Raw genomic sequence first — 72089 nt, forward strand, 5'->3', positions numbered from 1 at the left:
TCGGAGTAGTCCCAGATCATTTCATAGGTTGGTTTAACTCGGTCACGTCCCTGGGACAGGAAACTGAGGGAGAAGAAAGAGCAGAAACTATCCTTCATCTTTCCTAAATCCCCCTGCCCCAGTTGTGGCCAATGGTATAACTTTTTTTTTTTTTTTTTTTTCTCATCAGGACATAATTTCAGTCCAAAACCAACATTCCTCCCCATGTGAGTCTTAATTCTTTCTCCCCTGACCCCCCCCCTTTTTTTTTTTTAAACTTCAAGAAATCCTTGGGGCAGCAACAGTCTTCATATTTGTCTGTTTTGTAGCAGAACACATGCTCGTTCTGCTCATTCTTCTAATTGAATGGAGCTGTGTCAGAAAGCAAATGCTATCCCCAGGAATAATATTTGCCTCAGAGGAGCTTGACCTTCTTTGTGATATTTTTGGAAACAAAATGCAGGAATAAGCATTATATCACAAATGAAGCAAGGAAAATAGAGTTGTTATTTTCCTGAAATATGAACAGGTCTTTAATACTGCTCAGATGTTTGTTTTATTGGGGGAGCCTAACTTCCAGGAAGCAAGCTGTTTTCTTGGCTTGTTTATTTTGGATTTTTTCACTAATTGATTGTAATCTAATTATCAAAATATAAATTTAGCCCTCTGAAACAGATAGTTACTGCTGCTCAAAAGATTTATTGGGACCCTTATATTTAAGGAGGAGGACTGAAACACTGCAAGTGCTGTACATTTCTAATATCTAACCGGCAGCGGAGCTGCTGAATCAGTGTAATGCACGGTGCTCTGTGACGAGGGGCAATCAATGACTGTCATCAAGACTTTCAGTTTATTAACGCATGACTTAGTTACGATTTAGGGCAAATAGCAACATAGCAAGTCTGATTTGCATAAAAGAAATCCTGCAAAGGAATGTCGTGGTACCTTTCCTGTATCATATTGTAATGAAACAGTTCACTGCCAGATTACCGGTAAGCAGTTATGTGCATCTTCAACTTGGTAATGTGAATGTTGTAAAATGTAAGTGGTGAGGAGTACTCTTGGTTAAAATACACCTTTCTCTCTCTCGCTTTGGGACTGACTTTCTTCTGTGTCTAAAAGTCAGTACGGAAGATTGAGGCTGGGGGAGGAGTGGGCGTTACAGAATGGAAACGGAACAGGTTACTCATTCTTTATAATACCCCGAAGGTGAACTCAAGTGCACTTGAAAAACTAGGCTGGTAAAATACTCCATGTGTAGTTCAGGCTTTTAAATGCAATGTTTGCCGACTTTTATATCGGGTATGAGAATGAATTAACTCCTGAGAATGCACTGGAAAACATGCTCTGGAGGAGGTAAACAGTAGCAGTGTAGACTGGAGTGGTTTGCACTCTACACTGCCGCTTAAATGCAAGTGTGTGTATATTCATATTCCATATATATGTATATGTGTGTGTGTGTATGTGTGTGTGAAAAGGACTAGTAGAGATTCTCAAATTGGGAGCATAAAAGGTACCCTGGAAGGCAGGAGATGCCCCAGGAAAATTGAATCTAGGGTTTTCTCTTCCTGTCCGCTCACAAATATTCTCTCGCCACTAGTACTCCTGTGAAGCGAGTAATGTTTAATTTGAGCCATTGAGGAGGAGGGGACAGGACTCAGGAGGGAGGACAGGACCCGTGCTGACAGGTGAGTTGCAGGTTTGGAGAGTCAGGCTGGAATGGACCAACCTAACTGCAACAGAATTTGGGATTTAAAGTGCTTTTTTGCAGAGGAGGGAAAGGGAGAGAAGGGATTGATGGTATGGTTTATTACTAGGCCTGGAAGGACTGAGGTTTGGGACAGCTCAGGAGTGAGATTCTGTTCAGGTGTATGTTTATATTGCAAGAAGAGTGGTACCACCGATTACGGAAAGTAAAAAGGAGGGAGGAGAATTTAAAATGCTTAAGAAACAAGGAGGTAAAGTTTGAAACCACAGACTATGCATGGAAAAGTTGCTGTCCAAAGTATTAGCTTTGATGTGAACATTATCCGTGTGGTCTATAAATAAAAGCTCATTTGGGTATTTATGAAGGGAAAATTGAAGAAATCAAAACCAAGTAAAGCAAGCTGTAGTGGCAAGGGGCAGTATTATGCAACCCTTGCGGCCCTGAGGGATCAAAAGCAGGATGTAAACAGCAACTAAAAGCACCTTATCTTGGTACAGAAAGTACTATTTGCGTCTCCCCTGGCCTTGGACAAAAAGACAAGCTGTAGGACGCCTAAGAAAAGATGTTCTTGCCCCTGGGAGTGGGAGCAGGTCTGTGATGTCCTGCAAAACACTGAGTCACTTTATTAAGAAAATGCACATCTCGTGGGTCTGTAGGACTGTGAGTCCCTGGCTTGAAAAGATGATGTGTGGCAGGTCCAGAGCAAGAGGGGAGGAAGCTGAGTAAGACTTTGATCTGCCTAACATGATTGTTGCTGACTGAGACAATTTCTACTGAAATTCTGGCATGTTAGTATTAAAGTACTGACTTTGTCAACCGATCTTTCCTAAAAGAATAGCAGAAACCACTTGGGAAATATGCTGATCACTACAATTCCCTGGAAATTATTATCTCCAGTCGTGACTACCTAATGCACAAATACTTAATGTGCTGCACCAAGATAGTACAATAGAAGTATTGTGATAATTTCTCTTCCTGGAAAATATACTTTAGGTCTAGGTTCACTGAAATCAGTGGGACTGAAGGACATGGTTAAAATAAACCATGTGTTGCTCTCCTGAATAGCGCTAGCTGGACCTTAAATATATTCTTACGTAATGTATTTGGAACCATAAATAGTAGCACCTACTTTCATCATGTATTTGGGACAATCTGTTCAATAACCAAAACTCCTGTGTGTGTTATTGCTGAACAGCGTATTGTAAACTACTGAAATTACAATTTGCCCTTTATGCTTGAAGATCTCACGTTTTGATAATCATGGCTTTGTGTCTGGAATTGAATTGTTTGTATAACATATTCTATGACCTACTGGCATGCTGAATGAATAAGAATGTCTCTGGAGAGCAACAAATGGGAATAGTTATTTGCAGAATTATGAGACAAAAACAAAGGACTGAGCCTTCTGTAGAGACCAGGCTGCTGGATTGAGGAAATCAAAGTGCAGTTTCATGATCTAAACTATGTTTGACATGTCAGACTTTGGTTTCACCAGGAGACTCACTATGGTATTTGGTTATGTTTTTAAAACCCACAAGTGTAAATTAGAACGATCTAATTTTATAATTATTCCCAACAGACACGCAAGTAATTTAGTCTCAAACATGTTTATTTTATGAAGACACAATCATTCAAATAAGAAGTGCTGAGAAACCACAAGTGTTTTGAGCAATAGGAGCTTAGAGCTTTTGCAAAAATACACGTGTTTAAGGTGTGGTAGCATTTGTTTAAAAGTCATTCAGAGTCTTCTGTCTCTCTGTGGCTTTATGGCTCTCCTTAGAAGTAAGACTAAGCAATGCTTTGGGGTTTGTTGTTATTGTTAGTCATTAATTGAAATTCCAGGAATCAAATCGGTTATTCAGACTTAAGGAATGAAGAACATCACATTCCTTTAAGATAGTGGTTGGTATTCTGCTCCTGGAGGAAAAACTGGTCCTGAGACTGAAGAGAGAGGGAGAGATTTTTTTTAATTCTGAGGTTTGATGGATTGTTATTTCTGAAGGGACAAGGGTATCATCTTAATGTTTTTTCTGATCTCAAAAATTAGAAATAGCCCGAGAAAGTGACAGCTGACAGAAGGCAAGTGTGTTCTATGTGAAAAGGGCACCCTACGTGAGTATTGTAAAATCAAGATTGCAACATAAACCTATATAATATAATATAAGCATATAATATATGCTTAGCAATGGTGAGGTTCATAACACTTCTTCTACTGAGCACGTTCACAGCTGCCATGACATACACCAAATTTCTTAGAGCTGTTTTGGCATAACTTCAGAAGAAATAAATATTTGACAATGACAAGTAGTAAATATCCTGCAACTTTTGATTCTAATACAGTGCATGGTATGATGTCACAGTTTTTTTGAAAAATCACAGAATCACAGAATGGTTGAGGTTGGAAGGGACCTCTGGAGATCATCTAGTCCAACCCCCCTGCTCAAGCAGGGTCACCTAGAGCACATTGCACAGGATTGCATCCAGGCGCGTTTTGAATATCTCCAGAGAAGGAGACTCCACCACCTCTCTGGGCAACCTGTTCCAGTGCTCTGTCACCCTCACAGTGAAAAAGTTTTTCCTCATGTTCAGATGGAAGCGTCTGTGTTTCAGTTTGTGCCCGTTGCCTCGCGTCCTATCGCTCGGCACCACTGAAAAGAGTCTGGTCCCATCCTCTCGACACCCTCCCTTCAGATACTTGTACACGTTGTAAGATCTCCTCTCAGCCTTCTCTTCTCCAAGCTAAACAGGCCAAGCTCTCTCAGCCTTTCCTCATAAGAGAGATGTTCCAGTCCCCTAATCATCTTTGTAGCCCTTCGCTGGACTTGCTCCAGTAGTGCCACATCCCTCTTGTACTGGGGAGCCCAGAACTGGACGCAGTACTCCAGATGGGGCCTCACCAGGGCTGAGTAGAGGGGGAGAATCACCTCCCTCGACCTGCTGGCAACACTCTTCCTGATGCAGCCCAGGATACCATTGGCCTTCTTGGCCACAAGGGCACATTGCTGCCTCATGCTTAACTTGGTGTCCACCAGCACTCCCAGGTCCTTCTCCGCAGAGCTGCTTTCCAGCAGGTCAACCCCCAGCCTGTACTGGTGCATGGGGTTATTCCTCCCCAGGTGCAGGACCCTGCACTTCCCTTTGTTGAACTTCAGGAGGTTCCTCTCTGCCCACCTCTCCAGCCTGTCCAAGTCTCTTTGAATGGCAGCATAGCCCTCTGGCGCATCAGCCACTCCTCCCAGTTTTGTATCGTCAGCAAACTTGCTGAGGGTGCACTCTGTCCCTTCATCCAAGTCATTGATGAAGAAGTTGAACAAGACTGGACCCAGGACTGACCCCTGGGGGACACCGCTAGCTACAGGCCTCCAACTAGACTCTGTGCCACTGATCACAACTCTCTGAGCTCTGCCATTCAGCCAGTTCTCAATCCACCTCACTGTCCACTCATCTAACCCACACTTCCTGAGCTTGTCTATGAGGATGTTATGGGAGACAGTGTCAAAAGCCTTGCTGAAGTCAAGGTAGACAACATCCACTGCTCTCCCCTCATCTACCCAGCCAGTCATTCCATCATAGAAGGCTATCAGATTGGTTAGGCATGATTTCCCCTTGGTGAAGCCATGCTGACTACTCCTGATCACCTTCTTTTCCTCCACATGCGTGGAGATGGCTTCCAGGATGAGCTGCTCCATCACCTTTCCAGGGATGGAGGTGAGGCTGACTGGCCTGTAGTTCCCTGGGTCCTCCTTCTTGCCCTTTTTGAAGACTGGGGTGACATTGGCTTTCTTCCAGTCCTCAGGCACCTCTCCTGTTCTCCATGACCTTTCAAAGATGATGGAGAGTGGCTTAGCAATGACATCTGCCAGCTCCCTCAGCACTCGTGGGTGCATCCCATCAGGGCCCATGGATTTGTGGGTGTCAAGTTTGCTTAAATGATCTCTAACCCACTCCTCCTCCACCAAGGGAAAGTCTTCCTCTCTCCAGACTTTCTCTCTTGCCTCCAGGATCTGGGGTTCCTGAGGGCTGGCCTGAGCAGTAAAGACTGAAGCAAAGAAGGCATTCAGTAACTCTGCCTTCTCTGCATCCTTCGTCACCAGGGCACCCACCCCATTCAGCAAAGGGCCCACATTTTCCCTAGTCTTCCTCTTGCTGCTGATGTATTTGAAGAAGCCCTTCTTGCTGTCCTTGACATGCCTTGCCAGATTTAATTCCAAACGGGCCTTAGCCTTCCTCGTCACATCCCTGCATACTCTGACAGTGTTCCTATATTCCTCCCAAGTGGCCTGTCCCCCTTTCCACTTTCTGTAGACTTCCTTCTTCTGGTTGAGTTTTGCCAGGAGCTCCTTGCTCATCCATGCAGGTCTCCTGCCTCCTTTGCTTGACTTCCTACTCATAGGGATGCACCGCTCTTGAGCCTGGAGGAGGTGATGTTTGAATATTAACCAGCTCTCTTGAACACTCCTTCCTTCTAGGGCCCTCACCCATGGGTTCCCTCCAAGTAGGTCCCTGAAGAGGCCAAAGTTTGCTCTCCTAAACTCCAGGGTTGCGATTCTACTTGGTGCCTTGCTGCCTCCTCGCAGGATCCTGAACTCCACCATCTCATGGTCACTGCAGCCAAGGCTGCCCCCGACCTTCACATCTTCCACCAGTCCTTCTTTGTTTGTTAGTACGAGGTCCAGCAGCACACCTCTCCTTGTTGGCTCCTCCACCACCTATGTCAAGAAGTTGTCACCAATGCTCTGCAGGAACCTCCAGGACTGTTTGTGCCTAGCTGTGTTGTCTTTCCAGCAGATATCGGGGTGGTTGAAGTCCCCCATGAGAACCAGGGCCTGGGATTGTGAGGTTACTTCCAGCTGACTGTAGAAGGCCTCATCGACTTCCTCATCCTGATCAGGTGGCCTGTAGTAAACACCCACAACAGTGTCACCCATGCTAGCCTGCCCTTTAATCCTTACCCATAAGCTCTCGACTCGCTCTTCATCCACCCCTAGGCACAGCTCCATACATTCCAGTTGCTCTCTCACATAAAGAGCAACTCCACCACCTCGCTTTCCTGGCCTGTCTTTCCTAAAAAGCACGTAGCCATCCATGATGGCACTCCAGTCATGCGAGCTATCCCACCATGTCTCTGTAATGGCAATGAGATCATGGCCCTGCGACCGCACACATATCTCTAGTTCTTCCTGTTCCCCAAGCTGCGTGCATTGGTGTACAGGCATCTTACTAGCAGTATCCCTACAATTTACAGGTGTCAAATAGCTCTCAAAAACATTGTGCCTTCTGACAGAGGGAAGCTTTTATTGGATAGTTAGCACTTATTTTCATGGGAAGGACTTTATCTTGGCTGTAATGAACCTTCAAAGGTGAGTTTTGGCCACCTTCATTTCTTTAAGGTGTTTGTTAAATAAACCTATATTTACCTTTTTGTAAGCCTTACTATGTTTTCTGCTTTTGAGACAAGTATCAACTCTGAGGAAGAAAGGGAGACTCCGGTGGTGCATTTGGTATGGTTGCATGTGCAGGTTCTTCAGTTTATAACTGTCCATATTTGCATTTATTTCCCATAGCACAGTTATAAAACTTCAAGTGTTACATGATTTTAAGTGGACTTTAAGCTAGGTAACAGCCAGAGTTTTTATGTTTGCAAAAATTTTTAGGATCAAATAAGTAATCCTTAGGCAATACATCATGTTTTAGATTGAAGCGTATTGCTTTGTCCTGTTCTGGAATAGGCTATTTAGCTGTATTTGAGGCCTAAGCTGCTGGAGTTGATATTTAAATCTTAATTGCTAGGCTTTTCAAAAGGTCTGCTAGAATCAGGCACCAGTTTTGCAATTAAAGTTAATGTGACTTAGGACTGAAACTTCATAAATGCCTTAAAATTTCAAGCCCTGCTCAAAGCAGGATAGTAAAATTTGGGAAGTTAGATAACATGAATTATAAGAATTATAGTAAATGGTTGTGTTAGATGTCAGACCTATCTGGCAATTTCCTTAAAATTTCTCGTATGAAGTAGTCATGAATATTTTGTGAAGACTAACTTAGAAGTTGGATTCTAAGTTAGAATTTATATTTCAGTCTTTCTGCTTGGAGAACGTGTTGATTTAAGGAGTGTTTAGGCTTTATGGAATATTGTAAAATATATTTAGGACTTTTTACTGAGTTCTAGTTAACTTTCTTAGTATTACATGGTCACTGGTTTTGTAAAAAGTACCAGATTTATAGTTTTGGTGAAAAAATAGGTTTATAACTTGAATAAAAATCTTTAATGAGAACAGATTTTAGGGTGTTGAGGAAAAGATGGATTATGAGTATTCAAGCTGGATTTGCGCATGGACTTATTTTGTACTGATCTTCTGCAACATTGTAATGCTTGTTGTCGGGTTTCCAGCATAGTCTAAAAGTGCAATTCCAAAGCTTGCTCTCTGTGGTCAAAAGTTGTTGTACAAGTTGTTGCTCTCATTGCTCTCTGCTGTAGTAGGTATGCCTTCGTATTTACCTTTCCCATCAGAAGAGATGTATTTTGAATTGCTGAGGGCAGGTTTCAGGATTGCCTCCAAAGTTGGAGACCTTTGTGCAACACAGGTTTTGTGCAAGGTGTCAGTACTTTCAGTTTTTGCAGCAATATACAAATATGAGGGGCAGTTTTTCTCTAAGGTTTTTTTTAATGTAGATGCGTTGCCTCACCACTTCCACCTAACATGCAGTTTTCTTGATAATCCTCAAAAGTCTTCATCTTCAAATCAGTATTTTATTTGAAGTAGTTATGAAAGTTATCTACTTCTTATATACTTGTTTCCAATGAACTTTAAAGCTAAATATTTTATTTATATATTTAATTTTGCATGTGTATCTGCAGCATGTGTTTTCCTATGTAATTCTGAATTCATTTTTATGCCTCTAAGAAGCCTTGCAGTTTTTAGGCTTAGATATTGGGCTTACATTTTGGGAGTATCAACTTAGGTAAATGTGAATGAATGTTCAATAAGGTCTATATAGCCCTTCGTCATGGAAAGCAGATGAAATATGTGATTCCAATTTTTTTTTTTTAACTTTAATAGCTTTTTCAGTTGCTTTTAGTCACCATTCACAATAAGAAGAAAATTAAGTGTAATGAATATTGCAAAGCTGCTAAACAGAAAGTACCATTTATTTGGTTAAAGGTAAAGGAAACTGCTTTTAGTCTCAAGGTTGCTACAGTGATGCCCATTTTCTCAAAATAAAGGATTATGTAAACGAAAAGCCGAACAAACGCATAAAGCCTGTGAATGCTGTTAGTCAGCATATGTTTCTAGTGTTTATAGGCAATGAAGAATTACACTAAACACTATTCCTACACGGAAAAAGGAAGGACCTTACCAAATGTGGTACCATGTGGAGAGAGCCTCGGGGTCATGAGTTTTTTCACTTCCTTTTTATTTTATGTAGCTGTTAAGTGTGGGAATTTTGATTCCCTTTTTGCATGTCCATCTTTTGTGGCTGTAAAGCAGTTTCACAAATGTAAACATTGTCTGTAAGACTTTGCGTATAGAGGCACCTAGGAAGCATCTTTTAAAAGGGTCACAGCATTGACTGTGAGAGAAAATAAATGTGTTGATAGCTAAAAGCAAAAAAAATCACCAGGTAGTCAGTCCTATGAGAATTTCTAGTTCTAGATAAATATACACACATACTCACTCACTCACTCACTCACTCGGGGGGGGGGGGTTGGCAGAATAAAATAAAATTTAAACATTACTTGGCAGATACAGAAATCAAGGAAGTTGTTTCCATAATATTATAATTTAATATTATATATTATTATATATTATAATATTATAATATTATAATTACAAAATTATATGTGGATTTTAAATGCCTATAAGCTGCAAATAAAGTTTCAAAAAACTCTGAAATCCATGAAGTTTATTTTAAAGGCTTTTCTTTCCAATTCCAACAATATTTAGAGCTCTCACAGTAATATAAAATTAGAGCTGTCACATTAATATGAAGCTCAGTACTGCAAAATAAATTGTTTTCAGTAAAGACTCTCCATCTGACTTTATATGAAAAGGTCTTTCTACTCAGCTTTCCTCCATTAGTCTATATGTAGTTAAAAGCTACAATTAAAATGTCATCTGAGATAGGTGTGCAGTGAATTTGTTCAAGGCTTTCAGATCTGAGTCCAAAAGCTTAAAAAAAAAAAAAAAAAGTACTTCAAACATGATGCATACTCCTGTTTGGCTGCCAAAAATTATGCTTGAAAACCTTATTTAAAATGATAAGAGATTTACAGCACTTGTGTGTGCAGTGGACGAAGGGAAATGAAAATGTAATTGCAAACACTCATCAAATGCTCCAGATTTCAGTTAGCTTGAGTTAAAACATGGTTTATTATGAAGTGGCATAGTAAAGTTGGCAGGATTTTGTCAAGTCTAAGCTGGAAATGAATGGGCTACAGGTAGGAGATTAAAAGCCCAATCCATATCTTACTGAAGTAAATGGGAAGTTTCCCTTTGACTCTGTAAGACTTTAAAGTGAGCCAGAAGATTTTGATTGCCTGCTAGATCAGGATTTCTTAATGCTCAGTAATTTCAGTAATTATTAAAAACATAACTGCATTTTTTTTATTCTATTCATTTAGATATTTTAAAATAAGAATAAATTAATGTTGCAGCTCTACGTTCCATTTTAGCATACTGTGGAAATCGTTGCATAGATCTGAGACTCTGGGAACTGAACCCGTAGCGTTGTGAAGAGTCGAGTGGAACAGCGTGTGTTACCCTGCGAGTCCGTGATCATCAATATTTGCCAATACATACATCTGTGTGCTGCAGCGTGGTCAAGCAATGCAGCTACTTGCATTTTTGTCAGCTTAGTCGGAGCCCAGAATAGGATGTTTGTATCTGTTTTATGCCAGCTGCTGGAAGAAGGATGATACCTGATCTGGCATAAAGTCTACCTGGATAACATTCCTTTTTCAAAAATTTTGCTGCATATTTGTAGCAGCAGAATGACTTTGTACCAATTCAGCTGTCGTGTCATCAGGCTTTGCTATTTTTCTACGATACTGGGCACCCTGAAACTGCGGTTACCATCTCAATGAACCACAGCTTGCAGTTGTTATTATGACATATTAATAAATAGTAATATTTGAGTTGTATTGAAGTTTATCGGGCCCTGTTGTCTGAAGGCTAGTAGTTGTCGGTGTAACTTGAGATGTTTTTTTTTTCCTCTTGCTGCAAAGAGGGTTAAGTTATTCTCACTTTTCTATGACAGACTGCTTTTTCTTCTCCATTCCCCATACCTCTCCTCCGACATCAAATTAGTTGTCCTCTTAGTTGATACGCTGTAGCCATTTTCCATAAATAGGAGTGGTACTATAAAATAAAATATTACTCTTTTTTAAACCGGAATATATCAGTGATCTGAGGCATGATCCTGCTGTCAGGTTTTATCAACATAACTGGTGTAATGGTGAACTGTAGCCTGGAACCCAGAATAAGTAACTGAGCATGGTGAATGGCAAAAATGTCTTAGTTATTGTTATTGGGCAGGAAGTACTGGAGTTATTAGGGTAAATATTTGTGGAATTGCACCTTCACAGCAGACCGTGGTGCAATAATATTTCACATGAGGAAATCTTAGCAGCAAAGGGTTAAAAGTTTCCTCCTTTGATTCCATTTCATCTAAAATGTTAGCTAATAAATATTTTCAATTTTGTGTCAATATTTGTGGGCTTTTTTTGTAGTAGGCATGTTGTTGATGACTTTGTTGAAAAGTCTACGGCAGGATGATTAAAAAGCGCACACAGCTCAATTCAAAGAAAAGAGGTGATTTTCTGCAAAATGTGTTGGAATGGGTAATGTAGAAAAACAAAACAAAACCCCAAACCCAAAGAGAACATTATGAGAGGAGAAAATAATTGCCGTGTTTCAAGTGCAAGTGCATATGCACACCCTGTTCCTCCATGGATAATCACATAACAGTCCAGGCTAAAGTGAATAGAAAAGCTTATGCAGATCTTAGTAAGTGATCCCTGCAACATGAGATGTGGGAGGTTAAAAGCTCTGGTAAATGCCAGTCGGCTTTATTTGGGTTAAAGAAGAAACAGCACTTTTACACTTCAGTTCTATAACACCTTATCCACTATATTCATATCAATCATATCCAGTGTATACAGGAAATAGGCTCTCCAGACTTAAATGCAGCAGTGTCCAGAATTTCAGTGTGTCTTGTTTTGACTCTGAACTTGAAGCACTTACTTAATAAGTGTATTTCAATATGCATTTCAATAAGTATATATCAGTAAGTAATGCATTTTAAAATTACTTTTTCAGAAATTTTGTCCGGGTAGACTTTATGCCAGATCAGGTATCATCCCTCTTCCAGCAGCTGGCATAAATTTATATTTACAAATTTGTCTGCATGTTGATGCAACCGTTGGTGACAATATTCATGAAAGAAGAAGAATATGGGATAAGCTTGTGTTTCTAGAACAAGTTATAGAGCAAATTTGTCCAGTTTTTTAGTGCTTGGACCCTTTTATTCATGTAATAATTGCCAATGAAGGGTTTTGCACAACTGCTCTTTACAGTTTTCTTGAGTGTTGCCCATAAATGGGAGTCAGATTACTTGAGAGGTTTCTGTAGGATCTGTTGACAGTATGACCACAAGTAGGCAACATCAGTGTTCAGGCAGGCAAATTTGATGGAAAAGATAAACCCTGTCTAAACTAACAAGCATATCCCTTGGCTGTACGAAAGAAGATGACGACTGTAAGGTTGCATTAACGCTTTGAATTGTTTAGGAAAGCTCACATCTTCCAGCTGGGAAACATCACACAGACAGTTCAGAATATACCAAAGTTTTGGTTTAACAGAAACACAGAAAGTCAGCTTAGGTAATTTTATATGCTGCGTTCCCTTGGGCCAGTTCTTTGGGAAGGGGAGTAAGGTGTGTCATTAGTCATTGCTGCCTCTTGTGAACTATTAATTTATTACAAACTCTTTTATGTCTGTATGCATTTTTGTGAATAGTGCTTAGATTAAAGTTAAGTGTATGTATTTGTAAAAACAGATGGATTGGACTTTCAAGGAAAGTCAAGCTTTTTGCTTCTTAGTAAAGCTGGTACCATTCATATTTGTGTGATGTAGCTACCCTTCTCTGCTTTCTGTGAAAGGTCTGGAAAAATGAGAAGCAAGGCTAATGGCTGATGATAACAAGTTGCAGAAACTCTGATTCAGTGTTTTTTTTTTTTCTTTCTCTTTTTTTTTTAGTCATTAACAAAGTAGCAAACTCTGTATGCTGGATTATCTTCAGTAACTTGGTAGAGTTTCATATGCTTTCCTCTGTACCCTCAAAGGGCTTTGAGGATGCTTACGTGATGTTTTGTCATGGAGCTATATGTAAACAGTCATTGAGCGTTTGAGAGATGTGTAAGAAATTCCTGAAGTATCTTTAAAAATAATGTATAAATTTAGCATTGTTGCTTCATTAAATAATCTTTCAGCTTTTCCAACTTTTGATCCCTTTGCAGAGATGCTTTATGTGGTGAGGTAAGTAGGGACCCTGGTGATGCTGCATAATCAAGTCCTCAGAACGTCGTGAATGAAACTGTGTCCTCACTGCAGGAAACTGGGATGGGATGCGCGAACACTCACTGCTTTAGCAGTAGCTGCATTCATCTTTTTGATAGATAAGGTTCAAGCTAGATAAGTTAAAGTCTCAGACAAGCTTTTAATTTGATTTGTCTTTTGATGAGTAGAATGCATTGTATTGCTGCTATGGGTTGTTCAGGAGCAGTGTACTTAGAGGTCTAATTTTATTGTGCCGCAGGCAGTTGTTCTACTGTTTTTAAAGGAACTCTTGGATTCAGTCAAAGATGGATTAAGAAGAAAAATAGGAAATCTCAGAGCTGCAGATTCTGGTATTTTTCAGTGGCTCTGGGCAAGTGAGGTGATGGCATAAAATTAGGATGAATATTTAGCCTAGTGTTCTGGCAAGGTAAAGGATATGATAAGGCAAGGATAGTAATTAGATTATCTTCTGTTTCAATTTCTCTTTTAGTTTTTCATTATGTTTTGCCTTTGGGTGTAGTCAGTGGTGGCCTGATGCTGCATGATTTTACAATACTTTATCATATTGGAAGGGGAATATTGTGATTTGGATACAGGCTTTGACGTGAATAGTCTCCTGGCAGAGGGAAAGTTGCCTGGGAAAGGTGGATCCTGAAAGAAGGAACTCTAGAAGCAACCAAACCTGTAGAAAGCCTAGTATGTTAATATAACATTACTTTTTGTGTGGTATCTCTTGACCCTGAGCTACAGCTTTTTGTTGGAATGTAGCCCATTCTATCTGAATGTCATTCTACCAGTTTCTGCAGCATTTTCTCCTGGTAAGATAGGACTAAGTTTAAAAAAAAAAAAAAAAAGCAGCTTTTTCTTAATTTTTGTAATTAATTGCCTTTTCCTAATAAGAGTGTCAAAGCTGTAGCTCCATCTCCTTGCTAGCTAGTCACTCACTGACACAGCAGTAGCTCATGTGATTTTCCCCTATCCTTTCCTCCTTTATTTCAGTCATGAGCCCAAATCCTTTGGGCAGTAGTGCTCTGTTGAGCGTGTGGGCACTGTCTGTGCAGCAGTGCTTTTTGCCTGACCAGAAGGGCCAGTGGAGATGTCCCGGCTTAGCGGTGTACTGGTTATTTTTGTGGCGATTCCTTAAGCAGTCGGAGAGGGTGGAAGTTGCTGAGAAAAGTAGATGAAGCTTTGGGAAAGTTGATGTGGAGGTGAGGAGTTGAGGCATGCACACAGGTACTTTGGCGTTACTGGAAGGTGTCGTCTGGGTATCCCAAAGCAAACTATTGGTCGGTATAACAGTTTGGGTTCCCTTCCATGGAAGATGAGACAATAATGAGTTACTTCCAAATTTTAACCCTCCTTTGGTTAAAAGAAAAGCTGTTTTGATGCCTAGTTGGCAGCAATACTGCCATTAGGCATGACAAGACCTCGTTACCTAGGACTCTGCTGTCTGCTGAATGGGTTTTATCTGATGCCAAAGATGGATTATCCCAGCCCTGCCGGTAAGAATGACTCGCAGTGCCGTATGAGGAGGAATGTGTTGTGTGTACAGTGTGGGTAATTACTTTCCCACTCATGCTCTCTGTCGTGCGACTCCAAAACACACGGGCATGTTTGTCTGTTGTCTCTCTCAACTGGGTTTTCTGGGGTGTAGCAGTCTGAATGCTGGAAAGCGACAGCTGGAAAAAGTAAGGATTTTCTGTTTGCTTTGTCTGTGAACGTATGGCCTGGTGGCCAGCGGTTGCTCTTGCTGGTGTTGCCGTTCTTCTCGTGTGCCTCATAGCAAGCTTTCCCAGCCTAGAGCTGGCTTTATACTGCGCCGGGAGGCTAGTGCTCTGAAGCCGAAGAAACCTGAGAAGGAGAGACAACCTTCCTGCAAGTAACAGATGGTTACTGTTTTAAATAGAGGCAAAAAAATCGATTCCTACCTAACGAGTAATGCTGTGAGAGAAGGGAGCCTTTTCTTTTGAGGGGGGAAGAGGTGGGAAGAGGGAGGTGAGGGATGAAGAAGAGAAAAGTTGATTGGAGCTTTTTCATATCCTATTTAATCACAGTCATATGTCAGGCTGTTTCAAACAAGGAGGGAGGGAAGGAGGGCCGGCTGTTGAAATGTGTAGCGTGCTGGAGTTGTGCAAGCGAGCTGTGCTGTGTGGTTAGGGCTGTGGCTTGGGGCTGCCCTAATGAATAGAGCCTTTCCAGAGCTGCCAAGCCCGAAGCAAATGTGGTCAGGGATTTATTACGAAAAGTACCAAATCTTGGCATGGGGCTAATTGCGTATAACAAGGAGCGTGCTGGAAACTCAGAGCTGAAAGGTGACAAATGCAGAAAGTATTCTATATCTGATGCCGGTGAAAGAGGTTTTGTGTAAGGGAATGTCTGCATGTCTGTGCTTTTTGCTAATGAGCTCTCAAACATAACTGCATGTTTTCTTGTTATTAACTTGGTTAAGATAAACGTAGGCTTCCTGCTGGGATTTTTATTTCACAGCCAACAAAGAAAGGGTGATCATTATGTGTCTATAATGGCTGGAGTTCTTCAAGTAAGCGTGTGGGAGCCGTTCTGAAAGTGTCTGATGCACACGTCCAGAGAGATAGTAGAACAGTAAGGTATGTGGGTGGATACTAACAGAATACTGAAGCTGAGAATTTGAAACGGAATATGAAGGTTGCAGAGATATCAAAAGTGAATCACTTGGCCACGGAGGAAATATTGGTGTTCTATTTGCTATCCTTGGGGTTTGAGTGACAAATTTGTATGGCAAGATTGGTGCTCCTTCAAGTTCTAAAATTTATTAGACCTAATGCATTTGCATGCACGAATGTTTTTAATGTTCAGGATCATATTACACTAAACAGATCTGTACCACAGTATTGTTTAATCAAACAGAAAGCATCTTCTTTCTAGCACTTCTCCCCCTTCTTAATTTTTGTGCAATATTTGTAGCTGTGTTTTTAAATCTCGTATTGATTTTTGATGTCAGATGTAGTTACGCTTTATGTCTGTGGCCATGCCAAGATAAAGAATACTGTGTGTATCTCTGAAAGCCATCAGACTGTCCAAATGGGTATGGTCAAAAATCAGAGGTACTTCAAGGAAGGGTAGGAAAACAAAAACTGAATGTGTGAGATTCTTTTAGAAAAAAAAAAAACAAAAAAAAAACCAGATTGTGTCTTGGGATGAATATAGAACTTAACTGACTTAAATGTTAACTAAAGTATAAATTACATAGTAGCATGATATATTGAAGAAATAAAAATAAATGTCCTAGTGATTTGCTACACAGTTTTATCCTAATTTTGTTTCTTGTTGAATTGGCAGCATCAACTTTTTCTTTCTTTTCTTTTTTCTCCTTAAAGGACAGCAGCTTTCAAGCTGATGTATCAGTCAGTAACCAGAAAAGAAACATAGATTTATAGTAAGAGTTTTCTACTGGTTTTCTTTATAGGACATCTGCTCCTGGGCATTTCTAAAACCCTTGTCTAAATTATAGGTTCTGAAAGACACACTAGCTCATCTAATCCTCTTTCTGCTTGCATAAGATCAACAGCATGGTTGAATATTAGGGTGAGATGTACGTTCAGAGTGTAAGTTTTGTGCAGTTGTCTTCATCTCAGTTCAGTTGCCCTTATTATTGACTTGCATCGACTTGAGACCGTAATCGCTGATGGAGTCGTTGGTTTGTAGAGCTGTTTTGCAAGTTCGGCCATTGAGTCCTGCCACGTTTGCCCCAGCTCCTTTCTTTCCCCAGCAGCTTTTGTTGTCTCGCTTTCTTGCTAGTGGGATGGGAGAGGAAGCAAGGAGAGCTCAGTTTAGTAAAACAAAGTTCTTCAGTGTCTACAATTCTCGGAAGGTGTCAAAGCCTTTTATTTCATAAAAACAGTCAAAGAGCTTCTGCTCAGAGCCAAATACCTCAGCATCAGTATCGATAGAGGTCACGTTGTCCGACTTGAGGGGAAGAGCAAGTGTTTGGTGAATGCTGGCCTGATCTGGTGAATGCTGGCAATGCAGCAGGCATTGCCCTTTGATCACGACGCTACCTTGTTCTTTTGTGCTCTTTGAGCGCGTGACTCCGCTGATGCACAAAGGGAGCAGGCTGTACAGTCCTGAAAAGAGCAACTGGGATTGCCCCTAATCTGCATCAAAATCTCCTTGATCAGTATCAACTGCGCAATAAAAATGATCCAGTCCTATTGTAGAAAATTGTTTTATTCAACATTGTAGGTTCTTAATTGCTGAAGACTGTTTAAATCATATTGCGCATGCATTTAAACAGGTGTTCCCCTCATGAAGGCAGAGCTTTCGTACATAAAAAATGACCATACTGGTGGCCTTGAGAGAAGCAAGTCATCTAAAATAAATTCCTCCTGTGGTGAATGTCTGATATCATCCCAGTTGCAGAACAAAAAAAAAAAAAAGAAAAGTGGCTGTAGAGTGATGGGAGAGGAAAAAATAGACAGAAAGGAGCATCCACATTACCAAGTAACACTTGGAAAAGGGTTTTGAGATCTTTCTTGTATTTTTCCTATAGCTTTTGCTTTTGTTTAATACTTCAGTTATGGATAGGTGTACACAGAGCCTCAGCCTAGATACATACAATTTAAAAGATCAAAAATTTTCTAATGTGCATGATCCAACCAGTATTTTCAGTGATGATGATTTTGGTAATTAAAAGATATTTCTCAGTTTAGCAAAATTTTTAATCTAGATAGATGTGCCACTTTTCCAACTAAAATAACTTTTAAAGTACCTCAGATGGTTCTCCTTTTGTTTTCAAACTAATGCTTTTGTTGAGATCAAACAAAGTTTAATTAGAAAAAGCCTGCCTTTTCCAAAAAAAAAACCAAAAAACCCTTTAGTGGAAAAAGGATTATAGTAGAAACTGACTTTGCAGTTTTAACAATTCTCTGCCTCCATTTCCAAAAGGACTCTTAGGAGAGGGGAGAATATTTAGGAACTAGAAACACCTGAGGTATTTGTGCTTTGGTAATACTTGTGCATTTAGAAGTGCAGCAGCATTATGAATAATTGCTGGCTGGTTCCACAGTCAAAGAATCATAATCCTTCAGACAAATTGCATCAATATAGCAATTTAGTATTCTGTATTATAGCTTCTTAATCACAGAAAAGAGGAGTTCATGTATTCCACTGGCTATTCCACATTCTGCTATAAACTACTGTAAGTACTGGTAGCACTCTAGTACTCCCTGCCATGGCTTCATATCATGTTGATAGGAGAGGACAGATTTACTATGTGTTAGACCATAGTAACTTGTTGCTACACGTTGATACAAGGCTGATACTGTGTGGAATAAACATGTTATAAAATTGTCTCAAAGAAGTGGTTTTTTTTGAGTATGGAATTGGAATATGCCTATCAGTACGGTTTCTTGTTAAAAAAAATAATTATGCTGCAGGTATTAATCTCACAAGTTACAAGCTTCCTCGCAAAATCTATTCTGACTGAGTTTATCAGGTTACAGAGGTCACGTTTTCACTCAGATAAGCTATCCGTGAACCATTTCCGGAATGTATGAAGCCCAGGTGAGGCTTGTTTTCTTAGTCATTGAACATATACATGCTTTCTTTTACCTACATTTTCCACAATAAACAATCTAGAACAATCCAGATTTTTAGCAACCTCATAGTAAGATGCTTTTGATATCAAAATGACAGTGTAACTTTTCCAAAGAAGGAACAGGTTGGATTTCAGCCTGATTGGAGTTGTATCTAAAAGATATTGATAAAAGAAAGAGAAGGAAAGAGAGTACAAAACCAGAGAGAGAAATTCTCAAAAGCCTCAAGATGCCTTGAGTGCTGCAGGCTCCTTGACAGAAGTTGTTGATGAGTACAAGCTATTATGCTTTCATCTCCACAAGTTACTGTAGTTGTGCCTATTACAACCTCTTTCTGGAGCACGAATGGTCTGATCCTCTTTCTGTTGAAATTAGCAGAAAATCTGTGCTTGGTTTTGGTAGAGTTGAAGTGAGGGGTGGTGCTAAAGGAGGAAAAACAGATGCTACTGGAAATCATCTTCATTTGCACAGACATAATGGTTGCACAGAAGATACTAAGTTTTTCTGGTTTCTAAATGTGCCTTTTTGCCACTATTCCAGCAGTCTTTCGGTAGGGACACGAGAGGATGCTAAATCTTGCAGTCCTTCTGCTGCTTTGCCTATATGCGCCATGCTGTCTGTTGACTGTGCCTGGGAGCCAACTGCTGTCACTAGCATTTGCCTGTGAACCGGCAGGAGGATAAAGCTGGGGTGCTCTGAAGTGGTGAAAGATAAGGAGAATGTGCCACCTGAGCAAGTCAACTGAAGCATTTGTGAAATCCTCAACGTGAGGTCCTAGCATGGGAAGTAAGCTGCCTCCCGAGCATTAGCGGGTTGACATGCCGTGAGCGTGTTGAGCGAATAGTCGAAGTGAGATGTCCAGTGGAAGACATCTTTGAACTAAGTTTTGGTAAGTGGTGGCCAAGTTCGTTTATCTGCCTGCCTTTCCCCAGCATAAGACTTAATAAATAAATAAATAAATAAAATAATAATAATAAAAAATAAATAAAAGCTGCAATTTTCACTGAAGGGGTTCATGATCCTAATAAGCATGTTAAAAAGAGCAACATGAAAGTAATTGTGTGACCCAAGCCAAAAATAATAATGAGCAGGAATGTTGTCATGGTTGAACTCTCAGAAGAGCGGTAATAAGTTTATTACTTATAGATAGCATAAAATTTGAGAGATTCTTTGTTTCATTCAAACAAACCTCCAACAATGTTCTGTGATAAAATAAGCGTATACCAGAAACATGTAAAGGTGAAGATGAAGATTGCAGTAAAAATGGAATAGGTGTGGAATAGGGGGGTGTTGGGTTTCTGTGTGTGTGTGATAAAAGTAGGGGATATTCATATCCTAGCATTTTGCAGAATAGCTAAATTCTATTGTTAAGAAATACGGAAGGTTCAAACTTTTAAATCCCTTTCTGGGATTTTACTGTTGCTGTCAGTTCATAAATAATGCCAAGTATGTAGGTGACAGTTTGCACCAAAACCATATATACTGCCCCCTGGCCCTGTTTTTTACAAAGGGTACGTTGGATAGAACTATACGTGACTCAGCAGGACAGTTTTGTTTGTAAGAATTCTGGATTATTGCAGATATACCTATTATTGCTATGTAGTTTAAGAAAATGTGAATTTCTGATAAGTTAGCGGTTTTTAATATAAACAACACAAGATGATTCATTGGCACTATATTAATGGACTGAGAGCATAAACATAAACCTCTTGTGAAGTTAAAAGCTCTGGAAAGGTAACTTCTGTTATAAATAACTTCTAAGACACATGTTTTCATGTGAGATCAAATTACCAGTGGCATATATTTGATGTATTCAGACATAGATGTACACAAGACCATGAGTGGCTAGAGTGGGCACATATGCTGGGCTAGATAGTGGTCAGAAACTGTAGGTCTCTAAGGGCTACCTGTAAAATGTAGTGCGTACGGAGAGATTTGATAACTGTACTCTAGAGTCGCAGGGTGCCAGCGAGTTTGGCATTAGCTGTTCAAGGATGAGAAGCTGGGTACTTCCTGCTTTCTGACTGTCAGCTTGGTAAGTGCTCCTTAAGTAAGTTAAATAAAAATAGCCATGTGGATTTCATCTTATTTAAACATGTGGAGGAAAAAAAAAAAGTTAAAAAAAACATAAAGGGCAACAAAATGTGTGCTGTGGCTGGATGTGAGGGAAGTGCTTTCATTTTCAAAAACTTGGGACAGAAAGTCAGATTTTTATCTTCATGAATTTAAGTTTCTTTCAAGTGCATTCTCCTAATGATTTCTGCCACTTCAGTAATGCATAAAATATACAAAATCAAACTACAAAAGTGCAGGAATGTGAAACATTGCATTTGAACAAAGACCAAGGGGAGTGTTTTCTTCCCCAGCCCTGTAGATACCACACACATGCACACACATCCCTTTGCCAGAAGCCCGTCCAGCTTAGTGTATTGCATATTCAGTAGCTTCAGAATGAGGAGAAAACACAAAAGTTCAGAGCTGAAGGCGCTTCCTTGACAGTGCCCTACCTCTTAACATGTATCCCGAATCTACGTGACTTGTCAGAGCTTCCTCCTGCGCTTGTCTGACCTGCCTGTCAAATTTTCCTGTGCATGCAAAACTAAGGCATGGCTATGGGGGCCTGATGTGAGTCATGCCTGAGTCTCACCCAGATGTAGACCAGCGATGCCATGGTCACCCGAGTGAACGTGGCCAGGTGTGGTGGCCTTAAGATTTATGGTGAAATTCCCATGGGCTTCAGTGGGGCATAGAAGCAGACCTTTGTGTCAGAGGTATATAGTTTATTATTCTGTGTGCAGTCGTATTTGTTTAAAAATTGAAAATCCATCTGTATAAATGTTACTCAGAACAGCTTCCTCGCCCCGTGCCATGTGTGCTGAGCGATAAGCAGAAGCAAGAGTGGACCTCATCGGCTGGCATTGCCGCTGATTAAATCTGCGCATTTAGTTATCCTGGTTGAGCAAATGGGATTGTGTCAGGGCCTGTGAAAACATGGATGGTTTTGCTTTTTTCTATCGCTAGTGCTGATATACTGCCCAGAAGTGCTGCCCGAGGACCTCTGCACTATGCCGGGCCATTTAGAATACGAAATAAAAGGATGGTCCCTGCCCCAGAGACCTTGTAGGAAACATATGTCTTCGCTCTGTCTGCAGTGCTGTAAGGGATGTACAAGTATACAAGTACCTGAAGGCTGCCAGTTCGTACTTTACTCTGTTTTGTGAGGAAAAGCTGGGTTAAGTTCAATGACCCATATTTGAGCTGGTCAGATAAATACTGGCTATTTCATTACAAACATTACTTCAGATAAAAATGGGTTTGTTGGCCAGTTTTGCCTAGATGCCAAATGACGATGCTGTAACAAAAATCGCCATGCCAGTGCAGTTGGGCTTGCACGCAGTTAACCATTTCTGCCTCCGCTCTCCAGTCACAATAAATAGTTAGGGCTTCAAGCGTGCAGTGCAGGTAACTTATTCCCAGATGTTTAACTGTGGCTGCTCCGGAGAATGACAGGTTGTTGCTTTGGAGGCTCAGAGCCTGGGCCGGCTCGATAGGGGCATGGATTGAAAAGGCGGGTGGTGAGGAGCCGGGGGTTAGAAATAACCTGCCGGTTGTAATCTTTAGAAGCTTTATGTAAACAAGCTGGGACTGAAAACAGAGTTTTTTATGTGGAAACCTGTGTTGAGTCCAAGCATAACATTCCACGTGGAGCTACGCGCTTGCCTGCAGAAAGACGCCTCAGTGTAGTAGATCGGGCCCGCGAGCCCGCCTGAGTGCTTGCTTTGTGTATGGCTTGGACCTTTTACGTCAGCCCCGGACTGATGGGGTATTTTTACACTGTAGCCATAAAGGCAAAAAAAAAAAAAAAAAAGACTGATAGTAGGGGGAAAAATAGTATAATAGTAGTGAACTGGAATAACAGTGTTTATGCTTCATCTGAATGATGGGGCTTTGGGTGCAATAGAAAAGAATAAAAAATACATTTGATGTCTTCTATGCCTTTTTTTTTTTAGTGTCTTGAAAAGTAAGAAAGGTTCTATTTTAATCTGAAAGGAAGCTGTTTAAAATAATATTGAGAGCTTGCCTTTGTTTTAGGAAGACTTTTATATGTTACTCATCTCCACAGTATCTGAGCATAATACGCTAGGAATTTGATAGCAGACCTGTAAGTTGCTTCTTCTGTCATTGTCTTATCAGAAGTAGAAACCTATGTAGTGGCATATCATTTTGACAAATTTTAAGGTTCTTTTATTTATGCAGTTATTAAACATACAATAAGTATAAATGTGGCTATATATATTTTTTGTTTGAGAAAGCAGAGTCAAAAAATATGCTTTGGTTTTTGAACAGAAGGGGTAAGGCTCAGTCTGTAGGGCTTGGAGGATATTGGGTTTGTGGTCATGGGTCAGCACCTCAGTAAATGAGTGCCAGATGTGCCAGCTTCACTGCAGAAGTGCTGTATGGGGCAGGCACGCACACTCGTTTGCAGGAAGCCCTGGTCTGAAAGATAGACACCCTACATTTTAGCTTTAGGAGTTGTTGTTTCTTAGCACGGCGCAGGATCAGGCTGCATAATCCTTTCACCGCTTGTTGTGCTGTGCTATTTCAGACTCTTGGCAAACCCAGCTAGAGATTATCCTTCACCTCTTCTGCTTTGACCCAGGAGAGTTTAGTGGTGGCCTCAGCATCCAGCTTCATCAGACGTTCGTGCCTCTGTGTCTTACGCTGGTCCTGCCCTTGCTTCAAATAGGTGTAATTCCTTGCCCAGAGGGTCCACTGACTTGGGAAGGCTCAGTGCGGGGTAGAGATCTACTCTCAAGGATCAATTTACAGATCAGCCGTTATTTCTAGTTCTCTGCTTGGTTGTCGTGGCTTTTGGGGGAGGGTGGGGAGCAGGGTAGACGTTCGGGTGCCTGGATATTGGGGCCCTTTCACAGTCAAGAGGAGAGGGTGGATGTCAGTCACTTGCTGTGTCCCCCGAGGAGAGGAAGTTCAGGTACATATGACCCTGGAGGGCTTTAGCCGGTTGCTTGATCAGAGCTGCAGCTTGAGGGACATGCTGGGCAGTATATGCCCTGCTCAGTCCAGAGGCGCTGCAGGGTGTACCACCACAGGGCAACAGAAGCTGCTCTAAAAGCAGTATTTTTGAAGGAAAAATTTGAAAGGATGAGGGGCTTTTGGCTTAACCTCTGTATTTTCGTAGGCTGTGGATAGGTAAGAAACAGCAGGCCCCAAAAGGACCCCTTCTTAAAGAGAGAGCCCGAACCACCGAGGTGGTGGGTGTCCTGCAGAAATGCCTTACCCCTCAATGGCTAACATCCTGTGCATTTGTGCATGTGCATACAGGTGAATTATTTGTGTAATTTCTTGAAACATCCAATCTCATACATGTTCACGTGTTGCAAAAGACAGAGGCAAAGTTTTGGCATGTTTTGTAGAAGGTTAAACAGTGAAGTTAGTGAAGAAAAAACAAAACCTATTTTCTACTTTTTTTCGCCCCCGCAAAAACAAGCAAAGAATAGTAATAACCAATTGGATGTTAGAGAAAATCATGGTCCAGTTAGTGTGTAAACACTTGAGCACGACGATATCGTGCAGAATTGTGGTTTGCTAACCATGTTGTATATAAATTACTTGCAAAACAAGAGAGTTCGATTTGCAGACTTTATTGCAAAATGTCATTGGTGACATTATTATATACTTGAACAATTGCGCTGAGTTTCGGGAACATTGACAAGTTGTTAGTATGAAAACTCCCCTTTTCAGTTACAGTTTTCTTTTCTCAGCAGATATTAATATATTGTTTTGTTCATGTGTGAGGAAAGCAGAATTTCAGCTACTGTAACTACATTGTCAGTAGCTAGTGGCTCAGAAATGCTGCTGTTGGCACATGTTCTTGAAAGCTTATTAAGAGAGAAGAGAGTTTGCTAAATCATTAGAATTAATGAATAAAATCTTCCTGGGGTTTTGTGGAAATGGTGGATTGTCAAGAACTATATGAAATCTTGGAGAGATGTGAGAAACATATTGTATGGCCTAAAATCACAGCCACTCTTACAGAATTAGTTTTCTTTTCCTCTAGAGATTAACACTTAGCAATTCTGGGCTAAATTTCAAGATGAACGAACTTTGAACTGTGCATTTTCCCTTTGCTTGTTTTTCTTAACCTAAAAACAACCTTGTGAGTGTATGCAATAAAATGCCAGGAAAAATAAAATGAAATTAAATAATCCATTTTCAAGCTTTGGCAGCTGCTCTTTAAAAACTGAAAAGATAGCTTAAAAACATCTCCTCTCTTCAGCAGACGGTCGGAGCTTGCTCAGGTGGAACTTGTGCACCATCGGATACGCACAGATATTTGCTTTTGGTTGCATGCCCCTTCAGAAATTCCCCACTCCAGCTGAGTTTGTTCCATAACTAGCACTCATGAAACCTGCTCCTGAGTTAGCAAGTGTGCTTCTGTTTACTGTACAATATGGGATATCTCCGGTCTGCTCCTTGTCTCCTTCCATCGCTGTCCAGAGAGAGTACTTTGTCCCAGCACAAGTGTGATTCACACCTACCACACACAGGTTTATTATTTCATCTTGGGGATAGAGCTTAAAACTAATAGCTGAAAGAACACGCCTTGAACTAAAAAATAAGCACTGGTACAAAAAGTGTGATAATAGTAATACCTATAGAAGTTTAAAGTACGGAAGTGCAATTTAAGGGAAGATTCAGGAAATGTACGTTGACGCACTGTCGAAACCTGAATGTATCAACTCCGTGAGATGACGTTCTGTGTAAGTGCATTTTAACACGAATATTGTTCGTGGCTATAGTTACCTATGTTGCACCCTGAAATGTTTTGAGGAAAAGAAACGTGAAGGCCCTTTGCTCTGTCAAAACTGCAGGAAGGGGGGTTGCTCCTGGGCCCGAGGTAGCGAGGCTGGGCCCCCCCCAGGCGCAGGCAGAGGGAGAGCAATGTGGATGCACGCGCCACCAGGAGCTGTGACGTGTCCCAGGGAGGTGGGCTGGACCGGGATGCTCAGCGGATCAGGATCCCAGGGTGTGTTGTCCCAGGGATAAGAAATACAGCAAACGCATGCATACAGGTTGTCAGTTGGCTTACTTTGGACATGACTTCAGACATTTATTGGTTTACTAAGATATGATTTTGTTCTTAACCTGAAATTTTTATATTTCCAAAATTGCACCATTCTCTAGTGCATGAGAAGTTGTAAATGAAGCTGAGTAGAAAATGAGAGTATAAGCTATTGCGAACCTCGCTATTCTGCTTTTGTTGCCCTCCCAGATAGAGAAGTCTGCCTGAATCTGTGATCCTGAACATCCTGGTTAGATAAACAAGGACAAAAATTAGTTTGGATGTCTTCAGTTATGTAGGTAGTTCTGGTTTAATCAACCTAATATATGAAATAGTTGCTTTACTTTTGTATAGTTTTAAAATCAGTAAGCGCCAGAGGAAAATATGTACATACGAAAGGAAAACTCCATAGAACAAACCAATGTCCATATCTGTGCTTTCTGATTATCTTTGCCTCAGATTTTTGTGTCTCAGGCTGAAAAATGAAACTGAGAAACAAATGAAGAGTTCCTAGCTTGAACTTGTCTGCCTTGTAGCTTAGGTGTTTTTTTTTTTTTTTTTTTTTTTAATCTTTACTGAAATCCCCAAACTGCCAAGGCTACTTTCTGATCCATCAGGGCTCCCATGTAGAGGAAGACTTAGATGCTCTGGATAGGCTCTGAATACCCATTCACGCTTTCAAATAACAGTAAAGTAATTAAAGTAAGTTATCAACTTTAATGTTAATTTAGATTTTACATTTGAGAAATTCAAAATTGTGAATGAAATTTGCATTTGAAAAATGCTTTCTTTTCCTTGTGGTATTAACCATTTGAACTGTTGAATAGATAGTATCCATCATGAAGTTGGAGTTTCTTAACAAATTAAAAGGATGAAAAAAGATACTTTTCTAAAGCTGCCAGGATATTGTGGAATTGAAAGTTTTGTAAGTTTTAACTTACCTGAACTGATTTTTGTAGTCACTGAGTTGATTTTTAAATCCCAAGAATATCTAAATAAAACCAAGCCACATTAATACTTGTCTGAAGTCTTGCCTAATTGCAAAATTTCTCATCTTACTTAGTTGGAAAACATTTGTGTGGCGCATTCTCTTTTGATTCCGTAATACATATATGTGGTATTTGCATTTAGCAACGTTTTTCCTTTGGGAAATGAGAGTGATTCAAAAGAAATGTTTGCTAGAACTATGAGCAGCTGAAAAAGTTGAACTGAACTGAAAACTAGTATGTCTTCAGTTAGAGTAGTAAGTTTGCTCTTTCTTTCCACCATTCTTAAAATATATCCGCCCTTTTAGCCTTTCTTTTTAATGCAAGTCGTACTCCACAGAGAATCTTGTTTGCTTTAGGACCTTCTAGGTACCAGACTTGTGGAAAGATGCTTCTCAAACTGGCACTATTAGGCAAACGGGGTCTCTTGCCCAGTGGCGTTTCGGCACCCAGGACACCGCCGCTGGATGCGGTTCCACAGATGGTCTTCCCAGTGGCAAAAATATGAGTTTCTGCCTCGTGCACTTTTTGTTTAGAAGACAGAACGGTTAAATTAGAAAATAGAACGGTTCTCAATGGAAGTAAGGTACTTCCTGAAATGCGGCACCAACAGCAGACAGCAACTCAAACTCTCTCGAGTCTCACGCACCTATTTTCCAGTTTCTAGTTACACCGTAGTAGACACATGGCTCCAAGCCCTTGCTGTAGGCGCTTTCTTTGCGGCACAGTACCTTGTCTGATCATATTGATTCAACTGAGACATGAGGCTTCGCATCTGAGGAGGTCTCTGCTGAAGGTGTAAAGTGACAATATTTGCAAGTGGTTTAATTAGTGTAGCTGGCTACTTGCCGGCTTTCGTTAAATTAAGGGGCTTGAGCAGGAGAGCTCTTCTTTTAATTTAGAACAGCTACCATATGTTCCTAGCATTTTGTACCAACTAAATCTACTTCCCTCCTCCCCCCCCAATTTTAATTAGTTTAAAAAAAACAAAAAAAAACCAAAAAACCACAACTATGTTAGAATTTAACCTCTGAGCGACCCCCTTACTTGTAATACTCTGTAATTGGTTACCCACAGGCATGGAGATGACTTGGAATCTCTTTATTAAGAGTTATTTAACTGGGTATGTGGTGCTAATAGAAGTGTTTAATGTGAGGCAGAAGATACCAACTTTGGTAGCTCTGAGACCCCGCTGCCCCATACCAAAGAGGTTTTTCTCTTCTCAGGGAGGTTCAGCTTTTAACAAATGTTATAATAGGAGCAGTATTTCTTTTTCAATAGTGTGGGCTGTCTTGTTTGAAGAGGGTAGTCATTTAATGAACAGCTAATTTCATGGACACATGCATCTATGCCCAAACGCTTTACAATTCAAAAAGATAATCTGTTCCAATAAAAAAAAAATGTTGCAGGACTTGAGCATTATTGTCTCCCTAGAGGTAGTATTAATTAAGAAGCTAAACCCAAGAAGAAGGTCGGGCATTTCTTCTGCTTGGAGAGCTTGTTGAAATAAATTGATTTCTGTCTGGATCTGTCTTCTACATGTCACTTGTATGTGCATTAAATAAGAAGCAGCATGTAAACAGCAGAGCTGTTCAGTTTCCTTTTTTTTTAGTTTTTAATGAATTTCTGCTTTGGAGATTGTATTAAACATTTTGCTGTAAAATTATATATAAGGGGACAGCTGGTAATACTTTATGTATCTGGTAGCTAGTATTGCTGGTGCTTTTTCCGTTACAAGAACTGTTTTGCCACCTATGCGTTTCCTCTTCCCTGCTCCTTCACATTTCCCTGGGCTTCACAGCTTTTCATTCTGTATAAATATATTTTTAAAGGAAAGATGCTTCTTGCACCCTGCCTTTCCCTGCCCCTCTATTCTTTAAAAGCTAGCCAGGATTTGGCCTTTAGACCCTAAATGAAATGGATTGCATTCCCTAAAATTGGACAAGTTTTATATCAACTACTTCTAGCTACTGTTGCTTCTGAGCCTGGATGGAAGGATATAACAGAAACATGCCAATACACATTAGAAAAGTTCAGTTCTGCCAACTGTTGAGCGCATTTTGTGAGGACCTCAGTGCCCTGAAATCCCTTGAGGTCCATAACATTTAAATCAGTTAACTCTTTGCTGATCAAAGTGCCACATGAATAGATTCAACTTTGGTGTAGAAAAGCTGTTGAGGTTTCCTCATTTGTAGGACAGCAGAAAGCAGTTTTTAATCAGCACTCACACACTTTTTTTCATAGTGCTTTCTAGTGAAAGCCTCTAGTTGTAAAAATAAATTAAAAAAAAGTTATGATTTTTTTCCCCATAAATTAACAATGAAATAATGTATTTTTTTAATCAGGTATTTCTGGATTATTCAATCTTTACAGACTTAAGCAGAATATTTAATAATGGCAGAAAAATTTACTAGGAGGGAGGCTCTTTCGCGTAAATGGACTTTGCAGACTTTTTCATTTGTGGTATATGCAATTTTCTCATTGTTTTAAGTGTTCCATAATACCTTGTTTTTTCTGTTTAAAAACACCTGCCCTCATATTTCGTGAAGTATGGCAGCTTTTGCACTGGGAGTCATTTATTTTGGTGCAAACATCATAATCCATGCGTTTGAAGTGATGAATTTTGTTAGATCAACTTTTAGGAAACAGTTGATCAAAGTAAGAGGTCCTATTTAATATATGTGAATTATAAACTCAGAGGTCCTTCATCTGCTCCAAAACTTTTCTCAAACATATTTAATCCAAAAGATTAAAAGGTGAAAATGACTTCTTCGTATTGCTGAAACTTGAGAACACAGCCATGGAGTGAAATTATCCAGAACTTTGGCAGTACCCTGAATTCAATAATACGCTTTTCATAAAACAAATACACTGCAGTCTTCCTCTTTAAAAACTCTTCTGAGAGAACATTAATTTAAAATATATACTATTTCTTCTGATTTCCCCAAAGCGCAAAAGCATTTATTACTTTTTAGGACCAGAGGGATTCTGCAGAAAAGATGTGCTGAAGGAATGTTTCACTGTGTGCTCACCTGGTGGAGGATTGTTGACAAATCAGTTAAATTGGCTTTTGTAAAGTTTGGTTTGTTCCAGCTGCACTGATGTTGAGTGACCAAACTTAAATTAGACACGAAGGACCCTGAAAGAACCAGTGATGAAGAGTTTTCTAGGTTGGAGCTTTTCTTTAAGAGAAGATATGGGACAAGAGCTGCTGCCGTTTCAGGAATTTAGCTTCCTTGGGTAATCCTTAGTGATCCTTGGGCTTCTGATAGCTAACTTAGATGTTATTTGTAGGAGTGTGACCAAAAAAATTGGGACTTATGTCAGATCTCTAGTGCCAGTTTCACTTGATCCTCTTTTTACCGTGATCATTGATCCTCTTTAATATCACATTGTCCTGGTGCTGTTCTTGGCCAAAATACTGTTTTCATCGGCAACTTTATGCAGATTGTTGACATAGTTCATAGAGAAATCTTTGAATTTGTTTATAAAGTGTCAAATTCTTGGGGGGTTTTTGGTGTGGGCCCATTAAGACTCTACAAGGGAATCTATGAAAAGAATAGGTTGTCATTGAATTCAGAAAGTGAAAAGGAATATTCTATTTGATTAAAAAGGCTAATGGATGCATAAATAAAGCATTTATGGAAGAGTGATAACTGTGCTCATCAATGAAATGGGTTAGATGATGATGGTAGTTAATCAAGCTCCTCATTTGTAGTACTCTGTTACATGCATCCTAAGTGTGGACCATGAAGACAAAGCAAAATACATTAAATGCTCAGGAAAGGTCATGCTATTATTACATGAAGGATTGAGGCAGTCACAGGTCACCAAAGTTATTCAAAACCAAAAACTATTGTCAAGGCATTTAGACAAGCAATTTTTCCTCTAGCATTGGAATATCAAGTGGTATCAAGCTCCTCTGAATTTATTTGGTTCTCATAAAGAATTTTCTCCTTTCTGGTTTACTCCTTCCTGATAGAGCTGGTTTATTACTAGCTGTATCAGTGCTAGTAGCCGATGATCTCCGTGTGTCACACCAGCTGGAATGGATTTGATGTTTTATTTTGCAGGGCAAAGGTTCCACGTGTAACTGCACCATCACTGACAGTGCAGCTTGTCTGTACTTTTGGTAGTAGCTTAGTGTTATTAATTCCATCAAGAATGGAAATTCTTGATGAAAAAGGTGACGAGAATGTTACTTTTGTGCTAGAAAATGAAATTTTGCCATAATTTCTAAAAGTAACATTTCCAGCTCATGACGCAGGCAGTAGTGTTGGACAAACAGAACAGCAGCAAGATGTTCTTTATCCCAGCACTGGCCTGGAAGGCTGGTTATCATATGTGTTCCCAAAGGCATTGTGCAAACTTTGACAAACTCTGTATATTTGCGCGAGAAGGGAAAGAAGTGAAGTGTTTGAGCAATTCTGCTCGGGTACCTTTCTCCTTAATCTACTTCTGCAGTTTGTTCCTACTGCTAAATTTCTCAAGCCCTGCAATATTTTATTTCTGACCTTTTTCTCTCCAGTACTGGTCTTCCTCCCTGTTTACACTGCTACCTGTCTTCCAGTCCTTCCAGTCTGTTTTTGTGGCCTTCCCTTGCTGTTTTTTCTTCTCAAAAGTGCTCCTTTCCTAGCTTTATTCCCAGTTGCTGCGTACAGCAAGGAACTGAGCAAACTTTCCATTCGGTGCATTCTCGTTTGCAAGGGTAATCCACTTTGCCTCAGACATGCTTGCTTGGGCTTAATATATGATTAAATTTGGCTCAAACCTCTTGCCTGAGATCAATTGCTCATTTTCAGCTGTTGTTTTTTTTTTCCTAAGTGTCTTGGGGATTTTTGTTGTTGTTGATTTTCTCTGGCTTCATATCACTCATGCGATACCAAAGCAAACTTGACATTCAAGTAGGATAATGTTATCAGGTTCATGTTGTACTGCACTGGGCACATTCTGCTGCATTTTCCTCCTGTCAGCAAGAGCAAATCAAGCAGTCCATAAGTGTTCGAGACGGCATAGCAGATGAAAGTGAGGAACAATTTGCTTTTGTTTCTTGTTTATTTGTGTAAATAACCCTTTTCACAGTTGAGGCAACAGTAATGATAACTTTCTTTTTAAAGTTAAAACACAGCTGTTGTCTTTGGATCTTACCTTTTAGCATCAAAGTGCTGGGTTTTTTTTAGTATCCTTCATACAGTCAAGGAATGTAAGACCAGAAAGGATTGTTGAAAAAAGTTGTCTGATCTCCTGCATATCTCAGGCAATTATATTTGTTCTGCTTTCCCTCTGTTAAGACAATAAACTATCTGACCAACAGAAAATTTGTACTTGGCTACTGCATATATTCTGGAAAGGTGTCCTATTCTTGATTTGCTGATACCAAGAGATGAAGAATCCCGCATTTCTGTCCTTGGTAATTTATATTATTGGTTAATCATCCTTTCTAGAACTATCCCTAGCTGAGCTTTTATGCCTTCATCTGCTGAAGTAACATTGGTGTTTTCTTCCAGTGGAGGTACTTGCAAATTGCAATAAAGTCTTCTCAGATCTTCTTTATAAGTTAAACAGGTTAAACTTTTAGTTGCTTGCTATAAATTTTGTGTGTTTGTGTGTTCCGTCTGATTTTAAAAATCCTTTAAAATGTTAGATAAAAAAATTTTAACTGATATTGATACCAGCAATGCTGTATATAGAAACACTTCAACTTGGTGTTGAATGCTACTGAGCTAATAGACACCTTTGCAGAACCTTGATACAGATGTCATTAGAAGACACCAGTTCTACTTTGGTTACTACTGTGGTATCTGCCAGACTTTTGAGCCATGTGCCTAACTGATACTTCTAGTGTGAACTTTACCAATCAGAATTTTGGATAGTACAAAGTCAAATACCCCACAAGTATTGATGTGCATTGTTTGTAGTCCTTTATGTAATCAAATACATTTGTTATACTCATCAGAAAATGAAACCTAGTTTGTTTCACTAGCCCTCTTTTCCATTAATCCATGTTGTCTGGCAGTAATTTAATAACTCTTCTTTGATTCTTTATGAATTGAATCCCCTGAAAATACTTTCTTTCTCTATCTGGCTTGATGTCATATTATAAATGGTCTGCAAGTTACTTGGGTTGTTTTCCTTTGCTTGTGGGCACAATATTAACTATCTGCCAGTTTTCTGGAATGTCTTTGGTACTACGAGCCTTACTCAAAGTTAATGATTGGGCAGAGGTCTCTTTATTGAACCCTTTGAGGGTTTGTGTCCTGTGTTATGAGGGCCTGCTTATGCAAAGTAGGAAAATAACTTCCAAGTGATACATCAATCATCTTACTGTGGTATCAATATATTATCCTGCTTTTCTAACACAGTGTAGAATTAAGGGCTGTTACTATGTTATTAGAATAGTGCTTTCTGTCTTCAGTTTCCTTCACTTAGCTATTGCTTTCTAGCTTCTGATTAGCGGCTTTAATTTGCCACTGGGTCAGGATGGCTATTGGCATTTAGGAAGGGGATGCAGGAATAAGGTGAGGACTAAGGGACGTAACACAGTATGTAGGAGGCTGATGGATGCTTAACTCCAAAACTGTGATTTCGGGATCCTCTGGCAAGAGCTCACCTGCACTTGGCAGGCACATAAGCCTTCTAGGCACCTTCCTGCATGGCCGAGTGGCTAACGGGTCACCTTCTACATGTATTCAGAAATACCCCAGTCTGAGCAATGGAGTGTGTAGACCTGTCTGAGCTCCATCAGGACCGAAAAGTTGGGAGGAGGTGGTGTGCTGGCCCTAGCCCTAGGCGTGCCTCACCGCAGATGGATGAGTGGAGTGCCCGTGCTGACCTGCATGTGCCCCTGCTCCTCCACTGCCCCACCACCAGCCCGCGAAGCAGGAGGCTGTGCCCTTAACACAGACCCACCGTCCTCCCTCCCATCCCAAACCCACTCGCCAGCTTGCCTTTTCGCCTGCTCCTTTTGCCTGAAAGGATTGCAGCTGAGGATTTCCACGTTCCTATCGTGAACGATCCCAGTGATAACAGTAGGTAAACTTGAGAGTCAAAGGAGTAAATCTTAGCAAAACTGGTTCTTTTAGATGGACTACGTGGCTACTTTTTTTCTTGTAAACTGGCATTTCTCCAGACAGCACCAGCTATGTATGTTAATAACTGGAAGCAAGTAGTTTTCCAGAATATGTTCTGTTCTTAATATTACAGACCAAATCTAGTGGCGGCTTAAATGGTGGTATGCTGACTGTAAACGGGTCATAAAGTAGGTTTGAAAGTTGCACTTGGATGTACAAGATCACTTTAACTTGCAAATTTTTAGGACAGAAGGGAGAAAAGTTTAAGCTTAAACACTAATATGGCTTTTAGTATTAGCAATATTGTTCTGGTGAGGGTGATTTAAGGATATAAAAAAGCAAGGTCTGTAGGCAGAGATAATGTATTTTGTTAGGCCTTTCTTTTCTAGTTATATTAGTGTGCCTGACTTTGAGTGTGTGAGCCCCTTTCAGGTCTGTGTTCTTGTAGAAGTGTTTGAAAGATCATTCCTTGTTTTTTCAACAATACATGTTTGTCTAATGCAAGATACTACTTCTCCCTACAGGTCTTTCCCCTGGCGCACAGTTGGCCTTCTTTCTCCTCTTTCACCTCACCTAGAGCTTTAACAACGCTTGCAATATAATAAGGCACTCTCTCTGAGTCAGAGCTAAATCTTACTCACATAGCATATTAAATTGGAAAATTCTATTCTTCTTCTTCTTATCCTAAGATCAAATCTGCTCATATTTTTCTGCTAGAAACAGATTTCCCTACTTGCCTCTCTGATTCCTCTATTTTGGTCATCGCTCCGTTTCGTGCAGTAGTTATGGCATGCAAGATTTTTAAACATCCCGGCTTTGTTTCCAAAACAAACTTGGGATAGTTTGCCAAGGCAGTCATTGTCCTTGTAATTTTTACATTCTGTTTTTATGTGCAATTTTGCACTCTTGTGCTGTTGCAAGGATCAGGCTTAGCTCTGCTAATGGCTGCTCAGTGCGCTGCTGTTGAGCCACCAGCCGCTCCGTCACCACACGCTGCCAGATCCCGAAGAACAGGGGCAATATCTGTGCTTGCTGTCTGGGGACAGACTTTTAAAGCATAAAGGTGCTGCCAAGCAGCCCTTCCTTGGAGCTGCAACCTGAAGGCCGTTTCTGTGTCTGACTCCTAAACCTCCTCTGTCCTCAAGGTGACTTCTGAGGGTGTCAGACTTCAGAGAACACCTGCAGAGAGGCAGCCCCTTTCACACAGCTTCCAAATTCACTTTCTTCAGGAGCACGAGAAATGTAGATCACTAAGAGAAAACTCTCCAGATTCAGGGACTTTTTCCACTAACTTTCCTTCTCTTGGTAGTCCTTGGGGGTCTATCTCTGCTTATCCAGAAAGGATCTCTTCTTCCCTTGTTAGGGTTTATCCTGAGCTGGTGAAGATAATTTCTGTTTTTACTGACTTTTTAAAATCAAGTGATACCGTAAACATTCCCAGCAGCTGATGGTGGCCTTCCACCAGGAACCTATGTTGCCACCAGACCTTTTCTTTGTTTGATGGTGTGTCTCTTCTGCCAGGTGCCAGCAGATCAAATTGCTGATCTCTGAGCACCCTGTAGCACAAAGTAATTCAGAAAGTTAGGGGGGGATCTGTGGCTATCAGGGAGTGTCATAGGAAATGGAAATTATTCTCTGGTGCTGGAATAGAGCTCACCTAGAGTAGATACATGTTTTGCAATTACAGAAAGCAGTAATAATTTGGAGAGAAATATATGTTCCACATCTTTGAGCGTTTTACTGTCTTTTCCTTTTGTCAGCATGACAGTTTGTCATTCCCCTTTTGTTCAGTGCTAAAACTTTTTGGCGTTAGAGATTTAGCCTTCTGCTGCAGCTTAAGGAAACCTTTGAAGTGAGGTGCATTAGCATATCAACTCTGGAACTCTTTGGTTGTGCTTGGGTCAGGATAATAAATGTTTGTTCAGGTGCCCTCTCTTAGGAAGCAAGTGTTTTCGGTTTTGTCACAATACGCTAGCTATTATGCTGTATTTTTGATAAAGCACTTGCCATGTTTTTCAAACCTGGGATTCTTTTTTCTGATTTCCATTCCCCCAAATTAGGTATCTTGAATGGTCTTTTGATCTTGCGTGCCTTAAGTCACAATGAAAGTGTTCCTCGTGTGTGTATGAATGTCACCCTCCCTTAGGGGCTTCCTCGGTGCCTGAGAGATTCTGATAAAATACTTTTTTCAGTTGCATGGCAAGCATCCGTATTTTGTAGCTGGGGGTCTAATAAGTCACATTTTTGTAGGGCTGGGTTTGTACCCGGGCAGCGAGTCTGAAGCACTCTGAATGTTGAGAATTTACCATCAGTGTGCTGATGACTTTTGCAGTTGCTCTGCACATTTGGAATAAATCTGATATTCAGAATTTTTTGGATTAATTGCACATGCATAGCCATCTGTGCAGCAGTTCTGCATTAAGTAAGGTGCAAGAGTCATTTCTCCAGGACTTTTGATTTCCTTGTCCTGGACAAATGGCAAAAGTAGTATTTTCTGTTGGGGGAGGGAATCCGTTTTGGAAAAAGAGAACATATTCTGACTAGCCAGAAAATGTGATAACTCTTCATTTCTGTAGGCGGAAAGACTATGAATAGAATGATGCTATATGCAGACAGAAGTAAAAAACTATATATTTCTTGTAGACTTTGCTGGGGTCTTTTGCAGATTATATTGTTTTCCCACATCTTGTAAATGGTAGTTTTAGATAGAATTTCCTCTGAGTTTTAATAATGATAGTGTGAAAAAATAATATAAGAACCCTCCACTATAGGAAGTCTGTAGGATGAGCTGACATATTGGAAGGAATCTTAACGTTGGCTTTTCCTGTTTCTGCTAAATTTAAATTCTCATTTGCAACATTGCGTTAAGTTAGAGATTTTGAGCTAATTATAAAAGGAGTGGATAACGGCTTGCTTTGGCTGTGAAGTTGCACTCTTGTATTTTTGGCAGTAGGGAATATCAGTAGGCTGATTAGGAGGATCTGTTTCCTGTATGTTCAAACATAAACCAGATAGCCATGAAAAAGTCATTCAGCATTTTCCAAAGACCCCTCTTTTTGCTGGTGTGAAATGGTAGCTTGAGTGGAAAACTGGGCAATGTGTTACTCCTTACGCATGTAACAAGCATCAAGAAAAGGTGATTGTATTAATTCCTTCTTTCCTTCCTTCCTTCCTTCCTACCTTTCTTCCTTCCTCCTTCCCTCCCTGGATTCTGACTGCTTCTGGCTTTAAACAGATAATTCCCTGATGACCATTTTATTGTTTTTAATCTTTCAAAGCAGAAGTGCAATTACTGTACATGAATATCAAAAGACTTCAGTTCAAGCAGTGTTTTTGATGCTTCAGGTTTGATGTAATTTTTAGGAATGAAGTTATAATCTGTCGTGGTGGATGATGCGAAATGTAACTGTTGATGCAGGCAGTTTTTTATGTTCATTAATTTAAATAGTTACTTTGTCATCCATATTTAGATATTAGAGATCATCCTTTTCCTAGATCCAGTGTGTAAGGACTTCTTTCTGGTGGTCCTCCTCTCCCTTTGCACTGCTTAGTCACTGCTGTTTTTTCTCAGGCTGTTCAAGGAACTCTAAATAGTTAGGGGATGCTGTGAAGAGCTAAGGTAAACAGGCCAAAAGTGTATTTGGGGTAGTAACCAAACACACAGAGCGATAGCCCCCTTGTGCCCCTTATGTTGTGCCAGTGAATCATGTAAGGGGGAGGTTGAATGAAAGGATAGGGAAAGAGTCATAAGCACAAGCCTGTGTCCAGGGAATCTCTGTTTTTCAGTGAGGCTCCGTGAAGCAGAGCCCTCCCTGTTGTCCTGCAGCCTCTTCTCCAAGGTGGGGTCCTGGCTATCCAATGCAGCTGACTGGCAGGTCCCGTCCTGTGGAGCAGCTGCATCTCAGACCATTAGGATCCAGGAGTAGGAGCAAAGCGAGAGCTGGGAGTGCTGGACGGGGTAAATGCAGGCAGGGGTGCCCGTTTCACTGCAATGCAGACTTTTGTAATGCTCTTCAGAACAGTGGTCCTCTGCGTCCGGAAGGAGCTTCTATTCTGCACTACACGTGCCAGTAGCAGAAATCTGTAGGGCTTTTGCTTCAAGAGAAAGGTTGTTACATTTGTATCTAAAGGAAGAAAGAAAAGATAGGTAGGTAAACTTGGATAGTATGGGTTTTACTGCAGAAGATGAAGAACTCGGAGCTTCTCTAGTCCTGGTTGCCTGGTGCTGTGTGTAGCTCTTCTGAGACAGCCTTGGGCCACCTTCCTTCTAGAGGGAGCTCTAGTTGATAGTCCTTTATCAAAGAATAATTTATTAAGGGGATGTTGAACATTAGTGCCCCAGGAGCAATCACATATCTCTGTTAGATTTGTTTTGCCTCCCTAGAGCATATAGTCTAGGAAAAACCATTCTGGAGTCATGTCTTACTGATGGTCTTTTAGCTGCCGTTGCCATGTACGCATTGCCTTGTTGCACCATGTCATTATCAAATGGAGAATAAAGAAAGAAGGGTAATTTGGCTATTCTTGCCTGCCTGCCTTGCCTTCTACATTTTAACAGGCAAAAGGAGGGAAAAAAAGTGCTTTGCTGTCATTATATAAACATTGGTTGTATGGACTGTGGCTTTGCAGTGTAAACTTTCTTAGAAAGAACAGTGACACAAAACCGTGTGATGAGGTTTAGAGCCACTGGAGCCTATACGCTGGCGTTGGTTGTTATGCCTTATGGGAGCCGAGTTGTTTATGCTGGTGCACAAGGCTTCTGAAACGTGCTCAAATAGAGGCCCACTGTTTCCATTAAAGGATTTTATGGGGCTCCCCACACATCATATCTTGCACAGTTTGCTGTATTGGCTCTTAAAGCTGGCTTTGAATACAATGCCAGGGCCCCCCAGTAGCAGCTTTAGAGGCTCCTGGCAGCTGGTGCATGCCCCCCCGTTGGCTGGCCTTGCGCTAGCCGGCGCGAGCGTGGGCGCTGCCAGTTCAAATGATGAAGCATCTGGCCTTACCATGTAAGAAAACTCGGGCCTCGGCAGTGCAGTTTCGAAAAGACAATGTCAAGGTAAAATCTCGTCAGTGTAATTAGTAACAAAGCAAGAAAGTGTTAAAGTTGTTTCAGGCTCACCGGCTGCCAGTGTTTGTTGTTTTGCAGCCCTGTATTTCTATTTTGTGAGAATTTTCTACTTCTCCACATTGCTGCATGAGAGAGGCCTTTGACTTTTGGAGGGCAAAAAAGCAAAATGGAAAATAAAGCACAGCATTGGAAGAGGAAGGGGTGAACTTAAGGATACGGTTGAACATACTTGAATCCTTTCAATATGTGGGAAATGCCAGCCAGGCCTAAGAAGTTTGATTTAGACCCAACGCTATTTTAAATAGCTTGCCTGTAGCAAACCAATCAATAGTGATTTCTGCTTCTCGTTAGTGCTTGTCCTTTAGATATGGAAAGCATGTGGTCGGGCACTTCCAGATGTAATTTCCCAGAGTGATTCAAAGGCTCAAAATATTTCAATGAATCATGAAGCAGGGTGTCAGTAGCCACGTTTTTCAAGATCGTTATGTTCATCCAAGAGCCCGGAGGGGAGGACGTGAGAGGCTACCCCCGGTTGCTTTCTTGCAAAACTGTGGACTCCACGTTGTGGTGGATGGTGTTGATGAGCGTTACCGGAGCCTGGCAGCTTACAGCTCTGCCATCTCTGCCCAGTATCCAGCGTCTTGTTCTATACAAGGACTGTCGAGAGCATTTGCCAGCACATGGCTTGTGTTATTTTTACATTATTATTGCTGGGATTTTGTATGTTGACTAATCTGTTATTGCAATGTTGTATCACTGAGAGAAAGCGTGGCCTTATTCTCCCATGAAGTGCACATCCTGGGACACCGTTGCATTGCAGTTTATCGCACTGCCCTACTGGATATTTTCCATTAACGTGAAAGGGAACAGGGGAGCAAAAGAATAAGAGGTGCATCTGAGCAGGAGTTTTCCCTCTCCATGAAAGGCTCTCCTGTCCTCTTGCCTTCCCTGCGCTGTGCGGCAGCGCTGGTGATGTGCTTGCTCGCTTTTAGTTTAGGTGGCGCAGTTGTACCTGCTCCAAAAATCCCTGCGGGCAAAGTGGCTCCCCCGGTGTTGCACTGCCGTGGGGTGTCACTGGAGTGCCAGGCTTGTGAAATGTGGCAAGTCCTTACGGGTTTAACCAGGATATAAAGGTTCAGTCAGGTATTTTCAAGTAAGTATGATTCAGCTTACTTCTAAGTGACCAGGCTTACCATCTTATTTGAAAAGGTTATTATATAGATTACTTCAGATGGTTTTGTTTCTTTGCAATTATTTTTGATATGAAAGACCTCAAATTTGATGTTCACTGCCAGATTTGCTCAGGTTTCATGATGCAGGTAATTTACAAAGTCTGCTGGAGACTCATTGTTTATAGAAGAAAAAATTGATGGAATTATATACATGGGTGTATTTGTATAACTTTTTGAAGATTATCACAGAAAGTTAACTAAACAGTTGTTAAAAGTTTGACTATATTATGATGGCTTTTCAATGATTATTTCATTTTCACAGCATTGTTCTGTTTGCTTGACTGTTGGTTTATTGATCTAGTTTTTTATTGTTCTTTGTTTTTTTGGTTTTTTTTAGCAGTAGCAATGATTATAGGGGTTTATTTCCAATAAAGGTCTTATGTTACTCTGTTAGAAACAAAACCCCGCCCCCTAAAAAAATTACAAAAAGTCATGTCCAAATAGAAAATTTGAATGATTGGAAAAATCACCGTAATATTTTTGCAAAACTGTATAGCGTGCTTTTCTGCGGGGAGGAAGAGGGAGTGTTGGTTTGGCAGATGCCCTGAGATCTTCAGAGGAATCCTAAATTAATTGTGTGTGTTTAGGCACTCTGGTTATTTGAAACTAATTATTTTCTCAAAATTTAAAAGAATATTGTGCATATAATACAGGCTTGCAGCCAGCATATTTAATGGCCTATATTGTTTTTTATAGGACAGAATGCAAACCTTTTAGCTAGGACAGGGTGCAAATCTTTTACTTTTGTTGCAGAGTAGTTTCTCATGCAAATAGTCCTCAAGGTGTGAGAGAGACTGCTGATGTCTTAATGTCAAACCAAGAGCATGCTATTGCCACCCTTGGTGTGAGGTATTAGCCAATATTTGGAGTTGTGTTTCAGCAGACAGGTGGAAGTAATGATGGTAATAAGAATGTCTTTGATGCAATATTTAGCAAGTGCTCTTTTCCCAAAGTGGGAAGATCAAACAACAGGAAGCCGTTTCCTTGCGTGTAATACGAAGCCTGGCTTCTTAGCCAGCTTTCTGTCCAAAAATCTCTCTCTCTTTTTCTTGAGGAGGAATTATTCTAGTGATTTCCCTGCTGTCCGTGACTTTTCCATTGGTTTCGCTCCTCTGTTGAAGTGTAATGTTGAAAATATAGCTGGATCCAGGTCAGCTCCCAGGCCCTTTAGGTATATGTGTACTATCACAGAGGAGAGCCTGAAAGCCTCCTGCGTAACGCCAGAATGCCGTCCGGGGTGGCTGTACTGCGCATGGTAGCTTACTCTTTGACTCTGCTCAGGGCAGGCAAAGTAAATGCCCGAGTTAGGGAAATGTGGGCATGGACCAGAAGTTATTGCATATTTGGTTTATTGTCCCTACGTGTGAGGTGCTCCGAGACCCTGGCAGTTCCCAATGTGAACGTAACTCAGGTCACATCAGGTGGCCCAAGAATTACAGGATTTTGCATGGCACATCTGTCCAAGGCAGCAGAAACATAACTTACTATTCTCGTGGTCTTTGGGTGGTGGCTTCCATCCTCTTAGCCAACATTAAACAAAGACCATTTAAATGGTCCTCCATTTAGTGGCTAATAAACACATCAACTTCAGAAGAGATAGTGGTTGCTCACAGTCAAGCTTACTCTAAGATAGTGGAAAGTTAGATGTCTTGCTGGTCCGATATGATGAGTTTTGTTGTCTATTTAGGAACCTTTCACGTGAGGGAGTTATATGTGTGAAATCCCTTCTGTAAGACTGAGCCCCTCAGTTATACACTCTTTGGAGCGGGGACCTACCTGGGAGGTGATACACATCTGTGGATATTTGGAATGAGTAAATAAGGACAACTGAAGCACAAATAGATTGGTGAATTTGGAGAAAGTTGCACTTCTAATATATTTCTTGCTTCAACTGACTCATAATCTGTTGTCTTTTGGCATATGCTCTCTATACTGTACATCTAAAACATAACTAAGTTGCAAAAGGAGGTGAGAAAAATATGGATTCTATAAGCTGTATGAAATTGAAAATATTACTTGGAATACTGTAGCTTCCATTTCTTTTCTGTTTCCTGTGACTAGGAAAACTGAAAACAACGGTGGAAGATGTTGGAAACGTACCTAAATTGCGCGTGTGTATGAGCTAACATTTGCAGTTACTTGGAGCTGTGGCATAAGCTGGTATGTGCTGTTCAGGCTTGAGTCTAGCAGTGCTATTTTTTCTGTGCTTTTTGTATTAAAGCTGCGTTATGCATATCATATTTTGGTTCAGGTAAAGGTTTGGAATTTAGTAATCCGGGATGTATGTATACAGAGCAATTATGGCCAGACTCTGCATTTTTATTTTTTTCTGAAGTTGAAAGGCATTTGCCAATTATCCTGAAACCTTCAGGGGCCCCTGCTGTTATTTTTAAGTCATGAATATCTTGTTAAAAGGCGTTTCCAGTCAGCACTCTGTGTTGAGTTGCTGGCATTATTGGCTCAGTCCTCCTGTTGTGACTTGCCTGATGTGAACGAGCAGAGTATGGCTATCTCTCGGACGTATCTAGCATACCAGTTATTTGTGATTCTAAGCATAAGCTTAGTAGCGGCTACTGGCAAATGGTGACTTGGCGTATTACAATATTCATGCATTTTCTAGTGGCTTCAATTTGAAATGCTTATTTCATCCAGAAGAATGAATACAGATATCTTGAAAAAATTGAAATGTACAACTTCACCAAAGTAATGATTAGGAAATGTTTACTCATGTGACTACTTTAAAGCTTATAATTATGCTGAATGTAGTATTGGATGCGCATATTTGTAATGAGCTAACATAATAGCAAAAACATTCCTTCTATTTTAGTAGCTTATACTAGTGATATATTTGGCCTATTTTCCATGGGCATATGGGAAATCATACTGCTTGGGTGTTCCTCTATTTCCTAAAGGAAAGAGCAAGTATAAAGAAATTCCTTTTTCATTTATGTGGATAAGTTTCACATCAGTGGGTGGAAGGAAAAAGGCTAAAAATATTCTTATGTCTGCCTGTTAGATTTCAATTAGTACAAGCACTATTACGTGTGATCTCTTGCATCATTTTTGTGGCAAACTCGAAGGTGAGACGACAGATCTGATTCTGATCTTGTATCAGAGTAAATCAGATGGACAGCGGCAGCTCGTCATGTAGCCGCTCGACTGTTGCTGGTGAAAGTCAGCCCGAGATCAGATCTTAAAAATTGACATATTCTTGATAAGAAGTCAAAGTGGTGTATTTAGCGGTGCTAGTTTTGAAGGAAATCATGTTTTAGTTGGGTTTCTAGTTGTCCTCGGTTTTCTACAGTCTCCTTTTCTTGTACTGTGAACTTACTAAATTAAGACATTAGTGTCAAATAAAAGGAAATTGGGAGCTTTGGAAAAGGAACCTTTTCTGAACAGTATGTCTACTAATGGGCATGCAACTAGCTATCTGCAATAAATGTACTCTAGTGTCCCTTGGGGTCTCTTCAAAGAGCAGAGGAAGGTGGTCTCAACTGAGCGCTGGCGGCAGCAGCACAGGCAGAGTCTGCTATCCCGGAGAGCGTTCCTCTATCTTTGGGACAGGAAGTAAGTCTACTAATTTGACAATGAATTTTGGCTCTTTTGAACTCAGGATACTGGAAGTTTGTTGTAACTGAGCAGTTGCATAAGCATATACCATGTACACGTTTTTCAGATGTTACCAAATAAAAATAATTATGTATTGGTGAGAACTGGCTTCTGGGATATACATGTGACTTCCACAAGTCCTTTATATTTAAGGTTTGTAATTAATGAAAAAACAAGAAAACAAGACCAGGCTAGTGGGTTTTGTTTAGAATTTATCCATATTTTCTGAATGTTTGGCTTGTGAAAATCCTAATACAAAAATGACGCTCTGAAAAAAAACCCCACAGGTCTTAGCATTGGCTAAGTTGCACAGATATGGTGGGTGTCCTCAAACTAACAGAGCTAACAGATTTGCCTTCCAAGTTGGAGGTGCCTTCTGAATGCAGAGGAGGAATCGGACAAATCATTTTTGCTGATATAAATAATAACATATTGCTTGGAGAGGTGTAAGGAGAGGTGTAAGGCATTTTACAACCTGACGACTTCAAAATTAGGTGAACTTTAAAAGGAAGATAATACAAAACGATTTTAGAAGAATTGTGTGCTGAAATGCACATTCTTCTTGTGCGGTTTTAGGCAAATAACTCTAACTCTAGGCTTTTATTTCCCTCGCTTGAATACAATGGAGAAACAGTATTTCCTTTCTCTAACTTTCATGAGAAAAGTGAAAATTCTTTCTCAAAAAAATTCTTTCGCATGGTACATTTTGGGGAAGGAGGGTAAAGCTAAGTCATCTTATAAGCATCTTTGTAGAAAGGTTTTCATGGCACTACAGAAACAGAAAAAATCTGTTCTTGAGTTACGAACTGAAATTCCTCCATGCGTATTGGAGCAACTTTAATCTGTGATGTAGTTGAGGAAAAATTGTCAATGAAAATTTTAGCAACTCTGTAGAGAGTACTCAAGCAGTACTTTGTATTGAAAACAAAACTTTTGGCAAGCTGAAAAGTTACCTTGATGAAATCCATTTTCTCAGATATGTTACTTCTGTGTTTTTTTTTTTTTTAATTTATTTATTTTCTACTTTTGTACTGTGGGACTCCCTTCCTGTGGTTCTTATTAAAGTTACTTTACATAAAATTTTGAAATTTCCATATAAGGTTTCATTGCAGGTGGCCAGCTTTTGGTTTGGTATTCCCTGATTGCATGAAATCTTCCAAGATTAGTGTCAATAATATGTTTTTCAAACATTACTGGACAAAGCATTTGACAGTCTCCCCATCTTCCTCTTTCCTTTCTCCCACCAATTTTTCCAGAAGTAACAAAAATCAGGCCAAAGGAATTTGAACTTCTTGAGACCTCCTCCCATTTGAGAGTTTGGGTTTGGGGGGCTTCATCGTGTTGAGTCCCGAGCAGAAACATTCTTAGTGTAGGAGCATGGGTCAGAGCGACTGCCTTTCCACGGTGAGCTGCGCCTCGAAGGCAGAGGTCCCCTCTCCAAAAACGGGACCTGGACCTAGGGCAAACCCTTCATTTCCGGCAGCCCCTTCGTTTAGGCCCGCAAACACGCAGGTCAGGGCGGAGGTGGCGGGACTGAAACCCAGCACCAGCTCAATGTCTGTAGACCACTGAGGAGTAATTTGAAGCTTATGGTTGTACGTCCACCTCGAAGCACTGACACTGCGAGTGAAGGCTGAATACCAGTTCCAGGCATAAATGTGTTAAATGGTTGCCCCAGGAAATTCTCCTTGAATAGAGGCAGTTTGTGCCGTCAGGATGTAGCTAATGCACAAAAATAAACAGATAAATGTTTGAGTCCTGCAGACGTTCACATGAGCTATCGCTTAAAACAAGGCTGTTCTGGGGCTGACTTGTGCGAATGGCCAGCACCAGGGCTGCTTCTCTGGGGGGCTCCAGTTTCGGTATGTAAATAAGTGTTTTGCGGGTGGAAGAAAGAGCAGGTTTCCACTGACAGGCAGGCAGTGGGGCTGTGCCCTGAACAAAACCCAAGAGCTACCCCATTAAGGGGAAGTAGTCTTGTTCGAGTTTGTTAGGTTGTCGAAAGGCTCCCTGTTTTTTCACCCACCATCGAAGAAGCCATGTTTGTCCCCCAGCACTTTATTTCTTTTTTATATTTGAGGAATACAGTCTTTTTTTGCTTATTTTACCTTTTGTCCTGGCCTTTTAAAAATAAAAGTAGACATGAAGTTTGTTAAGGGTGGAAGTGGAAACATCATGGCTAGGTTAGTGCCAATCTCATATCTGTGTAAAATCAAGTCAGCAGAGTCCTCAGTGAATAACTGAAAAGCTGTGAAATGTATTTTATGCAGAAGTGGCACTGAGTGCAGATTAAATAGCAGTAGGTGTAACTAGCTGTGATGCCTAATGGTATTTTCAGCAAAACATACAAAAGATGAATCTCATAGCTTCTGCCCTCAGTGGGGGATAGCGCATGCAAATGCGTGTGTTGTCTTGACTTCAGTGTCTCATGCAGTGTGACTGCTAGTTTCTGAGTTTCAGGTGGGGTTGATGTCCTTTTTTTTTTTTGGTTGCTATTCAGTAGAAACCGGCACTAATAGCATTTTTTTTAGCTGCATTTCAGGATGCTAATTAGTAATTAGGCTTTACTGCGTGTTCACTAAAATGCGATCAGATCTATATTTTAAGCAGACATGAATCTTTTTGTTTTTACTGAAGGGCTCATGGAAGATGGGAGCTGAATGCATCTGGGCCCAATCATATACTCTTGCTCAAGTGACTAATTCAATTGATTGGGTTGTTTAGTAACAAGAAATACAATGTCAGCAGGATCTTAATTATTTAATCCATCTAACCACTACATGAGCGTTATGAGTAATGCGTAGGGGTAGATCAAAACATTTACTTCTCCGTGTCTGAGCAGAAAAACTGGAAGAGGAAAAAGGTGGTACTTAGTGTGTGTATATGTGATATTGTACAATTCCTGCCAAATGATTACTGCTTGACACAAGTCTCCGTAAAAGACGTGCTACAGCATGATAGTAACTAAAATCATAGCTGTCAGTTCTCTCAAGCATGATTGAATTGCAACACTCATGTTAAATGCACCATATTGAATGTATCTGATAGATCTTTCTGCTCTGTTGTAGGTTATGCAATTTTACTTAAACTGCAAGGCAAGAAGATTTCTTGAAAATTAGGAGCTCTTCAGGTAAGGACTGAATTAAAGCCCTTTCTTTTCTGTAGAGACCATGTTTATTAATAAGCAGCAGCATGAAGTGTAAACAGAGGGCAGTTACTGTTTGTGAATTATGCTTTGAGAAGCTGAAGAAAAATCACTTGAAATACTCATGGTGAGAGAGTCTGTAGTAAAAAGGCTGCTTGAGGAAGGTGCAGATATGCATTTTTTGGTGATTTTACTATTTTGAATGCTTGCTACCTAGGATGCCTTTCAGAAAAGGAAGGGTAAAGACTTGTCTTCAGAGAGCGTACTGGGAGCCAGCTGAGAAGCTGGCTGGAAGTAAAGGGCAAGCCTCGGACACAGAGTTTTAGCAGCATGACCCCGGTGCAGGCTGGTTGTCACTGTCCTGCTCAGATTTTCAGAGGGGCATTGGTAGACTGAAACTTCATGGTCAGGAAATGTCCGTAGTCCCCTTGGAGTTATTGCTAAATAACAGCATGCCCAGCAAGTTAAGTTGTCATTCGCTGACTGATCTCTCCCATGGGATAAACAAGCAGTAGCTCTGCAGAGGAAGAAATCGGCAGCTCTTTGTTCAAACGATCTGTTAAAACTCCTGGCTTGTGCATAATAAAAAGGATTTGAGGCTTTTCTGGAGGATTGTTGAAAGATGAAATAATTAGTCTGTTCATTATGGGAAAAGCCCTGATTTGCTGGAGATGGTGCTGTAATGCCATATAATTACAGCTGACACAAAAATAAAATATAAGCCTTTTTACATTGTCAAATAACGAGGTGGGTGTTGCACTTATTTTACTTGTAATGCAGACTAGTACAATACAGGTGAGCAATCCACACATCTCTGAGAAAAAGAGGTGGGGATCCACAAATTTGATAGCTGCTTAAAAAAATAAAAAGATAGCCTTTAAGTTGTAAACTGAAAGTCTAGTTTTCCAAGCTAATGAAAACTTTCTGAGCTGTTCTATCTATAGTGTCTTTGCCATCCTTTCCCTTTCTTCCATTTAAATACATCTATCTCATCTTAGAGCTTATAAACAAAATACAGAAAGTTTTTTAAATCGGATATTAATTAAACAGTTATCCTATGCATAACTGTTCTTGACCCAATATTGTTACCTTGCTCGAGAATCATAAAGAACCTGAAATTGAGAAATTGTGTTGAAAGTCCTTTGGGCTTGCTTTCTTGGAACTTTTCCTAGAGCAATTTCACTACTTAATTTGCATTTGGTGTTAGAAAATTTATAAGGCTCTGGTGCTTTGTTACCTATGCCTAGGTTTTGAAAGGAAAAAGAACGAATGCCTGTTAAGTTTAAAATAAAATTGTAGCCTTCTCTTATAAAAATGGACATATTACCATTGAAGTACCAGTAAGTTCCATGGAGATATTAAGAAAATAAAAAGCTATCTGTTGTCTTCCAAAGCTTATAATCTAATCAAATGAATTGTGCATAATTTTTCTATTTTAAACCTTGTTTGTATAGAAACTTGGTATATAAGGATTTTTTAAAGACCATTAAAATGTTATTCCTTTTCTGTGTTCTTTCCCAAATTTTGTCTTGCCGTTCCTGTGGAAAATGATTATTTTTCTTGCTGGAAGTTCAGGCAGGTTTTAAACTGAGTTTAAAAAGACTTCCTTTTACAATAAACTTTTTGTTTGCTATTGATTTTAAATGTTTTTAAAGTTAGTAATCTGTTAACCACACATGATTCCGTGATAGCAAATGCTGAGCCTGCTTCTTCACTATCCTTGTTTACTGTTTATCTCATTGAATGCGAATAAAAGTGAGTACAAAGATAAGAGCTCCGGTTTAATTGCATAGATTATACATTGTATTTAATCATATATCTGCATAGATGTAAATGACTTTACAGCTTCACACTGAAGACATGCTGAAGGTCATTGAATTATTCTGTGCTTAGAATGCCTTAGTGGAATAAGGGGTACCTTGGGCATTTTGTATTATGTGCTAAGTTTGTATTATGTGCCAGTTCAACCATTTTGGAAAGAGTCTGTGTTAGTAAATTAAACATAGGAAGAGCCATATATATGTAGATACTTTTTCCTATGTAATTCTTTGTACTATGTGCTTATTTTTAGAATTATACTTGCATAATACAGTAATTTTGAGCTGCATACACTGCACTACAAGGTTCTGTCTGTAAAATGCCATGGAAGATTCTCCTCTCTTGGCAATAACATTTTAACATTTGACCATTTATAATTCAAGCCAAACTTTGCTTTGCAGTTTTAGTGACTGCTTAAATTTTGAATGTTTGAAGTAGCTCCAGTGGATTGCACTGCTTGTGACTGCCACTGATTTTCCAATATAGGAAATTGTTCTACTTCAAAGACTTTATATAAGTATTTTATTGTATGTCTGCACTATCATTTATTACTGGAAAAATCAGTAAAATAAAATGATAGGAAAAAAATGATAGGCCTGGTCATTCATGTGTTGTGCACCTGAAAAAAAACATTTGAACTTGGTTTTGCTTTGAGAAGGACTTTAAGAACATGATCATGGTATTCGACAGGTATTTCTTCTATGTGATTTCAACATTAAATCTAATAACTTCAGCAACTGAAATGATTTTCTGCTAATGCTTCATGTGGAGCCAATGCAGCTGAGATAAGGTATGCATGATTGCTTTTATTCCCTATGAATCATCAGAAGAAATGAATATTGTCTTCTAGTCATGTGAGCAACCAGTTATACCTGTATCAGAGAATCAGCTTGGCAATACTCAGAAAACTGTTGCTCCACAGCCTGGGCTTGAAACCGCTCTGATTCTTGCACTGGCTTGTACTGGACCCATAGCGAGTTGTTTTAGGGAGTAAAACCACCTGAAACCTATATATTTTGGGTAGAGGAGAGCAAAGGGTGAGGGGAGTGAAGAAGAAGGTAGTTTTCATATGGTTTCCCTTTGTGAGCTAGCCGAGAAAAGCAGTGGTAGTCCCAGGGAAGCCAAGGGTGTGTGGACAGTGTGTAGGGATGGGCTGGGAGAAGAGAGCAGAGCAGTTCCTTCGGTGGCAACATGCAGTTAGGTCAGCTGAGCTGTCTCATAAAACTGCATTTGGCAAGTCGATGGTGAAACCTGCAGTCAGCTGAGCAGTGCAGGGTGAAGCAGCAAGTGTCTTTCCAGTGTTAGGGCTCAAGAAACATCTCCGTCACGTGGCTCCTAAGGAGCGTCATCCTCCCTGTCTCTCCCTGCAGCTCAAAACTCTCTGAAAAGATTCTTGCTCTTCCTTCTTCTGAATCCTTTTGCCAGATTCAATTTGCATTGTTCTCTGGGGAGTTAATTTATTTCCTGTCATTGATGCAGTCCTGCAAACCCCTGCACTCAAAGCCGGCAAGTGTGATGCTGCATCTCGGTGTAGCTGAGTTCTCCTCCTGCACGTTCCACCTGGGGCATCTTTATTGCATTAAGAGGATGTGCCCTTAACTAGGTTTGCCTGGTGAATAGGTGACACTGGAAAGTGAAATCTACCCTAGGAACAGAGTGAATAAATCTACACAGTATAGAACTTTTAAGCAAGTTTTACCATACGCCTTGGTATCATAATTTTAAATTAGATTTGCTCAAAATGGAAATCCAGATTCAAGTTGACATCATAACATATGACCTCCAGAGGCAATGAAAATTGAAAACATGAGACAAGGGCATTAATCACTGAATAGTTTATAAGCTTGCCCTGAATGTTCTTCTGAAATGTTAACACTGTTTTATTATATCCAATAACAATTTGAAGTCCAAATTTATGAATATCGTCAGTGCCTAAGATAAGGTATTCAGGCCCATTTTATTGTGCTTACCTTTGGCCCAGATCTTTCAAGGATTTAGTTAAATGCGCGGAGCTGCTCGCATGCCTAACCTATTGCTTTTTAGTAGGACTGGCAATGTGAGCAAAATAGTAGGGTTCTGATTTGGCAGCTAGACTTGTGTGAGCTCACAAGTTTGTAGGTACGTGCCTAGTTGCAGTAGAAAGTGTTAAAGGGCCTCAGCATAGATGCATCTGCAAAGTTATGATTTTTTATTTATTTGTTTATTTTTAGCAGTTTGGATTTTGGTTTGGAAAACTAGTAGTTCATTTTTGTAAAGGTAGTTGTAGTGTTTAATGTAGTTGTTCAATATGTGTTTAATATGGAGTATAGCGAAAGCAATTTAACTTACGTGATATACATAACTGACCAGGACTATAATCAAAAAGATCTTTTCAAGTGATTTGATAGAATTACAACTTTAAACTGATTTGTCGCTTCATTCATCTTTGGAGTCTCGAGATATTTTCATTGATTTTTGTTTGTTTGTAGTTAGCATTTTATAATTAACAGTATAATGTGCAGATTTCATTTGATAGTTCTTAAATAAAGATGTCGGATTAACTTTGAGTTGAATCTATAATGCTACCTCTATAATATATTTACTTTTTATGCTACTTTATTAGTGTATCCCAGAATATTCATAATTTGAGTTCAGATATAGTTGACTCTATTGGAGTTTGGGAAAACATGAGGGAAAGAGGAATCATTAGCTTCCAAACTATTCACCTGCTACTATTGAGTTAATTGTTGACCCTTGTGTCTTGAGGTGCATAGCTCTTGCTCTTTTGGTCCTCCCAAAATATAAGTTAAAATCTTGCCTGTGGTTTTGTATCTGTTTTGTTTTGGTCGGTGTGTTTTTATCATGACTTAAAAATACTAAACATGATCAGTCTTGCTTTACTTTTCCAGCTCCTGAATATGCAAAATCAGCTTGAATGTTTGAAGGATTTGGGGTCAAAATATGATCTCATATTAGCAGAAATATTTGCATATTGTGCCAAGTGCTTTTACATGTGTTAGTCAGACATATTTAGGCCACCATCAGGAAAACATTTCTAACGATAGCCTTAGGGAGGACGGTGGAGCTTTTCGGAAGTGGGACAACATAAAGGTAATTTTTGAGGCATCCAGATAGCCACAAAGTTTCTCTGGTTTCCACTACTAACCCTCCTCATTTTAACATACCCTAGGGAAGAAGAGCATAAAGCTGGCACAAGCCTTGTGCTGTGCAGTTTGGCACGGTATGCAAGCAGGCTGCAGCAAGAGGTGCAAACTTGCTAGGGCCAGGAGTAGCGTCATGTAAATGCAGAATGTCTGATTGCTAGTGGTAGGTGAAACCAGATGCACGGACAGGACTACCCTTAGCTGCACTGAAGTCCATGCTTTAATTCCCAAGTTAGGGGGGAGAAAAAACAAACCAACCCACCCTTCCTAATGAAAATAAGTTTATACTTGGCTTTTAAATGTCTGATTTGTCAATGTAGAATCTTTTGGTGGGAGAATTTCTCTGTTCCCGTATAGTCCGAGCCAGGGATTTCAAAATGGATTTACATGCTTTTGTAGGTGAAAATGAGCTTGGTTGACAGTGGGCTGGTTGTAGCTTTTGTATTCTGCTTTATTGGGTAGTTCCAGTAGTAAACTGAATTTATTCAAGTGAATCTGTGAAAAGACCCTAATTGCCTGTTCTCAATTATATTTTTAAAGAACTCCACTCTTTGCCTGTTTTTAGTTTAATGCAAGGTACATGGGGCAACTTGTATACGCATATTGTTTAAAGGCTTTGAATGGCTTGCCTGTCTGATCCATTTTAATAGATTCCAGCCTTTTTCCATGACATCATTATTATAACAGACTTCCTAGAAAATATGAACAGCTGCTGTGTATTTTTTCCCTGTGTTTTATATTAAAACTGTAGCAGCTTTTCCGTTCTCTACAAATGACAGCAATAGGTCTGTCTGATGTGAAACAAAATGAAAAAAGTCAAAGAAAGAAGCTGTGATACTGTTAACAGACCAGCAATGTAACAGGTCCCCATGTATGAATCGTTTCATAATGCAATAAGGGATTGCTTATGCTGCTGTCATGGTGGTCAAAGGTTGTTCCCATTTCCTTCCCCCTCCTGCCTCCTGAACTCAACTGTGCATCATTAAAGATGATGAAAACAGTGTTGTACTCAGCTTCCTGGCCCAGATGGCAATTTGCATGAAGTATTTTATTGCACTTTTTTATAATATCATTATTATGCAGGCCGTGCATAGAGGTTTTAAAGTTCTTTTCAATTCTAAAAAATATAGTTCAGGTCAAGGAAACTTGCTTCATTATTCCTCTGTGCATCCTGGAGCTCAGTGCAGGTTTGGAGACTACTTTACACGGAGCCTGTAGTATTAAATGAAACTAGGAATTCATCAGTCCTGTTGTAAAGCATAATTTTCTGTCTGGCTCCATCTGTAAATAACTGAAGGGTATCAAAGGAGAATGTGGACCTTTGGATCACTGTATTGCAGTTGCGTCTGGACCACCTTTATCTTTTAGGTGCCTTGTACAAACAGAACATGAAGTCTGCTGTGTTTCAGGCTGGCATAAGCAATTTGCACATTAGATTTAACAGAAATAGCAAATATAAACAAAATATGTTCTTTCTGTGGTTCTAGATGGAAACACGAAGTGCCGTGCAGTATAGCAGGATGCTTGTAGGTCACTGTTGGCATCCAGCAAGCTAGCAGTTAATGGCCAACTTGGATCTCCCCTGGGTGCTCCAGCTAGAGGGGTGAGACAGCACTGATAACTGAGGGAACAACTGCTGCTCAGAGACAGCTGCAAAATGTGTGCAAAATACAACTTCTTGTTATCTGGGACAGGTTTTGCTTAGTGGCCCTGAAACCAGGGCTCAACTTCAGCTCACTTTTTCCTTTTAATTTTCTGTGTTCCTCTGTGATTCTCTTGGGACTCTGCACCCTTCTAGGGGGTCCCTAAATCAGACTGTGTTGGGGGGGGCAAATGTCCAGCTCGTCATGTATTTCAGTATATGCGTCCAGTAATGCAGGAGCTGTGCCGCCGGGTTTGTCTGGTCACCTGCTAAACTGTGGCTGTAGTGCTCCGCTGTACCCAGGAATGTGTGAGGTCCAGTGGCAGGTTTTTTTGAGTATGAAACCCCGTAGGAAATTTGTCCTAGCTGCAGTTTAAGAACTCGGATGACAATTTTTGGGGGTGTTTGGGGTGCAAGAGTGCCAGACGGGGCCCAGTCCTGCGCTAACTTGTGCGGGGAAGTGTGGCCAGTCTGACTGAGGAAGCGTGTGCTGGAGCCGGTCTGACCTGCTAAGCCTTACCATTTAATATGGGCATAATAAAACTCATCAAGAGTTAATGCTATCATCTTAGTCCTATGTCTTTTGTGATGTTTGCTCCTCTCATTCGAAAATAAGGCACCCCTATTTTAGTCTTTGTGGAAAAGGTGCAGCAACTAGGTGCCTCCTTTTCTTTGCGCTGTAGAGAAATTGTTATGCACTAGGTACGTGACAGTGAGCTATCCGAAAAAAATTAGAAGAAAATTAATATTAATCCTGCAAAGAAACACTAGATCAAGTCAGGGCTACAGTGTCCCTGTGCGTGGTGTTCATAAAATGGTGCCAATTTTGTGGCTGTGTATAGAGAAATAACTTCATAAAAGAAATAACCTATGCGTTCTGGTGATTATCGGTTGTAAGCCCTTCATATTTATCTAGCAGGAACTTTATAACAGACTGCTTGACCTCTTCCCCATTCACATCCTAAAGCAGATCTGGAAGCACATTTCTTGCAAATGATGATAAACCTGCACCGGATGGACGTGTGAAAATTGCCCTCTGGTTTGTAACCAAACAAGGCCTAAAACAGTCCATAGGTAGTGCATAATGTAGCTGTTATCTGCAAAAGCTAAGGTCATTCCCTCGTACGACTGATGCATCAACGCCGATGTGCAATGTCAGTGCTTCATGGTGTTGCTATACAGCACCGTGGGTAGGAGGACGCCTGCAAACCACACGCGGTTTTGATGGTCAGCTCACATTGGAGTGGCGTGGTTAACACAAAATCAGTCTCATTCTGACATTAGGAAATTTCTGAAGTTCATTTTTTGTTGTGCTGCTCCTGTTTCCATGGAAATAAGTGTAAAAATTCTGAAGTTCAGTGGAACAAATCCAAGGTATCACTTTCAAAGCAAAGAAACACCATATTATGTAGAATGTATTTTCAGATTGCAACTTTAGGGTGCCACTTACGCTGTGAGGGAAGGATCCTGTGTCTTTATGTCATTACCTTAAAATCCACCAATTTGAAGAAAACAGTAGGGACTTACCTTCTTGTACTGATTTTAGGTTATTATTTTCTTCATTAAAACATACAGAAATTAAATTTTCCTTTCCACTTTCCTCAAACCGCATATCATTTTAGAAAATGCTCTCTGGCAACCTGCATTTATAGTCATTTGAGCTTATTTCTGGTGTACAAAAAGACTGTGGACTGTTTTATTAGTTCATTTCAGTAAATAAGCTAATCTGCTTTCCAAAAATAATGTTTCCCAAATAAAGAATGTTCCAGAGAATAACTGACACTTGCATAAGTTTATATTAATAGGTTTCTGAAAAACATGAGCAAGCTTATAAATTTTTTTATCTACAGAAGCTATTATTTATTTTAAAAAATGCAAATGCTCAGGCATCCAGTACAGACAAAACACTTTAGTACGGCTTTGCAGTCATTGATACTTAAAATCTGCAATATATATGGTATCAAGCCACTTAGTGTTAATGACCATATCTATTCTAATCTGAATTGCAAAGGAAAATTGTGGAAAAATTTCACCAAAATTAATGTAATTATCATTAGAATGCTGAATCACAGAAAAATATGGATCATGTATTTGTAGTTTGAATACAAAGAGATCTGGAAAATAAAAGTTCTACCCTTCTTCAGACTGTTGTTCACAAGAAAAATTTGTTTCATATTTTGCTTCATGCAATAGTCAGAACTCTGAAATAAAGCTCAGAATATGTTTTTGTTACAGAATAAATCCCCAAAATGTCATTCTTTGAAAAATTGCTTCTCAGTGTTTTTCCTGTTGAGAGCTTCCTTACACTGATAGAGCTGAAATGGCTACACTAATGAAAACATGAATCTTTGACTAGAGGAGACGCAGTGAAAACTATTTAAATTGAGTATGTTTCATAAATAACAGAAAATTGTATGTTGAGGCTGAGAATTGATTTTTCCCATTTATTCTTTGCTAGATTTGTGTTAAAGTGTATTAATGGTAGACTATGGGAAGAAAAGTAAATTTTAATTAACTGAGCATGAGTTTTCAGGTATTTATTACATATCCTAGCTTCAGTGCCTGAGCAGGTCAGTCAATCACTTCATCTGTTCCTCAAAAACTAATAAATCAGAACACCAAAATATGCAAAAATATACAAAGACCTTGCTGAGGTCCACAGTTTCTGGAAGGCTTTACTTCAGTGTGCTTTTTCTCTCTCTGGTGTAAATGTGTTCCTCATGATAGACCCTGCAGGGTGCAGTTCACATGTGAGTATCCCTTGCTAAGACCACTCTTTATAAGGCTGGCAGTGTTGCCAGCAACATAGGAGAAAGTGCATGGATGTCCACAAAATAATTTTATCTCCTTTGTCCTGTTAAAAACTTACTTGGGAGCGTTTATTGCTAGATACTTGAGAATTTGTGTCCTCCTGGCATTTCCTAATATTGTGGTATTTGTCATACTTGGAGGGCATTCTGATGGTTGACATGAGAGGGTTTGTTTATTTATTTATTTTTATCTCCATGACCTTCAGCTTCAAGCTGCCCTGAGTTGGTAATGAATATAACTTATGATGAGCCAGTAGCCTGTTTTGTGTTAAATGTATTGATGCCTGTTAGACCAAGTGCTGCTGGGCAAAAGTCTACATTGAAAATGAGTAGGTACAACTGAAACATTGTCATAGTATCATGGTGGTAGTCACCATGCTCAAAGACTGCTAAGTGGGGCAGGGTTTGTAGGGAGAGGTAATATCTTGTATTAGGCGAACCAATATAGTCAGAAAAAACAGACAAGCTTTCAGACAAACAAGCCCTTTTTCAGGTCTGTGCAGGAAAGGCTTTCTGTGCCCAAAAGCTTGTCTGCTTTTTCCGACTATATCGGTTGGTCTAATAAAAGATATTACTGCTCTTTGCAAACTTTGCCTGGCTGAAACATTAGCATTCCCATTGGCAGCTTCAGCAGAAAAGCCAGGAGCAGCATGGGCACAGCGCTGCTAAATTTCCTGTGGTGTAACTCTGCTCGGGCTCTATCTGCCCTGCGCGTCTGCAAAGCTCGGGATGCTCAGCTTGAGCACCAAGGGAGAGTACGCTCAAGCACCGAGGTTGCCTGCAACGCTCATCAGACAGTTTGTTCAGTGCTTTCTTCAGCTTTAATGTGAACTTTGCATGAGAAGGAAATTTTGCCTTCTGTGGGAGCTGTCTCCTCCTCACTGCTCGAGAGATTTAGGCCTGTATCTCCTGTGAATGCTCATCTTTCTTACGTGGCCAGCCCCTGTGTGGGGGTGGTTACAGAAGGAAAAATTGTCCTCGGGCATCGCTGTTTTTCTGATGAGTTTGATTTGTGGTGTGCCTAGGTCCAGGTGGATGATACTCACCCAATAGATGCTCATAAGTCTCTTGCCTAGTTTTAGAAACGACTCTAACAGCACTGAATAGAAGACAAAAATATGTGGTGTCCTCATGTAAATTGGGTCTAAAGGGGTCTGCTCTAATTTAAAAACAAAAGAAGTAGTGTTTCCAACTTGAGAGCCAAATATCTTGGAGTCAGATGCAGAAAATGTTTATAGTGTTGTATAGTTTTATTGCTACAGACTGAAGGAAAACAGCTTACTGAATGACTTTTAGGGACTAGATTTTGTACCAGTGGACTATCAAATAGTGGATGGAGAAAAACTCTCTCTGCTGTAGGGAGGAAAAAAGATCTGTAAAAAAACCCGCAACTTTCATTTACAGCTTGCAAGGGCAGATGCTATTTTCAGACTCGCTGTGGGTCTTAAATGCCGAGGGGGCTGCAGTTGTGGTATGGGGAGGCTGCATGGGCACCCGTGGCAGTGCCGTGCCGTGCCGTGTTCTGGGGCTCTCTGCGGCAGCGCCGTGTTTCCGGAGGCTTGGAGGGGCCCCGGGCGACCTGCTCTACCCCAGGAGCTGCCTGGTCCTCCAGCAAGGATGCTACAAAAACAGCGCATGGAGCCATCACATTTCCGCTTCTCCACTTCATATAAAGCCTGTTTGCTTGGGCTTAGCTTTTATCTGACGTTCTCTAGTTGTATTTTGCTTGTGATTTCCTCAGTGTGGTGGCCACTAAGGTGTGCGGAGCAATTATTTCTCTTCGCACTGGCCTGACCACGTGCAGGAACTGTAGTTCTCGTCCGCTTCTTGGTGAGATTTGTGTCTTCCATAGCAGTAATGTTCTTAAAGCAGTGAAGTCCAGCAGCAAGCTGATCGGTGCCCTTTTAAGTGTTTTTGGTATCTTCTTTGTTCTTTATCGTTCTCTGCTAACACCAGGCTGTTGCTGAAGGCTGTATCTGAAGGGTGAAGCTGGGACTACAGTGGAGTCTGAGACAGTTTGGCCTTTGGAGCTGTTGCAATACAAGAACAAATAGTTTCAGCAGCAAAGTGCAGAATGAGGTGTGAATGAGCTGTCATGGCTTCTCTGGACCAGAGAGCTAGCCTGGAGCTAGGGCCTGAAAATTATATCACGTGCCTAACTGCAAGGGCAAAAAATACTTGGGCTGCCATGCTCCCCGTTATGTTCTTAGGCAGTGATTGTGGAGAACTTGACTTTGCACATGAAAAAAGGATGTCTCCGCGCTGAACCTTTATATGGACTGAAAATAAGTAAGGAAGTGACAAACTGGCTTGAAAAACCCTGAGTCCTAGTACCCCATAGCAATGGAGGCCCAGATGTCCTTTCTATTTTGAGTTGTGTGGCAGCAGCAGGGGTCGTGTTTTCGTTCCTCTTTGGCCGCTCTGTCCGTGTGCCGTCCTCTCTCGTCAGCTGCTCTGTGTTGGGTTTGTTGCTTATTGTGCGTTTTTCGTTAGCAGTCGTGATCTGCTGCAGTTTGGCATGCATCTCCTCAGCTGAAGAGGTATCAAGAATTGTTTACTTGCTTGCAAACATGAGAAGCCTGCTGTGATGTTTACTCCCTGTTCGTGTTGGGAAAATCATTTTGCAGCCAAAAGAAGCCCTAAAACCTGTCAAGGTTTTGGCATTTCTCTAGCTGAGTGGGTTGGTAGATTTTCAAGCCTTGATTAAAGCACGTGTTGAGGCAGAAGGACAGAGAGGTAAAACGGTGTGAATGTAGCGTGAAGTACCGGTAGAGAGCTGAAATACAGATGTGCAAAAGTACAAGGTGCGTGTTTGGTGTAACCAAATAAATGGCAGGTATGGCTATGAGAAAGTGAAGAAGAGAGACGAAAGTAACCAGCAGTGAGTGGAGAAGGACTCCTGGACAGGCAGACCGCAAAGGCGCTCACACAGTCTGCTCTGTGTAACGGCTGTGTAGGTGGCAGAAATCACTGTCATCCAAATCTGCCTTTAAAAAATAATGAGACATACAGCTACCACCACGAAAGCGTAATGTGTAAGGCCAACTGTAAATTACACTTCAGTGCAATTTGTAAAATGATTCTGAACCTTGAAACGTGTGCCTGCCTGAACATGAGTTGAGGCACATGTGGTTATAATTCCAAGACACTAGTTTGCCCTAATTTCTAATGTTTGTATCTTGTAGTGCAGTCTTGTTTACTTTTTCCAAATCTAGGCTAATAATAATAAATAATGTTTAATATTTTTGCTGATGTCACAGGTTTGGAAGCCAGCCTGTAAAATAACTTTGTGATAAAATTCCAGCATCAAGAATTAAGGCAGCGGTGAGATTGAACTGGGATCTCTGTTTGGTGCGATATATGGAATAACTTTTTATTACATACTAGTTTTCACTTAACTATCTTGGATGTTGTGATGAGAGAAATTAAATTCACTGGGTTTGTTCTCCTCAATAAATGTAGTGGAAATGTAACTGTTGTATTTTTTAACTTTTCAAAGAACAGTCCTGTAGCAAGGACTTCTTGTGGTCTCTGTCCTTATCTTTAGTAAGCATCCTCTTTACAAATGCTTCTTTTGAGGGTGATAACAGTTTTATTTTTCTACTTCAGCAAAATGCCTTTCTTTTCTCCTCTCCACAAAAATTAGTAGCCAGGACTTTTCAGGCACTTTATAGCATCTAGAGATTTGTGGCTTATTTTAGTATACATACGTTAATCCTAGTTTTGGGGGGGCGGGAGGGGGGGTTGTTTTTTGTTTCTTTAGTATTTGGACTTTGCAGACACCTCAAGGAAAATCCCCCCCCCCCCCCCCCCCCGAAAACTTAGGGAAGATTTCCTCTTCTCCTTCTCATAGCATTCCCCATAGTGGTGCATCCTTCCCCTCCTTATGTATTCATGCACCCAGGAGCCTCACTACACATCATTTTTCCAAGGCCCTGCAGTGCAGCAGCTTTCTTCTGGTGTTTCTTTGTGCTGTGAAATATGTGCCCTCTCCTCTGGCATCCTTTCCTCCTCCTGCTTGGGATCTAAATGCTTTTTCCTTCCTGTTTCCCTAAGTTATCTTCAGCTAAGTAGATCGGTCTTTCCCCTTTTCTTCGATAAGTCTGTTAATTCCCTGTTCTTCAGCTGCCTCCAGTGCTTAGAGCCTCCTCTTTTTGTGTTGCACACAACAACTAGGTAACTAAATCTTTCCCTTTTTTATACTGGTGATAATTCAAGAGCTTCCTCCTTTCTGTTCTCCTCTCTCTCTCTCTCTCTGTTTATTTTAAAGAAGATAGAAGAGCTGTTGTCTAACGTCTGCTCTGTTAGTCATATATTATCTAATCAGTGACATTTTCTGGAGGTTTGCACCCTTCTGACTCAGATTAGGTTATATATCTGACATTTTTCATTGGTCTCCATATCTTTCCTTCATTGGAAGAGGACATAAAAACTCCAAACACCTTTCTATCACTAGCTATTATGACTAAAATGATTATTTTTCTCTGCCTCAGCTCCTGGTTGCAGAAAAATATAAATGCAAGTTCAAAAAAAAAAAAGTCTTATTTTAAAAATGCAGGAGTTATTACGCATTGTATAACACATCAGCAAAACAAGAACATATCTTTCTAGACAACATAGTTGAACTGTGCTTATTCAGAATTTTGCTTGTTGAGCTGCTTTAATTGTAGCTTATCTTAATGAAGAATGAAGAAAACTGGTTTAACTTTGGCAAATAAGAACTTGTCATGGACATGCAGAAGGAAAAAGACAAGACTTTTTTTTTTTTAGCAAGAGATTCTCTGAAGCTGATGTGCAGTACAACAGATAATGAAAAGAGTTATTTTAATGGCACCCACTTTTGAATGCCTAATTTCTTTTGACTCCTACAGCTTGAACTTTTCCCAAAGGCTGCTTCTCAAGTATTAATGCAAAGTTCCTCTGAGACTGGTTTCCCACCAAGATTTTGTGACCGCACTGTTTGTCCAGCTGTCAGTCTGCATGTTAGTAATGTTTAATCTCATTGGCCAATTTCAGCCTAACTTGTGGGAGGGCTGGAAGTAAAAGGACCCACAGTTTCTGCAAGAAAACTGGAAATTAGACGGAAGGGAGAGAAAGAGAGAGAGACTGGGTAGTATTGCCTCTGAATCAAAGGCTGCAGTATCAGCTCAGGAGTTCCTCATCATGCTTTGCTTTCCAGCTGGTCATTCATCACATGCAAGTTGGGCCACTGGTTAGTTCAAGGGCGGTTTGGAACCAACAAAAATATATGTTGCTATTCGACACCATTAGGGGACGCAGGAGGGTGCCAAGAGATCTGCTGTGGGGGATTGCAGCAGTCTGGTCATGGAGCATAAATCCACCAAGCGCACCGTGAGGAGCAAGCGTGCAACGCACCGGAGGTGGTGGAGGGCTCCAGACGAGGCTGCAGATACTCAGCTTTGTGCCACCGGAAGGGCTGCAGTAGTTTGTGTGGAACGGGAGGATCCCGTAAAGGCTTGGGTGTAGGGGCCTTCGACCTGCAGGGCTTCCTTTGCTTAGGAAAGAGCACTTGAATTCCCATGTATAAAAGGTTGGTTCTGTCAAAACTCTGAATTCCCTTTGCATTTACTTTTTTTTTTAAAGCCACGCAAAAGCCACACAGCCATACTTTCCTAGGCTGCCAGCTTCTTGGATAGCTGAACAAAATTTGCTTTCCTGCTTGTGTTAACAAGCAGTACATACAGTTAATCAACTTTTAATCAGTTATACAGTTACAGGGAGAGAGATGGTTGATGGCTGTGTTTTATAACTCCGTGGGCCATAATTGGCTTTCTTGCCGCGTGTTGTGCACCCTTGCTGTGTAGTCATAAAATCAGTTTGCAACTGCATGGGTAGGGTTCAGAACAGACTCTCCTTTTTTGTTGTTATTGTTTTCTTTTCAGCTGGTAGCCAATGGAGCAAGGATTTGGAAGCATGATAGGCATAAGGCAGGGAAGTTTTAAACGAAAGATTGTTATTAAAGGAAAGAGCCAATGGCTTCTCAGGCTTTTAAGTCTTATTTTTAATAATTTAGCACTTTGATACATGGGCTCTTGATCATTACATATTAGCACTTTCCAAAAACATGTTGAGAAGAGTGACGGGAAACAAGACCAAGACTGTGAATAATTGTGGAAACATCCGTAGCTGACTGAATAAATTATGATCATTGGTTAACCAAAAAGTTCTGGTACACAGTGAGAGTTTTTCCAGTCATTTCTTACTATTTCTACCTTTTCTCTAGTCCATTGTTTAGATCAGATGCATTTTCAAGATCTTTATGTAACTTATTTTGGTGGATTTATTAGTCATCGATCCATCTGCTCTCTTCCTGTAGCTTTTTTTTTTTTTTTTTTTTTTTTAAGTCAGGCTTTTGCCAAACAACTAAAAAATGGATTAAAAGCTTCTTTGAATTGCAAGACTAAATAGTTATGTGAACTTTTGACTAATAAGAGGAATTTTAATGGCCCTAAATAACACTCAAATTCATAGAATTCATATAATCAATGCTGAAGACTGTGCCGAGACGGCTGGGACTGTTCAGCCTCCAGAAGAGACGGCTCAGGGGAGATCTTATCAATGTGCATCAGTAGCTGAAGGGGGGAGTATAAAAGACGGAGCCAGATACTTCTCAGTGGTGCCCAGTGAAAAGAAAAGAGGCAGTGGGCCCAAATTGAAATACAGGAAATTGTGTTTAAACATAAGAAACCCTTTCTCCTGTGAGGGTGGTTGAACTGGAGCAGGTTGCCCAGAGAGGCTGTGGAGGGTTCATCCTGGGGGATGTTCAAAACCCACCTGGACAGGCCCTGGACAACCTGCTCTAGCTGACCCTGCTTGAGCAAGGGGGCTGGACTTGGCAATCTCCAGAGGTGCCTTCAAACCCCAACTAGTCGATGAAATAAACACCGCAGTGACTCTACATTGAATTTACTTACTCATCTAATAAGTAGATGCCTTATTTTTCACTGGAACTGACCTAACAATTTATTGGGCTAGTCTGAAGATATTATATGTAATTCTCCTTCCGTAGTAAGGAAATATACAGCCTATTTTCAGACTCCATCTATAATGACCCGAAACATGGAAATTTCAGTGTAAAAACTAATCAACAGTAAGAGCAGCCTTTCCTTAAATAGTGTGCTGTTTATGCATTCCTAGTTAAAGATAATGTGGTTACTTAGATGAGTAATGAAGATGGCAATAAAATTACCCCACTGAGATTTTGTACCAGGGTGAGACCTGGCATGCCTCAAGCTCCTTCCCTGTTTGGTATCTTGGCTTCCAGAGGAAGAAGACATGAGAGCGTTGAAAGTAGGAAAATTTGCTGTGAAGTTTTGGTGCTGTCAGTGTGATTTACAACAAGGTCATAGAGAGAATTACTGTTTGACTAGTATAAACTGAGTGCAGTCCTGTAGCTGTCTTCAGTAGCAGCGTTAGTGTGGGACTGCTGCTGGTATAACCAAAGATAACATCTGACCCAGTAGTATTAAATCTTAAATCAGGAGACTCTGTTACATTTTAATAGAATGTATTGTGCTGATGTTTGGATTATTGTACTCTGCATGTGAAGAAAAGGAAGGTGCCTGAGTAAAATATAGCTGAAGAAATAAGGGAATTGAATTTTCCTACACACGTATACTTGAGTGATGCCAGGCTACAAAAACTAACTGTATTAAAAAAAACTATTTCTTACAGGATTGCAAGAAATAAATCTGTTAAATTTGTCCTGGAAACACCTTCCTATGCATTGGATTCTTACTTATTTCTTCATTTTACATTTCCCCTCCAATGAACTCATCTTCTGACTCATATGCATGCAATATGTGTTTTAAAAGGAATTTGACTCTAACCCAAATATTTAGTCTGATTCAAGCAAGGCCGATTCAGTGCATATCCTAACCTCTGCTTCTTGCCGGGCGGCGCGTAGCTGTCCAGCAGCCGGCAGCCAGCTGTGCATGCAGGCGTGCAGCTGCTGGGGGAAGCCCCGCAGCCCAGAGGGGACGCGGGGCCCGCCGCAAGCCGGGGTGTTTGCCGGTAAGGGGCATGGTTCGCTCTCCCAGGCGGCACCGACTCTCTGCTAGCGGAAAAGAGCCGTCGGCCTGTTTGAATCAACAAGCCGCCTAACGGGGAAGGCACTGCTTTGGAAGGGGGGAGCCTGTGCAGTGCCGGGGCAGGGTGCCCATTTGCCTGTCCCCACCACGTCCCACGGGGCCAGAGAGCTCCTGGGGGGCCATGAGCCGCTGGTCAGGCCCTTTTTTAAAACAAAATAAACGGAAAAAAATTCACCCTTCTGGTTTCCTCTGACTTCTTGCTGGTGCTTTTCAGCAAAGTCGGCTCTTCCGCTGGTTCGTTGTCTGGTGTCAGGGCAGTGGTTATTCCCTGGCAGAGCCAAGACTGCCTTTTTTGTCCAGAGAAGAGCAAAATGCTTTCTCTGTATCAAGGTGGTTATAATTTACAAAAATGGCTCGTTTCTTGAAAATGTTTGGCTCACTCTTACAGCGCACGAGTGACCTGCTCTTAATTTTTACTCAAGCAGCAGAAATTGTAATTGATGCAGCATTTGTCAATTGTGCTGGGATGCACAGAAACCTGAAACCCCATTCTCCAAATTACTCGCTCTGTGATGTCTTTGTATTTTTAATGGTCTTCTCTTCAGAAGTCACCTTACAGTATTGCTCCGGTAGAAAAGAACAAATAGTCTATTTATTAAGTGTGCGGTCAATGCTATTTCAGCTAATAACGAGTAAGCACTTACAATAATCTGTCAACAGTAAAGTTTGTTGGAGTCCTGTATGATCTTCCTGCCTGCTCCCCGGAGCCCAGAGTATTTATTACTTAGAAACAAAGAACCTTAGAGTCAAAGGTAAGCAACTGCGTGCTGAAAGAGTAAGAGCATGCCCGTAAACTGCAATATGGTAGAAAACAGTTAATAATGGCCCTCTAGCAGGGCCCACTATGCATTCAGTGTTCCCTTCCCACCCACTCCCCTGCAAGGCATTTTAGCTGCATGGCACAGTTCCCTGTGGCCGCGCTCATATAGAGTGAGTTCATGCATCGTCGTATATTTTACATGTATTCATTAGTCTACAAGGAATGTAACACTGCTGCACGTTTGTTTTAGCCAAATGCATCATGTTTGGTTCTGCAAATGCCTGTCCTCAGCACATTGCCGATTGGTCTGAGTAGATCTGGTATTCTGTGGGGTTGGAGCCTTAAACTGCATTTGGATAAAAGCTTTCCTTAAATACGTAAAGCTTTCGTTACAATACAGCCCATCTGTGTCGTACACCAGTAATCTGTGTGTGAGCACCCTTTTCCAAATCGCAGTTCTGCAGATGCGACAAATCTGTGTCTTGGATGGATAAGAAAATAATGTAAACAAATTAGGATTTAAATTGCTCTTTTTCCCATTAACTTTATGAGCAAAGGCTAACAAATATTATAGTGCAGAATTTACAGAGCTCAGCGAACTTGAAAAATGCAAATTCTGTTTTACTTCATACTACCTACAGATAAATCCTTTAAAGTTAAATGGAATTCACTCTGATGAGTAAAGGCTATTAGAATGGCTTATAACGTAAGGATAAATGAAATGTATTAAAATCTCACTGCAATGTATGTATTTTTTCTCCTGGCATTTTAAATACTTCCTCTTTGAGGTATGTTTAATTAAAACAATTTCATGGTCAACATGCACAACACCATGAGATCATCTTCCTTTTAGAGTTTCTTTTTCATGGCTCAGTTGTATGCACACTACAGACAACACACCTAAGTAAAACCATAATCAGCATCATTGGTAACAGTGTACATCGTTCTTGTCATGCCTGAGAAAAAGGAAATGGTTTGTTAGCTGAAGAAAATAGCAATTTTAATGGAAAACAGACTAACCATTGAGGCCCTAGGGGAGAAGAAGTTAGGAAACTAGAATCATAGGAGCCTGAAGTTCAGATTTCACAAACGTTGACTTAGATTTTCATCTTTCAAAAAAGAACAGCGTGTGCAACCACGTGCAGCTTATTGCCTGCGTTTTTTCCAAAATTATATTGTTAAAATCATAGCACTATTCTGCCTTGAAGGGATGTGAAGAATCCTGTGGTCTTGTCCGTAAATTAAGGGATCTTTTGTGGTTTTATTATTTCTTTTCCAACCACGTTGCAAGCTGCTTTCTTCAGTGATAGCTATTTTATTGATACGGTCTTTAATGAATATCTGAGCTTCTTGTTAAAGATGCTTTAAACTTTGAAAATAACTGGTGATATTTTAGTTATGAATAAACTCGTATTTTTGATATTGGGAGGAAAATTTAAGGAAAAGCTTTGAGGAAGAATTATCCTTTAAGTAAAGTTTGTATGAGGTGCAGTTCAAACTGTTTCACATGTGTTGAATTGCTGGAAATGAGTTTGCATATATATAATTTTGTCTGTATTCTAACCAACTGTCTTTCCTTGGTTTATATTAGGTGTATAGATGATACACGCATGTATGTATGAACAATGAGGAGTTTTTATAAGCCCCATGAGGGGAGGAGAGGTCTGGTTTCTATTGCAGGGTTAGGGGAGGATGTACAAAACCAGGGGCCTGTCTCAGAGTGCCCTTTCTTGCAGCATCTCCTTTTCCCCTGTCAGCGTACGTTCAGAAAGGAAACATGTATGGAGGAGTATGTATCGCATACTTAGTGTGCTGAAAATGGTCTGTACTAATTAACCTGTTTTGCACATTTGCCTTTCTGCAGGAGGTCTGCAACAGCTCACTCTGTCCTACCTTTCCTCCCCCGCCTTCCAGCATTTTCCCAGGTGCTCTTTCGTACTGGCTTTTAAACTCGTATGAGAACGTTAGGAAAGAGAGATGTGCGTGTCTGATAAATTCGGCTAAGATCTTTTATGGGATCAGCTAGCTTTTACTTCACTGCTCAGTCACGTGGCAGACAAAGACACGTTTTATTAGAAGAGCTCATTAGTAAAGAGTAGATTGTATAATCTTAGCTCTGCAGCCACTTCTAGTAAATAAATGAATGCAAGTCACTTACTGCTTGAAATTTTGGGGACTAGCTTTGTTAAGTGAGAAAGAACTGTCACGTTATCTGTTCCTCACTGTAAAACTTCCTACCCTCGGCATTACGGTATGAAACCAGCTGTTGTTTGTGATAATACATCTCCTGATTTTGCTGGACAGAATCGGAGTCGAAGAGATGTAGGAGTGGGAAGAGATACCAAAGGGCAAGGATTGGTATAGGATTTTGGTTATACAATAGATATAATAATGATGCTTAGATTTTTTTAGGTTAAAATTGACCTTTTAGAGGAAATAGGTCAGTAGGATGATGGTCCAAACAAATGGTATATCAGTGTGTCTCTTTTGCCATGGTTGTGTGTTCTGTTGTTTAAGCTGTTATGAATAAGGAAGCACCGTGACGTAGCTGGAAGATTACTCTTGAATTACTCTTAAGTACATCTTTGATTAAACAGCTGCATTAGTTCTAGATTAAAGAAAATTTAGGACTACATATTTGGACTGACTTCATTTTTATAGATTAATCTCAAAGGAGCCTGAAGCTGAATAAGTAAATCAGAAAGTATCATTATACTAAACTATCATTAAGCCGTTGACCTGCTGCTCATCGATTTTGAGCGATGAGGAAGTAATTTTTGTAAAGTGTAAAGAGCTATCCTGCTGCAATGAGATGTGGTAAAAACTATTTTTTATGCTTGACCTCAGGCCATAAAAGTTCATGTATGCACCAACTTTTCCCATGATGCACTAAAAATGTTTTCCAATAGACCTGTGTATGTCTGTTATGTTTACTATGAATCTTTCTTCTCTGACTTTCAACCTTCCAAAATTTTGGAACTTGCCATAGATACCCAAGTACTGTTTTAATAGTGGTTTCTTTACCTATTAGCTAGTGAAGTATAATACTCAATGCTAGAATTTACATGTGGAATGAAACATAATGCATGATATAAAACAAATCTTTCTTTTATCTGTGTGTCTCACTGTGAAAACTAAATGCTGAAGTTTCTCAGAAAATCAAGGTAGTTATGCTTGGTGCTTTCATCGCCTTTTAAAGCACAAAGCTGCATGATCCAGCACAAAACTGGTCCTTTATTCAGTTACATGAACCCAGGAAAGAAGGACTAATAATGAGTTTTCTACACAAATTGTTAGATCTCCTTTTGTTTTGCTTTTTTCAACTACCAAATCCTCTCCCTTAGTGTCTTCTCAGAGATTGGACCTGTTATTTGACTAGAATTTCTGGCTGGTTTGGGAGAGCAAGTATGTGCTGCGAAAGTAGAGTCCTTGCTGAGGGAAGCAGTCGTTCCTAATGGACAACTGCAGTCACGGGAGACAGTGTCCAAAGATGAGACAGCAGCTACTGCTTGGCTTTGGTAAAGTCCAGCTCCAAAATGTTTTTTTTTTCTTTTTCTATAGTGAGACTAATGCATTAGTGCAGGTTAAAAGCAACAACGATGAATTACCTGTTACTCGTTAGCTCAGATCCTTAGGCTGTGATCTGTTGTGTTTGAATTGATGCTGGCAGGCTCTGAAATTGAAATTGAAGCCCAGCAGCGGAGTTTGCAATTGAGGCACAGCGACAGCCGGCTGCGGTGTTCTCAAGTGTCTCTTCATGATGGCTGTCACGAAGGGAACATCCAGTGATATGGCACGTAACTTAGCTTTCCTGCGGTGCCTTGGCCCATGGCACAGCCTCAGAAGGCTCTCACGTTCGCTGTGGGTTTGTTTGGCAGAGTACTACTGCATTAGAGGAAGGGCTTCCTTAAGCTAAACCGGCGATCTGTTTATATTGTTTTACCTATCGGACGTGGATTTGACTTCTCCCATATTTTTCTGCAATACCTTCAAGCTGTTATTCCATGTGTGTGTATATAAATATATATATATATATCCAGAAGGGTAAACACAGTTTAAAGCCTGACTTTTCCTGATCCATGGCCCCCTTAAGGTAGCCTATGACCATATAGTACAGGGATGGATGACGCGTGATTGAGTTCTGGCAAGTAACAGACAGAATTTGTCAGCTGGACTTCATTTTGTTGGAAGCTGCTGGGTTGTATGTGCTTTTAAAAGTGATTGATTTTAAGTGCCAAATTATATGTGTAGACTTTGGAAGCTAACTTCAGAATCCAGTTTTTGAACATTTGACATACTCATTTCCTATGAGTTTGCTTTCCTTGAAAACTTTGTTGTATGTGCCTGGAAATCAGAATGACGGGTGGTGTTGCAGACATGAGTATAAAATAACTATATGACCTTAGGCATGGCATGTAAGCATCCATTCACATGGACATGTGAAGTCTTGTTTTGTAAACTGAAGTTAAACATAATGGTCACTTGGCAAATCAAGGCTTTCTAATTTGAGCTTTCAGGGTGTTGTTTTGCTTTTTAAAAATTGCAACGTGGTCAAGGTTTTGACTGAAGTATTACATTCATTCTTAATTAACCTAAGTTAAATACTAAGTTTGGAATCTGCAGAAGAATAAAGATATCTAACTTAAATCAAAAAAAGAAGCGTTTGGGATACATCGCTTTTGCTCTTGAAGTCAGTGGCAGAATCCCTATGGACTTTTGCTGAAGCTGATAGAAGCTGTTGGTAATTGTCTGCTTAGGCAAATTCACTCTTTCTTTATTGTTTTCATATGTATATGATAGAAAAAACAAATTTGTTTTCTTTTAAAATTATCTTTTTGGATGTTCCAGAAGCAAACAGTATTACTCTTGTGATGTATCCTCCATTAATCATCCTTATAATGAACGCAACATGAAATGGTTAATTGAATTATCCTTAACAGCTTCTCTTCCCAAATGCTGTTTAACAGTGTCTTCCCAAGGTATGCTTCATTGCCCAATTGGTTCATTACTGTCATGTCCGTTTTCCTTTTTGGTTAAACTAATGTGAATTCTTGATCCGTCTGGGCATCAAAGAGAAAGGAGGCAAGGGGTGAACAGATGCCATTTATTTCCATGTGAGATCACCAAGTTTAAATTAATTTTCTTACAATGGAATGCATCCATGAAGCAGAAGTGAACCTTCACAATTTCTGGATAGTTATATATTGCATGAAAAAAATCCCAGCTATAATTTCCACAAATTTTAGTGGTCAATGAAGTGAAAAAAATGACATCATCAGAGGCCAAATGATTCCTTCTGGCTTACTGAGTTTAAGACCTTGCCCTTTAAAATTTGTAACATAATTCACTTTCATTATTTCTAGGTGTAGATGTTTTCCAGGAATTACTTATATACTTGCTAAACTTTCTGTGATAGATTCTTGAAGATCTGACTGAGAATGCAACATATGAAAGAGAAGTAGCCAGCTGTATGCATAAACACACATTGCATGTATGGTTTCTTGGTGTTGGTAAGTCGGTACATTCGAATTTGTGTGGATACATGTCTTTGGCCTTGAACATCTTTGTGGTTTGACCTTGCCAAGGCATGTGTAGGGGGGGAGACTCTACTATTACCAGTTACGATAAGCCTAGCATGCTGCACTGGTTCAAATGTGATTAGAAGCAAAACTTCCAGGAAAGGGATGCCAGTAGGGTAGACAGTGGTAATTAGGAATAGCATGGGGGTTAGTGCTTGACTGCTTTTTGAGAAGTTCTGTTCCTTTGGCACACTTCTCGTTTCAACTCCAGATACAATCCTGTCACTTTGGGGAAGGCAGAGAGAAAAAGTTATTGTTGAAAGCCTTCAGGAAGTCTTGATCTTGTCAAAGGCAGTTGGGTGAAGCTAGAACTGGATCTGGAGCCGGAAGACACGGTCAGGATAAACTGAACTTGAGCTGAACTCAGGAACTTGAGAAGCCAAGTATGCAAGGATACAAATGTGCAAGAGAATACAAAGCAAGGACATGAGCAGAGAGGCAGAGACCACAGGAACCTCTTCGAGAAGACAGATTGAGGATTGGGCAAACCTGTAACATATCAGGAGCAGCAGTCATCAATAGATGGTCCAGTTGTCCTCAACTGGAGGGTTGTGACTGATCACAGGTTAGCTCTCTTGGCTGATCTACAGACTTAGCAGGCTCTTAGTCACCGAAGAGACAGAGAGCCGGTCACTTCAGGACAGGTTGCCCCAACAGAAATGACAGTGACACTACTGTGGGTGGTGAGATCCTTTTTTTTTTTTTTTTTTTTAATCAAGCATCCTGACAGTGACTTTCATGAAATTCTTTATTCTTTGTTAAGTTGTAGAAGTGATCAGCAGCCTTCTGATGGGAAGAAGCAATTTTTAAGCTTAACTTTTAGACTCGAACTCATGGTCCAGGTTAGTAACATATATAGTTAACGTTGTTCTGTAGATGATATGCAACGTGGAGCATTGAATGATTCCTTGCAGTGAGTCGCAAAACCTTCAAAAGAACTGATTACGTCCAGCAATTTGTCTTTAAATTCTCCAGGTTTCATAAAAAAGAAACTGAAATCATGTTCATTAGTGTCTGCACAGCTGATACGCTTTCTTACTGTGCAGTGTGCACAAGAGTAAGCTATGATGAAGACTGAGAACTCAAACTCAGAAGGACCACACTTCCACATACACTGCACTTGAAAATTCATCAGTCTAGATGACAGATGTTGTTATCCTTGTGTGGTTAATATATGTTTGTCTAAGTTTTTGCTACATTATGAAAATGTGTGT

This window comes from Apteryx mantelli, chromosome 5 (genome assembly GCF_036417845.1).
Source record: "Apteryx mantelli isolate bAptMan1 chromosome 5, bAptMan1.hap1, whole genome shotgun sequence".
NCBI classification, from domain to species: domain Eukaryota; kingdom Metazoa; phylum Chordata; class Aves; order Apterygiformes; family Apterygidae; genus Apteryx; species Apteryx mantelli.